Source organism: Apodemus sylvaticus, chromosome 13, assembly GCF_947179515.1.
Source record: "Apodemus sylvaticus chromosome 13, mApoSyl1.1, whole genome shotgun sequence".
Lineage (NCBI taxonomy): Eukaryota > Metazoa > Chordata > Mammalia > Rodentia > Muridae > Apodemus > Apodemus sylvaticus.
In genome coordinates this window covers 11,709,645-11,770,592 of record NC_067484.1, presented here as the reverse complement: position 1 = coordinate 11,770,592, position 60,948 = coordinate 11,709,645, and the positions used below count along the sequence as shown (strand labels likewise).

The window sequence follows — 60,948 nt, the reverse complement described above, 5'->3', positions numbered from 1 at the left end:
CTGCCTGTAAGTCCAGTTCCAGTTGCTCCAGAGCCCTCACTGACCTCCAATGTCACCTTCATCTATGTGGCACACATGCAAAAATGTATATACATTTTTTAAAAATAGTTTTCATTAAAACTGTATGTTAAGTTAGGAAGAAATGTTTACTGTGGTCCCTTCTAATATATGAGCACAGAGTATTAGCACACACATTCTTCTTAGATATTTTTTATTGGCTCTTTTAATTTTATCACACAAGTTCTATATGCTTCACTGGGTATATATCTAAATTATTGTTTTTGCCTAAACTTTTAGGTATTCCTTATTATTACTGTGTGGGTGATGTGGGCTGGGGGGTACACATGCCAACAGCATGTGTGTGAAGGTCAGAGGACAATTTTGCTTCCTCGTCTACACCTTTGTGTAGCTTCTAAGGATTGGATTCATGGCACCAGGCTTTCTGGGCAAGTGCCTTTTACCACTGAGCCATCTTGCCAGTCCTATGTCTTCCATTTCCCGTCTCATCTATCTCCTAATGACTTCCCTTGAATTGATTACCAGAGTTCAGAGGTCCATTTGCCTGTCATTGCCACAAAAGTTTATTGTTCTTTATCTAAAACATACAGAAGGGTCATGACCTGCTTTTTTTCTGCTTTAGTGAATTGTGAAGATCTCCATAAGCATAAAATGAACACCACTCGGGTGCTTTCCCTTGCTCACCAGCTCCTGTGTTTGTTTGATTGCTAGGCACAGCCAAATAACCCACATATTAATTACTGCAGGGTATACGCAGGGCATTTCTTACTTTTTCAAGTCTTCTCAACAAATAATGCTTCAGTAATTTGATACAAGAAAAAGGAACTCCAGAGTAAGTATTTATACAAAGAAAATGGAGTTTGGAATGTATTGTATGTAGTTGGCACCTATCGAGGTATGCCTGTAGCCCAAGCTACTCAAGAATCAGAGACAGAAAGAGCTCTTTAACCAGGAGTTAGAAGCAGGCTCGGCTACACAGTACATGCCCAGCCAGACCGCACCACATAGAGAACAGCAAAAAACACAAAGAGCTAAATAAAAATTGACTGTCTTCAAAATTAACACTGTTTGCTTTGACAAGTACTGAAATGAGAGGAAAAGCCAGGAATTGGTTTAAACAATTTCACAGTTCTGACAATGAACTAACTAGTACACCCATAAAATTCTTTTTTATAAAACAAAATACTCTCAAAATTCAAAATTACAAAAGCAAAGAAAAATGAAATCCAGGTGGCAAATCAGTGCATGGAAAGCTGGTTCCAATTACTACTTGTGCTTTGAACACCTATTGAAGTGAAGTCAGGACAATACAGAATGAAGACAGAATCGGCAAGCGCTTTGAGAACCGGGGGTCTTTCAGACATTGCTGTAGGAATATGGTGTGGAAGATGACTTAGCAGTTTCTGACAAACTGATCATACAGTTACTTGTATTTCCCAATAGCCACTCTCCTTGGCATTTATACTTAAAGATAAAGTTACACTCACACAAAACTTGTATAAAGTTGCTCATAGCAACTTTAGTTAATCAAAAGCTGGAAATAACCAAAATGATCTTTAAGCAGAGAATTTCTAAATAAGCTGCTGTAACATGTACATCCACACAGTGAAAGATGATTGGATCTGTTATGGTCAAAGCCTGGCCCCTGGCAGCTCTAACAAGCCAGGCTCAGTCAATATTCCCCAACAGGCCAATAAACAAACAAACAAGTAATACTGAATGGCAGAGAGCATTGGGAAAGGGACAAATAAATAGAGCTCGCCACCTCCTCTACTCTGCCTCAGCTCATTTTTGTCTGACATAAAGTTTAGGCTTAAACAGAAGTTAAAAGGTAAGCATGACTAAGCAGTTCTGGATAAGCCTCGTCACTGGCCCGTCTCAGCTCCAGTGTCCCCTGCAATGGGCAACTTGTCACAACTGCGTGGAATCCTTTTCCTGGGAGTCAAGTTCCTTTTCTGGCTGACACCAGACTTGTGCCCTTTCCTTCTCCCAGCATGAGAGTTGTATGGAAATTCCAATTTTGGGGGCAATGCCTCAGCAATGCCAGGATGGTTATACCACGTCTCAGTGAAGACAATGAAATCACTATTGATACAGTTCACATCTGAGATGGGTTTCAAGGAAAATAAGACAAGTGAGGAAGCTGATCTCAAATGTGTTATTGTATCGTTCCATTTATATAATATGATAACAAAATAATACAGGAATGAGACAGATTCCTTATTACCAGAAGTTAGGGATAATACCGGAGGATGTGATTGTAGTTCAGGAATACAGTGCCAGCTAGACCTTGTGGCAGAGCAGTTATGCTGGGGTGTACGGAGGTCACAAACATACACATACACCAGTCCTAAAACTAGAGAGAACCTTGCTGTATTAATGTGGATTTCTTTTGTCCCTTCTCTCATAACAAGGTCTTGCTATATAACTAAGGTAGACATGGAACTTACTAGGTAGCCCCAGGCTGGCTCTAACTTGCCATCTGCCTGTCTTTGTCTCTGTTTTTGCAGGTGTGAGCTGCCTTGTTTTGGTATGGCATAGTTACATGACTATGTGGTGCTTGGGGGAACTTGTGAGGGACAAAGAAAGAGGATGTATTTGTTGCATACTTATGACTTGCCATGAAACTATGCTTTAAAATTAAAGGGAAGCAGAGGCAGGCAGATCTCTGGAGTTCAAGGCCAGCCTGGTCTACAGAGTGAGTTCTATGTCAGCCAGGGCTACACAGAGAAACCCTGTCTCCATCCAACCCCAACAAAGCCCCATTGAACTTCTTGGAAATTGTTCCTACATTATATTTTAGTTGGTTGATGTAAACTAAAATATTCATACGTTGTATGTGAACCAAGCTGATTAGTATCTTAATACAAAAATTTACTTTAGAACTATTTCTGAGTAACAATTACAACCAGAAAATGTTCCTTGTGGTTAAAAGAAAGAAACAATGAAAATAGTTTGGAATGCCTTGAGTAATGTTTCCTTTCTAATGAGCAGGTCCTCCTGGAGATGCTAAGGGAAAGGGAACCATGTACATTCAAGCACCTACAGCGTTCAGGACCTTCCTGATTTCCCGGGAGAATGAATCACTGATGTGGCTATCACTAACGTTATGTTTTTGGAGTTAATTGCCGTTGGTGAAAAGACCTGAAAACAAAACAAAACAAAACAAAAAAACCCCAAAAAGCCAACCAACCAACCAACCAACAAACAAACAAAAGTACAAAGGGCTTTGAAAATAAGTAAGTTCAGTCTTCTGTTTCCCCCCACTCCTGTTTTAGACATCTGTAATTTATATATGGTATTGACTTCCTGACAAAAGGGTAGCGAGTCCCGTGCTGTGCCTAGTGCTGGTCCTTATTTAGGACTTAAATTCACAGTACAGTGGAGGGTAAGAAAAAGTCTTTGCCATGTCAGGGTCTTGTGCCACCGAAGTTATTTCAGGTTAAAGAAATTATTAGATGCTTCTGATTTTAATGTAGCAATTTCCTTTGTTTGCCTGTTAGATGAGCCACCCCCAATCCCCTGCAGATTCCAGTGAAGCAAAAGGCATGGCTCATTATTTGGGGCAACACATTAATTTCCAGATCTTAAGCTGTGACATTTCTGTAAGAGGCTCTTTCAAATGGTCTGCGCTTAAGGGAAACCACACAGAGGGTCCCTTTGGCTCACTGCAATTTTTATTCCAAAGTTATTATCAGGATGTAGGGCCGCTTTGTTTAGGAAATACGCAAGAGCTAATGTGAAGACGAGTCTAGGAAGGGAACTTAGGCTGAGATGGAGTTTGACCTGGCCCTAAAGCTTCCACTTTACTTGGGTGCTCAGACCGCTCTTCGGCTCCCGGTGACCCCGCCCGCTGCCTCATGCGCAGACTCAGAAAAGCGCCTCCTAACCTTCCTTGCAGGCCTCGGGGTAAAAGTGAAGGGCACCTCTTGTAGCCAATCAACATCGCGCGCCGGGCTGTCGGGGGAATTATTGGACTAATGGAGGGCGTTGGAACCACACTGGCCAATCCCCGGGAGCCATGAGGTCTGTGCCCAGTTTGAGGCACCACCCCTTCCCGGTCCTGGGCACAAGGCCCGGTGGGGCTGGGAATGTCCCGGGCGGAGGCTATCAGACTAGATCATAGCACAACCCTGCACAGCTGTGTTGCAGGGTCCAGAAGCTCACTGTTCCGAGATGGCCGGGCAGTCAGACAAGGATGTGAAGTACTACACCCTGGAAGAGATTCAGAAGCACAAAGACAGCAAGAGCACCTGGGTGATCCTGCATCATAAGGTGTACGATCTGACCAAGTTTCTCGAAGAGGTGAGTTGGGCACGCACGCTCCAGTGGGGCGCGGGAGAATAGTGGCCCAGGCTGTGAATACACCCGGCGTGACCTGGGACCGATATCTGAAAATGCATTATCTGAGTGTTCAAGTATTTGAGAACATTTAGGGGGCCTTCCGCGTCTGCACACTTGTGTTCGCTTCTGAGCATGCTCATCTGCTTGTGCACTCCTGTGTCTGTGCTCCTGAGTGCCTTGGGTTTGCACATCTGGGCATGCCTATGGGAAGTCGGGAAGCCTCATTGCAGTGTGAGCTGTTTTTGTAGGCTCCGATGGGCGGAGTACTTGAGGGCCAAAGCTGGATCCCTACAGGGTGCTCAGGAGTGGCCTGAATAAATGCTACCCACTTTCTGGGAGCGTGCACAACCGCGTAAGGATTTTGACAGATCCTTTTTTCTTTCTTTCTTTTGTTTTCATATAAGGCTCTTTCCATGTGGAACCCATCCATTTTCGAATGAACTTCTAATATCAGCCGTCTGAAGACCACTGGTCTTAAAAGCTGATTCCCCCAGAGGGTTCTTAGGGTCGGAGGTCGGGAGGGGGCTGGGGGGGGGGGGACTCCCAGGGCTACTCTGATGTCCAGAACTTATGGAAGTTCACTAGTGCTCACTCAGCAGAGCCTGAAGGATGTCGACCTTAATGGAGTAGTGCCTTGTCTCAGAGCCCGAGCACCAGGTGAGTGACACAAGACTCCCTCGGGTGTGCCTTGAGCTGGTACTAAGGACAGGAGGGAGGCAGCGTGGTACGGTCGAAAACTGGGACTTCATCTTTAGGCTACTTCGGAAGTTGTGAAATGGCTTAATTTAGAGGAAAACATTTCCTCTGGCAATGCTGGCCTCAAGACTAGTTTTTGCTGTCCAGCCCAAGGGGTGTTTTGTAGTCTTTCTCTTTATTCCTTCCAGATGCACTGTTATTTTGAGTCACAGCGACCTCAACACCCCACTTCTTTCCAGTAAATAAGTGCTTATCCATGAGGGTGATTTGCACATTTGTTTGTTTGTTTGTTTGTTAGTGGCAAAAGTAGAGGGTCTCTGTTAGTTAGGTTATAATTTACGTCAAGGGACATTTGATTTGCAGAGAATGTTAAATATAGAAAAACTTTCAAAGTTTGGAGTTGAAATTTCATGCTAAAATACCTGACTGTTAATGGTAAAATAGGGCTCCAATTTAGTAAGGAGTGGTTTGCAGTGTGGACTTAGATCTGCCTCCCTTCTGCTGAGCCAGAGCAGGTTTGCATCGTAGCTTCTCAAACAGCCCTGTGCTGTTAAGTCAAGGCCCAGGTGAACGACTCTTCACGTGGAACTGCCCCTCCCTCCTCCCCATGATGTATGTAATTCTGGAATTATGTGATAAAATTCATCCCTTGACTATGTGTGTGGAATAAAGTACAGCACTTGTAAAAAGAAAAGGACAAAATTTTGGGACATTTTATATGATGCAACTGTTTTAACTTGTCTCATTGTCCTTTCAAACAGGTCCCTAGACCTTGGGACTGTTGACTTTTTAGGTTTCCTCGCTGTCCTGTACTCAGTGAATGTCCTAACAGTGTCAACCAACACTTACTGCCAAATGTCCCACAGGACATACAGTTGCTTCTGAGAGAGAATTGCTGCCCCAAAATAATTGTGCATGACTTTTTTTTTTTTTTTAAGATTTATTTATATGAGTGCACTGTAGCTGTCTTCAGACACACCAGAAGAGGTCATTGGATCCCATTATAGATGGTTGTGAGCCACCATGTGGTTGCTGGGAATTGAACTCAGGACCTTTGGAAGAGTAGTCAGTGCTCTTAGCTACTGAGCCATCTCTGCAGCCCCTGTGTATGATTTTTAAGAGTAGATCTCTGAAGCAGGTAACAGGGATGAGCCATTGATTCTCTTGATTTATTCTCATGAGGCAGGGAAGGGGTGAGAGGACCCCACAGATTTCTTGAGATCAGCTGAAGGGCTAACAAGAAGCTGCTTAGTTGGGAAAAAAGCTGGAAAGCAATCCTTTGTTCTGCCTAAGTTTTTGGTACCCTGTCTCTGAGAATAATGGCTTGGGAAGAGCACTTCTTGAGCAAAATGGGGAAGCTCCTGGGAGCCAGTCATCTACGACGTTGATGGAGAGGTCAGAGTCTTCGAGAAGCACAGAGCATGGTTGTGTCCTGTTGATTTAAGGGTTAGAGGGACCAAGGACCCTGCCTGCTTCTCTTAGCCCTGCTCTCACTGTGTGTGAATGTTTACCGTGTTGGAGTGGAACATTTTCTGTGACCATTGGGTTTCTTGGTACATTCAGATTCTGCGTGGTGTTGACGTTATTTCTCCTCTTGACATTTGACCTTTCATAGCTGCTGTACTACTTAGGACTGCTTGTTTCACACATCGTCTTGGTCATTGGGTTTCCTCCCCTAGTATGGCATTGCCTTTAGGATCTCCGTGCACCAGCAGGCACTGTACGAGTCCCTGCGCGTGCCTGCTTGTGCTACCGTGTCCACACACACCTCAAACATGTTGCCCTGGTTCTTCTTTCTGGATTCCTTCAGGTCCAATTATTGTGTTAGGTCTACATGGGTTTTCTCATGCTTTAGCTTAAAACAAATATTTTACAAGGCTTAGAGTGTCTCACTTTCCCTGTCTCCCTCCCCTTCTACAATCTCAAGGTTCCAGAAATTTCATGAGGCATGTGAGCTGAAGAATATGTCTATCCTTGCTAATTTACAAATGAAAAAGATTGGAGGGGCATCCTCCTTGCCTTTCTGGAACTTTCTGTCACGACAAGCTGTGTCTCCACAGGCTCTGGATTCACCCATCCACGTGACTCTGCTTTCTTGAGGCTGCTTTGTCCTCTTTTAAGAATCCCTCATTTCTGTTGAAGAAGTATGTGCTGTGGTTGGCTGGCTCCTGCTCTACTGCCTGTCTTCTCTGTGCCTTAGATTCTTCACACATAAAGGAGAGACTAGCAGTGTTTGCTTGCAGCTGACAGAATTAAAGCATTGACTAGTGTAGTGTGCATGCATGCCTGTAATCTCGATCTTCCCAGACTTGGGAGTCAGGCAGGAGAATTCCCAAGAATTAGAGAGGCCAGCCTGGGTGACAGTGAGAATCTGTCTCCAGAAACCAAAACTAGAAAACAAAACAAAACAAAACAGTGTTTGTTGAACACAAACCATGAAGAGTTTTCCTGCTCATTTAGAAACTGCAGTCAGGGCCAGAGTTGAGCTGTGATTTCCCCTTTTCAGTGTCCTGTGTAGTTGAGTGCTTGAGGTGTGTTTTAGGTGAAATGTAAATCCTGAAGGTAATCTTGAAATAGGAGAGCAGTAGAAAAATTATCTTTCTAGTCAAGATCAGAGTTTGAAGGTTACTTGTGCAATGTGAACTCTGTCTTCCTGAAGTAATGTTCTGAGGTTCAGAGGTAGAAATCCAGCAGGGAGGCAATCTAAACAGTAGCAGGGCTCTGATTCCTACCTGGAGCCTGCCAACAGGATTATCAGCCTCATTACCTATATATTTTGAATCTTTTTTTTTCTAGTCCTACCCCCCCTTAGGTTTTGAGTTTATATTTATGAAATTGAGTCCTGTTATATAAGATCATGACATTAGACAGGTTAATGATTATAGAAATCCGAGAGACCATTATTTGGAATGAAAACAGGTGTTAAGGGCCAAGGAGCAAGTTTGCATTTCCCTGTTCTGTGGTTGAGCCAGGTTTAAGCAGAGCTGTGGAAGGGAGGAAGAGAGCATCATGTAATAATCCTGTTACCTTTCTGTTCTGGGCAGTGGGTGTTTAACATCTCCTAAACCATGTCAAAGGCAAGTTGACTGTCCTCACCATAGAATAGTTTTCTAGTGATGCTGAGATAATGAGATTTTAAATCGAGGCTTGAATATTCTGCCTTGCAGAAACTATTCTGAAACTATCCTGCCTTGCAGAGGCTGTTAGCTTTTGACTCACGTGAGCTTTTTGGGGTCTTAATGAAGTGTTGCTCTTTTGTGGCTGCTTACCTTGCAGAGATGAAGAATCCAGAGTCGGAGGACCATTGTCTCCCTGAGACATTTAAGATGCCCACCTTTGTTTCTGAGAAACGGAAACTTACTCTTTGGTGTAGCTGCATGTACCTTTAATGGATGGATGTAAAGTGGAAATCCAACTTCTTAATGATGTGTTTTGGGTGGTGACTCAGGTATCCTGGGTAAATAGGTAGGAAAGCCATATCTTGTAAGATATGTAAGACCACACCTATGTATCTTTTAGGCATGTCTACTGTTGGGGAAGGGGTTCCAGTTTTGTTTAACACAGCAAAAACCCAAATAAAAGCGACAGTAAAAAAAAAAAGGCACCTAACTCTCGTTTTTTTTCTGTTTGTCTTTAAGGTGATGAAATTTTTTTGTAAATAAGGAAGTAAAACAGGTTATACGGGTCAGCCAGGGTAAATAGGGAATAGGTGAGACGCTAATCACTACTTAATGTGGATGTTGATTATTCTAGAAGACTCCAAAACCTTGGGAGACTGCCCACAGCACCTCTCTTGTATAACAATCTGAATAACTGTGGTCCTCCTCCACTCATGGGAACATGACTGGTTCTGGGCTTAGAACACTGGGAGAAATAATATGTGTGGAAAAATACTTAGAAAAACACAGAAAGAGAATGTGTTCAGGCGGTTAGAAGTTTGGGGGTTTTGTTTTGTTCTGTACTGGAGATTTAACTCAGGGCCTTGAGCAGGCCAGATAAGCCAGCATGCTACTTGTGATTTTATTTTCCTGGGAAGCAAGGTCTTGCATAGGCTGGCCGTCCACGTGTGATCAGTCCAGTGTGATCCTCTACCTCAGCTTCTGAATGCTGGGTAACTGGTGTGTGCCGCCTTACCCGCTTATTGCTGTCTTCTTGGGGTGAGCTTAACGGCACAGGATTGTAGAACATAATCAAAACTGTGGATTTGGTCCCCAGCACTTGACAAAATGTTTGTTTCCCTTACAAATTGTCATTAACATTATTTTTTGCTGTGTATTAGGTCCAATATTGGTTTAATTGATAATTGTAATGTTCACCAGCAAAAGAAACTACTCAGAATTCAAATATTCACTAAAATTGAATGATTTTTCTAGGAAGATGAGTCCCATACTTGGGATATCATCTCACTTCTACTTTTAAATAGAAACTTTACTGCTTGTTGGGTGGGAAGAAGAATCCACAGTTACTGTGAAGATCTGGGTGACACACAAGATTGAGAAGAAGAAAGTTACAGTTACCCAGAATTGAGCGCCACACAGAAAGGCCTGGTGCATGCCCTCCAGTGCCACGGGTGCGAGCGAGCGAGCGTGTGCCGCGCTCGCCCAGGGCTGTGCTTTATACCGTGGAAAGGTCCCCTCCGGCTCCCTGTCATCTGCCGGTTCCCCAGGGAACTCTGAGGAGCAGAGCACCCCCTTAGAGCTCATTCTCCTGGCTTCCTCCCGCTCTGCAGGCGGATTTTATCAGCCAGGCCCAGGCCGCCTCCTCTCGCGTGGTTTCTGCTCAGTATACGGTGATTACTTACGATAGATCCTTGTGGGGAAACATTGTGTACCTTTACGTTTAGTTCCATACGTATCACTGATGTACTTGGGGGTCATGGTCCTTGTCACTTGCAAGGGCTCACATGCCAGAGGGTTTTTTTGGGTTTTTGTTTGTTTGTGTTTTTTTTCTTCCTCTCTGTCTTTGAGTCTTTTAAGGTCTCTCCGTGACCAAGAAACTTGCTTACCTCTTCTGACTTATGAGGGCGTCTGTTGCCATCAGAAAAAGGAATGAACAGATAAACCATGGCACTCTTAGCATGTAAATTCTGCTAATGTTACAGTTTGAGGAATACACCTAACTGTCACATGGGACATCAGCCTTCGCGAGCACTGTTTGTGTGGGGCGCAAGACAAGTGGCCTGATAAACAGCAGATAGTGTGAAATAGCAGTGCCCCAAGCCACTTCCTCCCCCTTGAAAGCATGCACTCTTGGTGTTACCCCGGGGTGTTGTTTTCTTGGGAATGTACCTTCAAGTGTGTTTGTAAACTGCCTCCTGGGGTCGGGGGCGGGGGCTTTTGCTGCTATTGGAACCAGGAGAACAAGTTGTAGGTGGCCTCTGGTTATGAGGATCTGTAAAATAAATTCTAGTAAGGTGAGTGTCAAAACAGCCTTAAGCAGATCCCCACAGAGGCTGGGGAGACACCGGAAGAGGAAGAGGAGGGTCTGGGGGAGGAGCAGGAGGCCAGTGAGGCTAGTGAGGTGCCATCACCCTCCAGGTGCGCTTTGGCTGGCTGGCGATGCAGCCTGTGTGAATGGTTGCAGGCCGTGTGGTACCATTTTTTCTCCCACCATGGCCTGGGTCACAGAGAACTTCTGCTTGTTCTCCATCTTTTTACTGTGAAAGTAAATGTCACCTGTGAATTCCCTCTTCCTCAGTGAAGTAATAAAACGATTGCCAGGGACATTTACTGGACTTTTACAACATTCATTATGTAGTAGGCGGTAATGTCAAGTACATTTTGGTTATAAAACCTTCTTTGTTGGGGTTAGGGAGATTGTTCAACTGGCGGTGCTTGCTACACAAATAGGAGGGCCTGCGATTAATCCCCAGGGTTCATGTGTTAAAACCTAGGTGTGGTGGTGCACAGGGGTAATCCCAGTGCTAGGAGACAGAGTTGAGAGGCTTCATGGAGCTCACTGGCACGCCACCTGCCCTACCCAACTCCAGGCTGGTAAGAGTTCTGTGTCCCCAAAGTTAACTTTTACCTTCATGCACATGTGCACAACCATTCTAGTGTCACACAGGGGTGGGTCTGCAGTCTTGCCCAGTTTGTTCTTGGCCACCGGGCCTGGCTTAACCATCTGAGTGATTTTCATCTGGAAAGGAACAGTTCCCATGTCAAGCATGTGTGAGGAGGCTGTGGAGGATTTGGAGAAGCCCTTTAATTGGCGGTCCTTGGCAGACACGTGGTTCTGACCTCATCCTCTTGCTCCATCTGGAGCGAGCCTTTGGTATTTGTTCAGATTGATGGTGGCACCATGAGCTTTCAGTCAGCTAACACATGCTAGCATTACTCTAAGGAATTCACTTTCCAGAAGAAAACTAAACTCCCTCTTCTGCAGGACAGTCGTTTCTTCCCCTGTGATTACTTCCAATGACTTCCCAATGTGCCCATTTTAGAGCTGCGTGGCTGGGCCTTTCCACTTCAGGTGGAAACACTATCTCTTCCCCACCTTACCTCTGTTGTTTCTCAAACCAGCTAGACTCGTTTCTGCCTAAAACCTTTGTTCTTTGTTCCCTCCCTGCCTGTCCTCTGTTGCTGTGTCCACTGCCCCAAAAAGGCCGATTACAGCTCCATAGAAAGGAGAGTTCTCTGTCTTGACGATGACATCAGCGGGCGCCTGGAGTGAGTGCTTGTCTCCTTTGGATGCTAGGTTCCATGAGTCTGCCCTGTGCTCTTTGCCCTGGACCTAGAGACGGCTCAGCAAATGATCCTACAGTGGACCAGTGGAACGTGGGGGCCGTAGTAGAAGACAGCCGCCCCCGACTCTACACCTGTCATATTTCACTGCCCTTTTCCCACCAGTGGCACTTAGTAGTAGCATTAGGATCTTTGTCATAGACACTTGGTCAAAGTCCGCACTGACCCATTATCACGCAGCACTTCTGGGACTTAGTTACGAAAATTGGCTTTTCATATAACCACAGAGCCAGGAACACCTGAGCCAGGTCCTATGCTATATGACAGAGTGGAGTTTAGCACAAAAAACACTTTTGTCGATGCTTTCCTCCCTCTTCCTGTCTAAGCCATGTTTGCTCAGGGTTCTCCTTTCTCAGTCGATGACATGACATTTCTTCCCCACCTTCTGTTTTCTGTTCTTAATAAACAAGTTCCCTGATCCAGGTCATTCCCTTCATTATTCAACACGGTAATCATACCCTCAATCTCCTACCCCCCATCCAAAAATGTGCCTACACACGGCTTCTCCAGATGGCGCTTCCTCTGTGTCTCCTCTGTGTGGTGGAGCCTTTGAGAGGCCTGCCTTCTCCATCCATTCCCCTCCACTCCATTTCATCTGCTCCTTTCTCTTAAAATTCCAGGAGTGTTTTAAATCCACTCCGGCTAGGGTCTCCTGACAATGTCAGCTGAGTGTCATGCACTCTCTTCCTGCTTGGCTTCCTGGATACTGTCTCCTGGCTTCCCCTGGCTCCCTGGTCTCAAGTGTGGCCTCCTTTTCTTCCGTTCCCACTGATCTCTGACCTCAGCACTTGACACCCTAAACCAGGGCCTTTTCATTCTTCCTGGACTGTCCTGCCCAGTGCCACAGCTCCCAGTGTATCATGTCCATGGCAACAAGGCCTCTCTCTACCTAACATCTAAAAAACCACCTGATTTTCTGTCCCAGACTTTCATCCTTATCCTTTCCTGTGCCAGTTGATGGCACTTGTGACCCCCCAGTCTTAAGTCTCTTGCATTCCATATTAAATCCCCCAGAAGAGTCAGCTGGCTTATCTCTCACATTAACGTTAGCGTTATCTGACCAACTCTTCTTATCTCTGCTGCTCTCCCTGGGCTGATCCCCTGTCATCTCATGCTGGCCAGGCCTCCGAGGACCCTGAGTCTGCTCATTACAATAGACTGACATTTTACAAGTAAAGCCAGTTTGTATCACTTTATTCTGCTTAAACGCTTTGTGGTTAATGACTCTACCTAATTAAAAATCTTAGGCTATAATTACATTATTCTGGAGAGTATGGCACTGGCAGAGGGACAGATACATAGACCAGAAATAGATAAATCCAGAAATAGACTTGCACAGATATTTCTAACTGATTTCTCACAAAAATATAATGTCAGCTTTATGAAGAAGGCAGGGCAGTCTTCACCAAATGGTTCTGGAATGACTGGGGACTAGTGGCCAAAAAGGAAATGAACCTTGTTCTAAAACTGCAAAGGGTTTCTGTGGTCCATTTTGAGCTAACTTGCAATCATTACCCCAGGAAGGCATATCTTGCTGGGTTGGTGGCTCCCACCTGTAAGCCCATGATGTGAGAGGCTAGGATTGCTGTGAATTTGAGGCCTGTGTGGGCTTCCTAGTATGTTCCAGGGCAGCCTTAGTTATAGAATGAGTTCTTCTCAAAATGATAGACAGACAGATAGCCAAAACCTATCCTGACTACATTCTTCTGATCTGGAAGTCCTTCTAGATACCTGAGTTCCTCTGTCTGTCTGTCTGTCTGTCTGTCTGTTCCCCCTTCTCCCTTCCCTCTCTCTGCTCCTCCCCTCCCCCCCTTCTGTGGTCACACCATGGCCTGGGTCTTGCGGGGCAGTTACTGTATCACTGAGACACACCCCCCAGTCTTCTTTTTGTTTTCTAGGGTGCATGACCCAGAAACACATAATTTGTTTATTACATTGTTGCATATCTGTTTCCACTAAAGGATGCCCTCTGTGAATCCTGGAACTTTTCAGTCTTGTTCATAGGTGTCTCCTAATCTCTAGAAGAATACTGAGAAGGGACTCAATGTGTGAGTTGATTGAATGAATGAAATCTTAAAAAATATAAAAAAGAAGAAAACTCATAGAGAAAGGCTGTTGGATCACATTGAGTAATTAATTTCCTAGGAGCCTGTTTTATTTTTCCTTTGGCCACCTGCAGATTTCAGTCCAGTTCATTATTCTTAATACTTAACTGTGGAAGAAGAGTGTCCCTAGTGCTTTAGTGTGGAGGAGGAAGCAGGGAAGGTACCCTCCTCTACTATCTCTGGTGTCGATGTAGTTTTGGCTCTTCTGACCCCAGATAGATTTCAGGTAGAGCAACAGCCCCTCTCATGTCAAAGTCATATGCCTGTTGGTCCCTGGTTTTGGTAGCTTTGCTAATCTTAATGAAGTTGGGCATTAGTCAAGAGACCACTGTGACCACTACAGGCTGTTTGGCATCTGTGTGGCATCTCCTGTTCCTGAGAAGCAGGTCTAACTCCAGCCTTTCTAACCCCTCTACTTCAAAGTCACTGCATCAGAACTGGGGACTTTTGTGCCCCTCAGGAATCAGAATAATAATTATGTCTCCAATGTTTTATCTTGCTTTATCTTCCCTAATGAGACAGTTTAGTGAAGGAGGATTAAACACACCGGTCAGGGCACACTGACCAGGCATACACATATGTAGTCAGCATTGATTCGTGGAATGGTTCAGTCCAAACACTATTTTATTTATAAAAAAAGAGAATTTTCTTTCCTTTTACAAGGAGAGAAAACCACTAGTTATCTGCCAGCTCACAGCTGACACCCATATTACATAGATGCCCTCCTCATAACTGACCTTAAAGAGCTCACTGTTGTTATGATGTTTCTGTGAACTCTTTGAGCCTCTAGCTTAGTAGAATTGAGAGGCTAGGAGTTGGACAGACTCCTGGTAGAAGAAGCTGGCCTGGCCATCTTGGAGAGTCACCGCCTATATGACCTAGCCATGGCCTTTTTCCTTATCTGTCTCCCTACCAGGGCTTATGTCTCTCAGTTTCTCAGAATCATGGTAGCTGATTAAGTCCATCGTCTTGGTAATAAGGGGAGTTAGCAAGAATGGGAGTTCCTTGGGTTTGGTGCTAGAATTGGCTTTCAATAATTTATTGGGAGTGGGGTCACTTATTGGGAGTGGGGTCACAGGGTTGTGAGGAAGGGAAACTACATTTTTAGTTGAACAGTCTTGGGTGCCAGACATAACACTGTTATGGTGTTTAATCTTCAGTTTGAGGGTTGACTTTAAGGTCTTGATAAATGATCCTGGGAGGTTTATTCACAAGGTATTAGAAAGTGATCTCTGCTTAGTTCTCCTCTCTGAGTAGACTGAGAGAAGGAGCTCAGCAATTTTGCCTGAGATACCTGTATTTCACAGTAGCACCTCAAAGTTACTATCATCTGTGTGTGTGTGTGTGTATCATTTATCTATGTATTTGTCTATCTGTCTACCATCCATCCATCCATCATCCCAAGCTTCCCATCGTTTCTGTCACCTTTCTATCTCTCAACCTCTGTCCTTTCCATGTGTATAGAGAAAGGTCTCATGTTGGGAGGCAGGGGTGCTGAAAAAGGACACTGACACAAAGTAAGGATTAAGGTGTTTATGAAGAGTTACTACCATCATGGACTGTCAGCCAGACAACAGCATGGTGGCATTTCTAAGGAGAGCTCAGGCCCCTGGCATCAGAGACAGCATGGCAAGGACTCTGCAGAGAAGAACAAGGATCCATGTCTTATACTTCTCAGAGAGTGGAGGAGGTTTCACTGTGCAAGCACACATCCAGACTCTCTGCCAGGCAGGAGGCGGAGAAGAGGGTGAGGAACAAATGTGTGGCCTTTGATACCAACTTTTTTGTCAACTCCTCCAGGTGAGAGATTCTAGCACCTGATGTCTGTTGGTGGGGGTGGGGCGGGGACTAGCAAGCTATGTCTCAGTAGGGTGCCTACAGTAATTCTGAGAAGAGAGGTAAGTACTGTGGCTTGAGTAGCAGCTGGAGTCTAACAGGTAGTTTCCTCCAGTTTAAAACATCCCATCCTGAAGGGAAAAGTGGAGGCTAAGAGGCTCTCAAAATTTACCACTACCCACAGGGTCCCATGAGCAAAGCTTGCTGGGGAAGGGAGGTGTAGCTGCCTAAAAGCTGCACCGGAACCCACATGTGCAGCTCCTGGGAGTCCTCACTTACACTGGGTGGGCTTTCTGGTGATACACTTGTAAGGCCAATAAATTCTTAAAGGATGCTATTTCTCTGGTCTGTTGTCAATGCTGGTCTTGGGGTAAATAGACTTGTTTTCACATCTCCCTGAGAAAAAAATCACTCTACACAATTCTACTAGTTGGGAAAACAAAATAGGGAAAATAGTGTCAAGTGACAGTGACAAGCTACATTTAAGAAAAGCCAACTCTGTATCAGGAAGAGCTTAAGTCTCTCTGGATGCCTAAAAGCTGCCTATTTCTACCATCATCCCAATTTTAGAGGCACAGGCTGAGTCTCTAGATGACAAAGCTCATCAGGAAGGATCTAGGGCAGGAATTCAGGCAGCCCGACTGTAAAGCAAAGCACTTACGTCTATTAGGAAGACAGTGAGACCCTGAATGAATTCTGCTCCACAGACCCAAGCAGAGCATATTGGTAGCCACGTGCCCTCTAACCTTCCCAGATGCTGTCTGGGGACTCTGGTCTGTCTCAAGGTTGTCCTTGAGAAGAAACTAACCAGGTTTCACAAATATAAAAATATTGTGGTAAGATAGACCTGATCCCTGGCTTTTCCTCCTTGCTCTTAGGATTTGGGCTAGCACTCAGATGTCTGAGGTAGTGGGCAAGCCTACTTGTCAGCTGGCGATTGCAAAGGCCGACCCTATGTTTGAGTCCATCTAAGATCTTCAAAATGGAATAGCTCATGGCTCAGGCTGTGCTCGTGAGGAGTTGGCTGGAGGAGTGGATGAGTTCATGCAGCTTAGAGGGGCTGGCTTCTCCACAGACTGCAGATGAGCAGACAGACCTGAACCCAAACCAACTTCAAAGACACCATACTTCATTGTCTTAGAAAAACAGACTGCAGAAATGAGTCTTATTTAAACTGCTTTTGAGTCTTTGTTTTAACTATTAGAGATAATCTTTAATAAGTTTTTGTTTGGAATTCTTTTGGGGGTGGGGGTGTCCTTTTTTCTTCTGGGTTTTTGTTCTCATTCTTGCTTTGTCATTGCTTTGGGAAATGTGTTTACTTTTGTGTTTTTTTTTTTTTTTCTTTTTTCTTTTGAATGCTTGGAATGAAAGATCCTGTTTCAAACTCCAGAACTCAAGAACTTCTGAGTCACTTGATTACATGGCAAAGTTTTTGTTTGTTTGTTTTGGAAGTTGTTTTCTAGTTTTTGGTCAAGCAAATTCTCAGAGGGCAGACCCTGACCTAATGCATTTAACAATGCTGTATGGTCTGCTTTCTGCCAGTGAGGTGCAGTAAGAGAGCTTGAGATTCTGTTCTTTAAATGATTGCATCTATGAAGGTAAAGGTAAAGGTAAAGGTAAAGGTAAAGGTAAAGGTTAAGTTTTCTTCAGTCTAAAGGAGTGATTTTTGTTCAAATTCCTTAAAGAAAATTTTATGAAGAAACGTTTTTAAAGTTTTAATTTTATATATGAAGTTACTTTGTTCACATTTTTTACAAAAGCAGTTGACTTGAGTCAAACAAGTAGCGATGGCCCCATCCTTCACTCCAAGTTGCTTCTCTGTGTCCCAGTCTTTTCACTGGGAAATTTAGGAAGGTCCTTCTCCAAGGTCGTTTGGATCTCTCCAGCTCTGGGCTTTTAACCTTCTGCCCACTGTTTGGAGTCAGGCTCTTTGGCCCAGATGTGTGTTTCTGAGCTTGGCTCTGGGCTACAAAGGAGGAGGCCAGACTTTGCAGGAATCTCAGAGTGGTGTGCTGCAAAGCTAGCCTGGCTGGCCTGGGCTAGCCCAGATCAAGCATGGGTGACAGCTTTTTTGTCGAGGCTAGGCTGGCTGGCCTGGGCTAGCCCAGATCAAGCATGGGTGACAGCTTTTTTGTTGCAGCACTATCAGGCAGCATTGCTTTGGCTTCCTGGAGTTGAGTTGTCATGATTTTCAGCTTACATGTGGCTGGGTCTTTCAGCCTATGTGTTGGGTGGAGACAAGCCCCTTTGGCATGTCTGTCATGCTATGTATGGTCTTCAGTCCTCAAGTGGTTCTTAGTGTCCCCTGCAGTATGCTGGCTTTTGATGCCCTATGTGCCTACTTTATTCTAACTATCCAGTTTTTCATAGTTTTCTTTTTTTTTTTTAAACTAATTTCTTTGCTAATAATCGTCAGGCTCTTCATATATCAGCCAGTGACCCGGGCTCTCTGACCTATACTGCACTTATATACTCTTTGAATTTCAGTTTTAACTATCCAGAAAGGATTCACTGCTTTTTAAAAAAATTCGCCCTTTTCTGTCTAGATATCTATTCTATACTGTTTAGTCTACAACAATACAGAAGGCTTCTTAATAGTTCTCTAATCTATATATGCCAAGACATTTGCCCCTGAATTTGAAATTTCATGAGACTTTAAACTGTATTTACCCCTAGGATCATATCTGACAAGGTAGCAGATGTAGTATTTAAATGTAAGCTTAGAGGAAACCTAAATAATTGTGCGCACAATGAGATGAGAGTTTATTCATTTGTCGAACCACGTAGCTTTTCTGCCTGGGGCTGGGCATTAACTGTTCTACCCTGGGAAGTCCACACATCTAGCTTCCTTTTCATGCAGCCTGGGCAAGGGCTTCCTCCTATAGCTCAGGAGCAGTAGAGGAGATAAAGAAGACCGGGGAAGGGAGTAGACGACTCTGGATGATTCTCCATTCCTTTGCAGTCTTCTTCCATTAACCGGAGTTTAATCATGTGCGGTACCTAGCCAAAGCGGGAGCTGGGGATGCTGCGTACATCTGCTTAAGGGTAGATACTATTTAGTAAGAGAACTACATGGAGCATCAGTCCTCTCTCTAATCCTCACAGTCCTGAACTTCTGCAGCCACGGGAGCATCTCCAGCATGGAAAGGTTTTGAGTCTAGTGCAGGAAAGGCTCACAGTGATTTGGGATGAGTGTTCCAGCAGTGCTGTGTCTAAGAGGATGAGAGGGGACGAGAATGCAGTACACTGCCTGCTGGCCGAGCTGTGCCGTAGACGAGAAGACCTCCCGGCTCTCCTGGACAAGCCCACAAAACCTTGCATTTTCTTTGAAAAGACATGTGGATCTTTGAGTTTGGAAGGTTATACAACGAGTGTTCTGAGTTCAGTGAAACATAGCCATTATAGGGATTAAGGCCAACCATTGGCCAACCACCGAAGAAATTTTTTTTTTTTTTTTTTTTTTTTTTTGCTTATTGGAAAGTCAGAGGGACTGTGAGAGGGCCCTAGAATGAGCCTGGAGGTTTCCTCTGCTTTGGTAGCTGTGGGCTGCATGTTACAATCTAAAGTGATTTTAACTTATTAACTTATTAAGTTACTTTATTTTACCATTATTATAGATCCATTTTTAGATCTCTGAAAATCTGAAATGGGTTTTTTACCCATAGTTTAAAAACCAAAAAAAAGCTGGGTAGTGATGGCGCACGCCTTTGATCCCAGCACTTGGGAGGCAGAGGCAGGTGGATTTCTGAGTTCAAGGCCAGTCTGGTCTACAGAGTGAGTTCCAGGACAGCCAGGCTACACAGAGAAACCCTGTCTCAAAAAACAACAAACAAAACAAACAAACGAACAAATAAAAAACAAAACAAAATCTGGCACCCTCTACAGCAGTGGTTCTCAGCCTGTGGGTCTCGACCCCTTTGGGAGTAGAAGGACCCTGTCATTGGAGTTTCATATCAGATGTCCTGCATATCAGATGTTTGCATTATGTGTCACAACAAAATGACATATCGCATAAAGTTACATAACACAATTCATGGCAAAATTACAAGTTATGAAGCAGAAACAAGACGAGTTTTATGGTTGGGGGTCACCACATCATGAGGAACTATATAAAGGGTCGCCCCATTAAGAAGGTTGAGAACCCCTACTGTAGAGTCTATAATAATATGTCTGTCTCTTACCATTTATCTTTGGCCTCATTCTAAAAAGGGTCTGAAGTATAGCTTTAGTAATATTTTACCGTTCTTGTCTTATTAGCATACAGGGTAATCCCAGATCATGACTTTATTAGATGTACCCAGGGCTGTGTGACACATGTGACACGTGTGTGGTTCTGTGCTTCAGAGAACACTTTCTATTTTGCTCTAGTAGTCATCAGTTTTCTTTTGTGTATGAGAACTCCCCTCTGTGGTGTCTGCCATATCGACCTTACTCCTGGCTGCTACTGAAGTAGAGGTTTAACGACGAGGATGGCATGGAGACGAAGCCCTTCTGGGGTTGGGTGTTGCCACACAGTACTGGGTCAGACACATGTGGGCTTGCCTGCAGTGCCCATAATGTTTAGGCTAATTAGCTTGATTGCACCACTTCAACGTGTTTATGTATTTTAGAACATTATGTTATCACAGACACACACAGTGGTGGTGGTGGGGGGGACGAACCTGAACTTATTTACTGTAAAGCTGGGGAGAAATTGTTTTAACGTCAATGAAGATGAAAACCATGCACTGGCCCTGTGATGTGGGTACGTCATCATGTTTGCCTTCTCAGGGAACTGTGCTCAAAGTCATGCCGCGTGTTTAGGACCCATGTGGTGTTTAGGACCCATGTGGTATTCATTATTAGTCAAAACTGAGGCTCCAACAATGAAGAACATGGGTCTTCTGTTTTGTTTTATTTTAAAGATTTATTTATTTAGTATATGTAAGTACACTGTAGCTGTCTTCATACATACCAGAAGAGGGTGTCAGATCTCATTACGGATGGTTGTGAGCCACCACATGGTTGCTGGGATTTGAACTCAGGTCTTCTGGAAGAGCAGTCAGTGCTTTTAACCACTGAGCCATCTCTCCAGCCCCTAGGTCGTCTGTTTTTTGTTTCTGTTTTAGTTTTTTTCTTTTAGCCCAAACTATTATTACATGCTTCTTCAAGATCTAATCATATACTTTAATTTTTGATTTTTTTTTCCTCCCATCCAATTACTGCTCACAGGCTCAGCCATTTGATCAGACGATTGGGTGTGCTCTTTCTGCCATGCCCTCCAAGGCTCTACACATAGATCTGTTTTTGCCGTTGTCTTAGTCAGGGCTTCTATTCCTGCACAAACATCATGGCCAAGAAGCAAGTTGGGGAGGAAAGGGTTTATTCTGCTTACACTTCCACACAGCTGTTCATCACCAAAGAAGTCAGGACTGGACTCAAGCAGGTCAGGAAGCAGGAGCTGATGCAGAGGCCATGGAGGGATGCTGCTTACTGGTTTGCTCAGCCTGCTCTCTTATAGAATCCAAGAATACCAGCCCAGAGATGGCACCACCCACAAGGGGCCCTCCCCCCTTGATCACTAATTGAGAAAATGCCCCACAGTTGGATCTCATGGAGGCACTTCCCTAACTGAAACTCCTTTCTCTGTGATAACTCCAGCCTGTGTCAAGTTGACACACAAAACAAGCCGTTAAATTCATTAAATTAACAGTACAGCCGTTAATTTAATGAATTATCAGTTAAGTGAGAAGTTCTGTGACCTGAAGGGGAAGAACTATAAGAGTTCAGGGAAAGGAGATTTGTATGAGCTGTTTGGAGCTGATCTTACGTGTTCAGTCAGCATGTACTCGAGGGCCTTGAGTCGGTGGCAAACAGATGAATGGGACAGACTGAACTCTGAGTCAGGAGAAATCTCACAAACAAATTGATAAATGGCTTGAAAGTGTAACAGTGTGAGCTGTGAAGGGCAGTGAGGAGACGGGGGCGGGGTGGAGGCCGCGTTGGGGTGGGAATTCAAGGATGGAGCCTGAAAAGCTGCCAAGGGAGTGGAGGGCATGACCATGGTGCTGGGATCACAGTAGCAACATTTTCTCAAAAACACTGGGAAAGATTGTAGCCGGAAAAAGAAGTACCATGCTTGACGTGTGCCTTTGGACATGGAAGAGTTTTCAAGTAGCTAGATGTGTTAGGAAGTTGTCAGAGAGGCTGCGGCTCAGTGCAGCTCATTAGTGGACAGGTAGTATGCAAACTGGAGATACGATCCCCAGCAGAGATACTGCAGGTGGAGCAGGAGCAGAGCCAAGGACTGAGCCCCGGTGTCTGGCAATTGGATGGCTATGGTGGCTGAAGGACAGAGTAAGAGAACCAGTCAGAGGAAGGCAGCGTTTCAAGAGACTCATGAGCCGGGGTGGAGGTGGGGGTGGGGGTAGGGGTGGGATGGGGAGTTGGCACACACCTTTAATCCCAGCACTTGGGAGGCAGAGGCAGGTGGATTTCTGAGTTCGAGGCCAGCCTGGTCTACAGAGTGAGTTCCAGGACAGCCAGGGCTACACAGACAAACAAACAAACAAACAACAATGACAACAACAACAAACAACAACAAAAAAAGAAAACCAAAAAAAAAAAAACCAAAACAAAAACCCAAAGAGATCCATGATTAGAAATTTCTCTTGAGAGCCAGCTGAACTTTCAGGAGCTGGTAGCCAGTGTTAGCTCTTTGTGATACAGCTTGGAGATGTTTAGGACTAGAACTGTTTCAGGCCTTCAGTTTTGGAATATCGGTATATTCACAGTGACATCTGAGGGGTGAGGCTCACCAGTGTGACGCTCACATGTCGCATGCCCTTCTTATTTCCTCATAAGCCTTTGTTGCACTGTCAAGCACCACACATTCGAGTTGTGCTTTAGGCCCTCGCTTCTATAGATGGGGAAGTCCGAGCTAGCCCACAGCACTATTCAGTTTTCAGAAACAGAGATAGACACATCTATGTTTTTCTGATGCCTTTTAAAAACAAACAACAACACAAACCTATTGTAGCTCTCTGAATCAAAGCTACTAAATTGGAAAAAAGTTCAGTATCATTTCCTTCCAGGATTATAAACTTAACATTTTGGGCTTGAGGAACAGAACAGGTAGTACTTGTCTTTATCAGAACCTTGCAGATTTTCACCTAAGAAATTTTGGATTTGAACAAGAAACACATTCTCCTGAATATAAATCCTGATGGGGAAGAGAGCACACACAGACCGCATCTACTAATGGAGGCCCTGCTCTATTTGTCACTGCGGAGTGTGAATCCTTGTCAGCTTCTGATTTTCCCACCATTTCTCAAGCTGGAGCCCTTTTTCTTTCTTCCTAAGAAGACTGAGCTCTTTGTAGATATAATTGTTGTAACTGAGGAATTCCAGAGGGTTCCTCTGGGTCGCTTAACAACTGTCCACCCCTCCAGAGTGGTGTAGACACTTCTGGAATGTTGACAGCCTTGTCACTGAGAATGCTCTTCATTCTTGAAGAGCATTCTCATATCCTTACACAGATCTCCTGAAATTATTCACCTATGCTTTGACGATAACCCCTTACATGACATCAAATTTTATAATTTTCCAATTGGGGTATCGCATCAGCACTCAGTACGCTTTAGATTTGGGATTTTTGGAGTTGTATCATGGCTTCCTAAATGTTTCTTTAGTGCCGAGTTGGAAGTCTGGCAGGAAACCTCTCCAGTTATGGACAGCGCTAACTCTTAGTGCTTTAAAACAGAGTTCCTATTTATTTTCAGAAAGTGAAGGCTAAATATTGATATTCCCTAATCTCCAAGAGTTTTCATGTGCCAGCAGGATCAGCATGTATAAGGGCAGCTAAAGAAGTTGGGAATTCACAAAAATGCATGGAAGGAATTGTGGTCTCACAAGATATGTGGATGGAGTGTTTCGGTAGCTGTTTCATCAACCAGATTAGACCTGGTCTCTGGGATTCCTGTTCCCAGCTCCTACAGCCTTAATGGCTGTGGTTTGAGTCTTCTAAGCCTCCAGGCATCCAGTCATCGGATATCTGAGTCACTCCTCACTAAGCGGGAGTCCTGACTCCCCCCCTTCCTTCACACCTCCGCCTCACATCCATCCATTCTCTGTCTCAGGCACACTGCCCCTCCTTCTCTGCAGACTCTACAGCTGCCTGCTGCTGTCAGAGTTCAATGGGCGGAGAACAGACTTCCTGGAGACGTGGCTGTCACCTGTACCCTGGATCTGTACGGTTGCACACTTGATACTTCTCCTTGGCTCTAGCAGAGAAATCACCAGGTGCTTGTTACACTGCCAGTTGTTACACTGCTTCCTAGCTTTTTTCTGTGGGCCACTCCCAAACTCTACAACATGTCCAAAAGGCAGGACCCCAACACTGTGCGCACTCCAGCTGTTTATTGCAGTTATACTAACAATGCCTGTGCCTATGGAAACTGCAGCAGATCTCCTGGTGAGAATGAGAGGATAACAAAAGAATCGCTGACTTCCAGACAGTTTACATGGCAAGCACCTTCTCTTTCTCTGTGTGTGCCTCATATTTCAAGGAAAATGTTAGATATTACAAAGCACTAGTTCCTTATCTTTGTTGTCTTATCAGGACTTGAAGTTTACTTTATGTTATGTTATGTTATGTTATACAGTTTTTCAGGCTTTGATTTCTTTTTAATTTTTCCAAAACAGTTTTTAGGGTAGAGTTAAAACTATTTCAGCATCAATCAGTTTATTTGGTATTGTGATTTTACTGAGTTGTTTATTTACACACATACATATGTAGCAGTGGCCAGTGAGACTAATAGCTCAAAGTCTTTTCTCTTTTCCCTTTAGAAAAGGTTTCCCTGAGAAAGGGTTTTGAGAGGATCTTCAGGTAAACATCCCTTTGCTTCCTTTCCTTTTGGAGCTCATGTTGAGGGCTGCCCTCTTACACCGCTTAACCTCCAGGGTGATTATCATGTGACTGAGGTGGAACGTCCGCCTCAGCCCTGTCAGTCCAGAATTCTCACGACTCCATAGCAGACCAAGACGAACCCCAAAAGGCCACCAAGGAGCCGATTCCAATGCAATTGCACTAGCGTCTTTATTCAATCGAGCTTGGGCTCACTGCAGTCACTGACACAGCAAGACAAGAGGGTGAAGCCCCCGAGCCCTCAGCAGGACAAGGTTTTATAGGAAATGATGAACAAGTGAAGGGTTTCTAGCCTGGCAAGCATCTAATTGAATGACTATTGTAAGCCAACAGGTGGATTCTCTGAAGCAAAACCATGGACAATCACAAACAGTCTGAAAGTACACTTGGAACTACCAGACTAATCCTGATTGGCTGTTGGTAGGGAGTGACTCTGGGGTATAGGGCAGAGACAAACTATGTGGTTCTTCCTGGAACTTGGGTGCAACTTGGGTTCAGCTGCAGATCAAGTTTTCAGGCCCCTTTTTGTGTCGTTTTGGAAAACAGGCTGTTCCTCGTGCACAGTGAGACCCAAGCAGATATGTTGAGGCCTGCTTGTTCTAAGCAGGAGTCCCAGGTTCATGAACTTGTGAATTAGGTCATTTGATGGGGACCAATGGTGTACATAAGGGTCACCTTCATGCTCTGAGGACTATGGTTACTTCGTATCTTCCCAACTGCCTGTCTTTCTGCTCTTCAGTCAGATCAAGGTTCACAGTTCCAGATTGTGCCAGAATCAGAAAACCTTGATTACCATTGCCATACCTATGAGATGTCTTTAGTGTCTGTCTATTTGATGTTTGTCAGATTTCTCATTGTCAGAAAGAATGGAGAAGAACACATTTCAGAGAATTAGGGGTGTGTGTGCAATGCGAGAAGTCATGTTTAGGACAGATACTAATATTGGAAAGTGTTCAGTACAGAAACTGTTATGTTTATTGAACATATGGTATGCGTCTGACACATTTTAAAATATACCCAGCAAAGCTTTAAAATAAGTACCAGTATTTTCTTCCTTTTATAAAATGGTATGTGTATGTACGTGTGCCTGGATGTGTCCCACACATGTGCAGATAGATGCACACTAGGATTATAAGTGGTTGTAAGCCACACGAGTGCTGGTGTTTGACTCTGGTTTTCTCCAAGAGGCAAATGCTCATTACCACTGAGATACCTCTCCAACCCCAACTACTAATATTTTCTCAAAAGTGTCTTAGTTGGTGTTCTGTTGCTACAAGAGACACCATGACCAAAGCAAATCATAAAAGAAAACAGTTTTAAGCCGGGCGTGGTGGAGCACGCCTGTAATCCCAGCACTTGGGAGGCAGAGGCAGGCGGATTTCTGAGTTCGAGGCCAGCCTGGTCTACAGGACAGCCGGGACCATACAGAGAAACCCTGTCTTGAAAAAGCAAAAGAAAAAAGAAAAAAAAGAAAGAAAGCAGTTTTAATCAGAGGCTTGGGTGCAGTGTCAGATGCTTAGTCCATGGTTGCTCTAACAGGAGGCAGGTAGGCATGACAGAGCAGTGGCTGAGAGCTTCCTATCCTGATCTGCAGACAGCAGGCATAGAGAAGAAGATACTGGTCCTGATGTAGGCTTTTGAAAACTCAAAGCCCATCCCCAGTGATCCATATAATCCAATGAAGCCACACCTCCTAATCCTTCCCAAACACCACTAACTGGAGACCAAGGGCCCATGCATGTGAGCCTATGAGGATCATTTTGATTTAAGCTCCACACATGTATGTAGCACACACTGGGGCAGCATAGTATCTATACCCTGGAGCTTCATCTGCTTTGTATTTAGTAAAGCTGTAGTGCTAGATATGTCCAAATAAAGAAGTATAAGGAACAGGCACCTTTTGAGAGTTCTGAGTATCCTTGATATTTTCTGGGAATAAGGAAGGCCCAGCTGCAGTCAGCTGCACGGGGATCCAGGTACATCTTCAAGCTTAATTTAAGAAGTGGTTTTTGTTTTGTTTTGCTTTCCTGCCGGAAAGATCGCATGATTTAATCGAGTGCTTGCCTGAGAATCCTTGCTTGGGAGTCTCCAGTCTTGTCACTGGTTGTACATCATAGACTCTGCTCCCTGAGGCATGGCTGTCTCTGTATTAACAGTGACCTGGAGCATCTCAGAGCAAGCACTAAAATGATCCTGCCAAGGGAAAGGTTCTTCCTGCCTGTGTGTGTGTGTGTGTGTGTGTGTGTGTGTGCGCGCGCGCGCGCGCGCGCGCGCGTGTACTTGTGCGTGTGTGCTTGTGCGTGCGCGTTCTCTCTCTCTCTCTCCTGGCTATACAGACAACAGTTACTTAAATTCCTTCAGAAAGAGTATCAGGCCTGGCCTGGGCCTTCCCACCCGTCCAGTGGATGGTGGCTGCACACTGCAGGTGTACATAGTGTGTCCTGAAGGGAAATGTGGTGCTCTCTTCTCTCCTCTCTGACCAGTGGTCTGTGCTTGGTCCACACTCATACTGAGAGAGTCCTAAGTTTGAAATCTTCAGAAGGCTGAAGAGACAGTTTAGCAAAAGTAGAAGTGGGCAAGTTTGGGGAACTTTCTGGAAAAGTAGAGCAAACATTAATAATATTATTAAGGCTATTCATATAACACTGGTGTTTCTGGGTCTGTAGCTTGGAGACAAACATCAGAGGAAGGTCCTACTGTACCATCCCGAAGGAAATGGAGAGGGATGTCTAGCGTACACACTATAGATAGTTAAACTCAGCCATTGCCGTGTGTGACTTCTGGAGTGGACTGATCGATTAGATAGGCTAACTGTTTTCTTTTAATTCATCTGACTGAAAAGATTTTAGTATTCATGGAACCTGTTCTTTGAACAGCATCCTGGTGGGGAAGAAGTCCTAAGAGAGCAAGCTGGGGGCGATGCTACCGAGAACTTTGAAGATGTTGGGCACTCTACGGATGCTCGAGAACTGTCCAAAACATACATCATCGGGGAACTCCATCCGGTAAGTCATTCCTTGATTAGGTTTCTTCTTCTCTTCCAAGGCTACTGTTTGACATCGGGAAGTCTAGAGTTACATCCACAGAAAACTTAAAATGGAATGGACATTTCTTTTGATTTAGAATACTTCATTTGAGACAGGGTCTCAGTAACTAGCCCAGGCTGGCCTAGAGCTTCCTCTTCAGCCCAGGCTGACCTGGAACTCCCTTCTCAGGTCTTTATCTCTCAAGTGCTGGGATTATAAGCATGCATCACCATGCTTAGCAAGATACCATTTTTGTGATAAATACATTGATTCAGTCTTTCTTTACTTTGTGGTTTCTTTTGGTTACAGTTATTGCTGAACTTGGGGTCAGAGGGCTGTGCTCCATGGCCCTGCACTGGGGATGGTCCTCAGCCTCTGAGAGTCAACAGAAGATTCAGAGGGCAGAGCATCAGGCCATGTAGTTTGTTCTACAGCCGGGAACATGAAGGGTAGTCATGAGCACAGTTTCCCTGATGAGAGATAAACAGCAGCGGCCCCAGCTCAAGTAGGCAAACCAAGAAAACTTTAAAAATAAATGAATATAGGCATATCCCTATTTATATATGAGTCTTGCTGTATATGAACAGTGGTTCTTGTAAGAACTCCAGTGAAGGAAATATAAAAGTAGGCTCTTTTTAGAAGGCCCAGAAATCCATTTTAGTGTAAATTCTGTTGAGCAGTGTGTGTGTGTGTGTGTGTGTGTGTGTGTCTGTCTGTCTGTCTCTCTCTCTCTCTCTCTGTCTGTATCTGTGGTGTGTCTGTGTGTTTATGTGTTTGTGTCTGTGGTGTGTGTGTTTGTGTGTGTGTTTGTCTACTGTGTATTGCCTTTCTGGTCAGGTTATGTATACTGGAGAGAGTCCGCCTCCCTTATCTGGAGGATTATCAGCCCACACATTTTCATAGTCACACTTCCCAGAACTAACATGGTTTAATTGCATCTGTGAGGTCTGTCCTTGTAAAAATTCCTCCCCATCCTGTTGTCTTAGTTCTGTTTCTAAGAGGAGGGTGGCTTGATTTAGGTCACTTCTCCGCAAGACTTTTCTGTGGTCAGCATTTAGATGCCCTTGGATTTGGGTACCCTCAGTCTGAGGTTTAAATAGTTTTTAATGACATTGTTGGGAGAGTGCAGGCTTCTCTGAGACCATCATGGCAGAAAGATGCACATCTCCGTGAACTTGAGAGTAGAGAAGGAAGGGACGGGTTTGGTCTTCTGTTGCTTGAATTAAAAGTGAGTTCAGCACTAGTAAAGCCTCTAAACACCTCCACATGTCCACCAGACAGTCATGGATCCATTCTAAACTTTGGGACTGTGGGTGAAAATGCTCCATGTCCCCAACTCTGCTGTCAGTTTCTGTTGTCAAACCACATGGATCAGTTTTGCATTTAACTTTGCTGAGTGCCACATGCTAATCATTGAATGGTATTTTTCTTTTAATTCTCAATAAAAATCAGCTTTTTGCAAATGAGATTTTTCACAGATGTCCTGTGAGTCTTAATGCCACCTCTCATCTTTATCCCTTACAGGATGACAGAGCAAAGATAGCCAAGCCTTCGGTAAGTATTTCAAAGGAGTGGTGGCTAGAGGTAACTGTGTATCTTCATTGTATTTAGTACATCAAAATGGTGCAAGGGCCACGGCCTACACAGATCTTTCTGGGTAAGGTGAATATGTCACTTACTGGTTTGCAGAGGTTGGTTTGAGAGTTCTTGTTTGTCCGCTCTTCTCTTTCTTTCTCTTTTTTTCTCTTTCTTTCTCTTTCTTAGTCCACGTGTTTTTGAGGAGAGCCTGTGTGTTACTTTGAACAACACAAGTATTAACTTTTCAAACATCATAATTACCAAGAAATAAAAGTCCGGATGTCTAGCTCAGTGGACGATACCTGTCAAGCATTCCTGAAACCCTGGCTTCAGTTTCTAGTTCTAGATAGAGTAAGTGAGCTAACGCCGTGCTTGGACGGAAGCCTTGTTCTCGGGAGCCGGGGAGCCTGTGTAAGCTGAGGCACGCCTTCCTCCCTGACCCGATGGTGCCGCCCAGGCCTCTCCTCTGCATCCCTGCGTCTTCGTAGGCGGTCAGAAAGGGCTAGTTTTACATTGGCGTGCCATTCGGAAGTCTGAGCTGGCCTTCTCACCCACATTGGCTCATTAAATCTGAGTAAGAATTTATGAGAACAGGCAGCACTGTTTTCAGCAGTTCCTGAAAAGTATAAGTGGGAAAAGTTAACTCTGGCCTGGAAGTAATAAAGGGTGAAGGAAGGTTTTGCTTCAAAAATGGCAGCAAGAAAACCCCATTTTTGCATTTCTCTCTGTGCTTCTTCTCAGTGGAGAAGGCACACACCTCGGACAGTGGGCAAGCTTCTCTGAGCTCGCAGTGACTGCTGCACAGTGCACTGCACGGCTTCTGTTGTTTTCAGTGTGTGACATACAGCGATTCTACAGTGTGAGCACAAATGCTGTGATTACTCCCACTTTCACCCAGTGCAGGAAAAGGCCTGTGTGTGCTTCCCTGTGCACAACAATTGCACTTCTGTTTCTGTTTTTCCCCATTCAAAACAAAGGACACACTTAACCTTAGTGGTAGTAGTGCATCACACAAACATTAAAAAAAAAAATTGGTGTCAGAATTTGAATGCTGTCTGTGACCATTATGGGCTCAAGACGTGGCTTGTATGTGTTTTCTGTGGCTTCTTTATCACCAAAATTGTGGAGCACCTATTTGTTGTCCCCCTCAAGGTCTGTCTGTTTCTGTCCTCGTAGGTGTTTAGTATGTAATGGTTCTGGTGTAAGTCACCCGCAGGAAAACAAGGCTTTGGGGAGGTTTGTTTCCTGAGTTGTGGTCTGCTGCTGGCTCACCACATCTGTAACTGTAGTGCATGTGCAGATGTGAGGTGGTAAGCATGACTTATGCCCCGACCACCAGAGGCTACCCTCATTCATTTGTGCCTTCACTGTACGGCTGGGCACCTCTGTCAGCGGACTGCTTGCCCAGCACGCAGGAGGGTCTGGGGTCAGTCTCCAAGACCTGGCTGGCTGCCGTTCTGCTCACCCTTAATCCCCAGTGCTTGGGGAATGATTAAAGGAGGACCAGAAGCTGTCGCTAACTCCATAGTGAGGCTGAGGCTAGGCTGGGATTTAGAGAGCCTGTCCCGAAGGGTAGTGTCGAGGGGAGGGACCTGCGTTTGTATTCTCTGTTTTAGTTTTCTATTTGAACTTGCAGTTGCTTTCATGTTTGGAGTGGGCGGTGACAGGGCGCACTGACTAACCTCAGTACTGAGGAGAGGAACATCCTCGCACATGTTTGCAGGAGGGGCGGCTCTCTGCACCACGGCGTTTCATCGTCTGTGATGCACTGGTGCGAAGCCTCTTCTGGGATCTGCGTCTACCCAATGTTCAAAGCAGATACTTGTACTGTCAAGATTTTACAAAAGGATGACTTTGTGGTGCCTTCTTGTTCTACAGCAAACTAACCGGACCCCCTTTGTACCCACCTGTGACTTTGCTTAAATAGGAGCACAGCTGGAAGAAAGCGGGGTGACCCTTGCTGGTTATTTGAGAGGCCGGAAGCAAGTGACACAGAAGAAAACATGTTGCAGCTTTTCTGGGTGTTGTGCCATCTCTGCCAAACAACACTGGCTCCTTAGGAATGTCTCAGGGTCACGTGTAATCAATCATCTGTAGCTAGAGAACGTGTTCTGTGGTCTGATGGTTTTCAGTAAACATCATGCTTGGGAATGGAGCTAGAGCTCAGCTGCAGAGCACTTGACAAACATGCGTAAGGCCCTGGTGTGTGGGTTAGTCCTCAGTGTTGAGAAAGAAAGTGTTACTTAAAACATCTAGTTAAACTTTGATAAGAAGATGTACCAATGAGCATTAGCCTGAACCTGCCCAAAAAAAGCTAAATTGCCAAGTTAAGGTATTTATAGACACAGAAATTACATGTCTTTAAGTGTATCCACAGCAGTCGAATTTGCTCATATAGAAGGTCTAAGCTGTATTGTGCCTTTCCCTGTTATTAACTTTCAAAGCACCGTGATATATAAGGTTGTGCTTGTCTCTGAGATCCCCAGAGCTCCAGGCCCTGAGGCTCTGCCTCTGCCTGAGAGTCGCCGGTCCAGCCGCTGGCTTGTCCCTCAGTTCTGGTCCGTAGGTGCCAGGAGGCACTGAGCTAGCAGGAGGCTCCACCACCTTCACCGTCAGAACAGCCAATAAAGGAGGGGCTGGGCTGGATGAACTGAAATGGAGATAACTGGTTTGCAAAGGCTCTGGGGGACCTGGCATATGTTTCTCTATGGAACTAATCTTGTATACTGGCTCACACGATGGTGTAGGTTGTTAGGAATGCTGTATACAGTTGTTAGCCTTTCCACTGCGCTGGAAGCCTTCCAGGTTTCAGGGTGAGCCGGTGGCAGAGCTCACTGCTGATAATGTTCGAAAAGGTCTTTACCTCCCTGACAGCTGAGCCCTGCAGAGAAACGGCTGCTAGAGACATAGCATTGCTTTATGCCAGTGCTGAGTGGTGATTACAACCTAAACTCTCAAGCACTCTGGGTTTTCCAGCTATGAGGAAAATAGACAATCCAAAACTTTTCTTTTTCCTTAAGTTCTGTTTTTTGGAGGGTCATGATTGCCAGAGATAGTGGTTGTGGCGGCATGCTACGGCATTTTATTTATGTTGCATTTAACATTTTTTGATGTTTATTTATTTTGTGTGTGCACATATGCTTGTGTGCCACAAGAGGTCAGAGGGTAGCTTTCAGGAGATCGGTCTCCTGCCGCCAGGAGGGCCCCAGGGATCAGGGAAGCTCAGGTGCTCAGGCTCTGAAGCACATCCCTTTGCCTGTGAGTCATCTCGCCTGCCCTTGTAACAGCATTTTGAATGGCCTGGGCATGTTTGAGCCTCAGCAGTATTTTAACCTGACATTGGTGCTTTTACATTAGCAATGCAGACACCAAGACAGGGCCATCAAAGAAGGCCACCTGAGGTCGCACAGTCTCCTGAAATGTATACATCGTTGCTTGTATCATGAGCTAGTGGCCTTTCCTGTCTGTCTCCTCACACTAACTTCCCAGCGGGCCATAGTGTCCTTCAGTGAGCTCCTTAGTGTCTTACGTGTGTGTGTGTGTGTGTGTGTGTGTGTGTGTGTTCCTACTCAAAACTGACTACCTTTGTCTGCATATTTAATTGTCACCGTTTAATTATCATAATCAGTGTTAATTATACTCATGAAACATAATCTTGTGGTGGTTATGCATTCTATAGCGACTAGGACTTAAAAGTGCTTGAAACAACAGCAGATGTGACGTTTTCTTTTTAAATGATATGTTTTTCTTCCCTCACTGTGTCAGGAACCCTAAAGGTGTGTCCAGGTCGGTGTGTGCTGCTGTGCGGCTTGGCTTCTGTGTCCCTAGAATGGATTCACCTTTCCTAGGGAGTCTCCCTAACATAGCTTGCAGGGACTCCGATGGGCCTTGCTGCAAACTGCTGCTTGCTTTACTGACAGACAGGATTTTCTGATGGGTCTAGCTTGTCTGTAGCTGCTTTTGTTGAAGCACTAACAGTTTTGCTGGTGTGGAGTATTTCAAGAGTTTTTCCTAACACCTGTGTGTGCTTCCATGGGCTGCAGTTGGGAATGGCTTGGGAATATGTGCATTTCTTTTATGGTCCTCATGAGAAGGGCTGTGCTCAGAAACTACTGGAAGGTAAGCCCTGAGCTTTGTTTGTTGCTTAGGCAGAGTGGTTTCTGAGGTGATCGGGTCTTCCTGGGGCCATCCGGTGAGTTAAAGAAGGCTCAGAAAAGGTGGTCTAGCATGTGAAGGGACAATTCTTATTGTTTCATTTTGGTTGACACACTATTAGTGTAATTTAGGTATGTTTTTATGCCCTATTAGTTTTGAATGAGATGAATGACATATTTATTTCATATTCTATTCTTTGAAGAATTTCTCTTCTAAAAGACAGTGACACAGTCTTTAATGTGTTCATGAATTTCTATGTTGAAGTTTCAGTTCTTATGTTAAAGTCCTTAAATGTTAAAAGTGTGGAATGTGGTGTGTATTCTATTTATTAACACTTTCAAATAATGAAGTTTATGTTCTTAAGAAATTTAAATATAGCTCTTAAAATTTTATTTTCTTGAAAAATAATACTATATAAATTATATAAATTAGGCTTTTTTTTAGTAAGAAGAACTTGGGCACAATTTTGCCTTTTAACAACTTTTAAGTGATAGAGTCGAATAAAATCAGGTGATTTTTATCTTATAACAGGATTTCAGTCAGGGGAATAAATGATCGGACAGAACCCTAACTTCCGGTTTTGTTTTGTTTTTGTGTGTGTTCCAGGATACTCTTATCACTACTGTGGAGTCCAATTCCAGGTACGCAGTGCTGTCTTTTTTGTTTCTTTTTTTCTTTGGTTTTTGTTTTGAGATAAGGTTTCTTGGAGGGCTCAGGAGCCAGAGTTGGCTGGCGCCTCCTCATCTGATCTGATTCTCTGCTTGTATTCCCACTCTGAGCTCAGCTTCCAGTCTGCGCATGCGCTCCTAGAACTTTGAGGCTCCCATCCTAGACTGTCAGCTGGGGCTGCCCGCACTTTCCACAGTGGACCCCCCCCCCCCCCCCCCCAGATACCATTACCCTCTGGATGTATCCATACCAGGGGCTGTGGAGAACAAGTGGGGCTCCTTATCCCCATGGCAGCCAGTCCCCGCGGGATCAGGACTGCGGTTTTCTCCCAAGCAGAAGTTCAGTTTCATTCTTCCTGGACACACGGGCACCTTTTGAGACCCGTCATTATGTTTTCTGCAAGCTCGGCTCGGGTTTCAGTTGTTACTCAGCTCCAGGCGCGGATGACTCTCTTGTTCCCGGGGCCAGATTTATTCAAGCCCAAACTTCTGACTACAGTCTTGCCATGTCGACTTATTTAATAATGGTCTTCTGTTGTTTTTATTTTTAGACTCATAGCTGCACACCTATATTTCATTCTGTCAAATTGAAGCACCCCCTCTCGGTGTGCCTGCCTGCTGGAAATATTATAGAATGTATACCACCTTCTTTTAACTGGCAGGCTCCCTCTTTCTACAGTGAAACCGGAAAGCCCCACCCCACCCCACCCATTTGGAGATTGTACTTTTACTTCTTTCAGACTTTATATCTTTTAATTTAATTTGTTCTTTGAGTGCTTTGATACATGAAGATTATTTGAGATTATGAGGGAAGATGTATGTATGTATTCTTCGGTGCTAAGTATAGGTATTAAATTTTGCCCAATAAAAAGTTGAAATTTAGAAATTTAAATCATATTTATGACTGCATTAAAGCTCTTCCAAAGCACATCCTTGATTTTACCCATAGTCTCTGATGTGTCGCCTATTGAAAGCTTATACACACTGGGTGGTGTATAAATTGGATCTGCCTTGGAATCTGGGAGTGGACCACCCACTAAGTACTTAAGGCATGGTATTTCTTGAATGGTTTAGATCCATCTAGTATAGAGGGTAAGACTAGGTTCTCAGAGGAGGATCTGCGAATGATAAAGCTTGTACTGTGTGCCTACGGTGGTGGCGCACGCCTGTTATCCCAGTGCTCTGGGAGGCAGAGGCAGGCAGATTTCAGAGTTCGAGGCCAGCCTGGTCTACAGAGTGAGTTCCAGGACAGCCAGGGCTACACAGAGAAACCCTGTCTCCAAAAAAACCAAATCCAAAAAAAAAAAGAAAAAAGCTGGCACTGTGTGCAGCCTCGGTCCTCAGGCTTCTTGTTGTCCACTCTGTGTGTGTGTGGTGGTGGGGGGGGGGGGGGCTCCTGGCTGCAAACATTGCCAACGCAAAATGAGAACATTGATCTGATTTCATCTTAGTGACATTAAAATGCTTGTTTAGTTTCTATGGGACAACAAAAGGTGTCCGGACCATTCCCCTTTGTGGGCTTACAATAGGGAACCCAGAATTTAATTTCGGGCAGCATCTATTGAAGGAGCTGTTCACAGCTCTCTATAAATTCCATGGAAGGAGATGGGAGCAGAGCGAGAGTGTTCGTTTTCTCGTGGTGCCGGGGAGCGCAGCGAGGCCGGCTCTCCAGGGCAGGCATTGTGCACAGGATACCGTTATGAGCTGAGCTGTTCTTTTTGCCGAAGTGGCTCTAGAGGAAAGGAGAATATGCTGTGGTAGTTTTCCATCAGAGGAAGCAGGGGCGTGGTCTCTGCACTGAGGGTCACTTAAACCTCTTTCTGCTCATGTGTCTTTCTAGTTGGTGGACAAACTGGGTGATCCCCGCCATCTCAGCCCTGGCTGTGGCTCTGATGTACCGTCTCTACATGGCAGAAGATTAACTTGTCTCTCCACAACCGAGGAAGGAAAAGACTGCCCCAGAGAGGGGAGAAAGAAGCCAGTGTTAATCACTTCCACTGACAGAAGCCTTCCCCACCCCCAAGAACGTAATTGTAATATATCTGTTTCCCTTTCCTCCTGTGCTAGCAGAACAAACAAGGGACTCTTTGTACTCTTCAACTTTTCAAATGTGCCTTTTTACTCAACTTCATTTTGATGTTTCTTCACTACATAATTTACTTATTGTAAACATGATCTTTAAAAATATATCTGGCTTGTAAAGTATACCATGTGTGCCTGTTTGTTTGGTATATTGTATTCAGTGCTTAGTGTTTTGGATTATTTAACAGAATTGCTTAATATGCTAATTATCAGAGCCAGTTGTCTGTGTCTCGAAGTAAAGCAGCAGCCCTGGTGCTGGCTTGTTCTTGTCATAATTGCTCAGTGGTAATGGCAGTCAGCCTACACGTGTCTGTCTCTGACAAGATAACCGAATGAAGCAAAGGAAAGAAGGGGGGAAGTAAATCTCCACGTGGCCAGGAGGACCTAAGGGCTAGTGTGCAGGTCTGGGGTAGCACTTTTGGATCAGGAAGCAGAGAGCTAAGGACAGAAACAGAAGTGTGTAATTGTTTTGAATAATTTACTCCTGCTAGCAAGGCCACTCAGGCAAAGGTTCCACAACCTCCTGAGACAGTGCCACCAGGTGGGACCCAAGTGTTCAAGCTCTTAAGCTTGTGGGGACCTTTCACATCCGGACTGTAAATTGCCAATGTTGTCTTTCAAATTTAAGACTCAGAAATTACATCTCAAAGGTTGATAATTTTATACTTGAAATACATGTGCATGTGGCCTTCACAGTCTGTAAGAGAGATGACACATGTTCTGTATGTGGCAAACAGGAGCACAGGCTGGGGAAGGCTCTTGTAACTGCCTGTTCTCAGTTGAACCGTCATTCCCCAGAGACTCTCAGTTTCATAACTTTGAAGTTCTACAGATTTCCCATCCAGAGACAAAAGCAGTTGATGTACTCTTAGGAAATACTGGTTGTGTGAGTCACCAAAGCGCAGATCTGGAGATATTTATTTTGCACTTGCTTCTTAGAGAACTTCAGCTGCTGAGCGAGGCTGGAGAAGTTTGGGGTGACTCTGCTCATCTCCACACTGAACCCTCATGGATTGAGTCAGGTCATGGGGGTTCTGTTGTTCTCCTCTGCCTCTGCCTGTGTGTTGTTAATATCCATGACTACTCATTTTAAATGTAGAAACCCAAGAGAGTAATTTGCTAGATGGGAAATGAATCTGTACTGATCTGTGGTTGGGTAATCAGCAGTGACAGCCTTAAGAAATAGCATATCAGAAAGGAATGTTCCTGTTGCTACAGAGCATGGGTTGTTTTTAAAAATACTTTTCAGTTATGTTTACTGTATGTTTGTGAGTGCTTTGCCTGCATGTATGTATACCCACCACATGGCTGTCTAGTACCCATGGGGACCAGACTGTTGGAACTCCTTGCTTGAGTTGTGGACTGTCACTTGGGTGCTGGGAACTGAATCCATGTCTTCTGCAAGATCAGCAAGTGTCACCTTTCTGACACCACTGAGTGTGAATGGGTTTATAGTGAGCAGCCTCTGTCCCCCTTTCACACCATTCCATGATGTTGTGGGTCAGTGCAAGACCTCGTGCATGCTGAGCATGTGCTGAGTCACCGAGCCGTCTCCCCGGCCACGTCTTCGTTGCTGCTGTCTTTGTGCAGCAGGGACGGTCAGGGGTGATGATGTCACACTCGCCTTCTCCATAGGATGCACCGTTCAGGCTTCCTCCTCTTGACATTGTTCCCTATGTGGTACTGTAAGGCGCTTGACAAAGAGTAAGCAACTACGAACTGGACTTGACAAGTGTGTATGCACTTTAAAATAACGCTTATGTTTGTTAAGAGTGTAGTATTTTGCTAGAAAGCATCAGATTTTTGTGTGTTATAAAACATTTCTCTTAGATCATCTATGAAGTGACATGGATATATCGTGTCTAGATGGTATCGGGGATTAATTTATAAATCAGTTTTTTCATCTGCTTATTTGGGAGGTCAGGTATGTATACATTAGTGTGGAGGCAAAAGGCATCTTTGGGTATTATTGCTTGGGAAGCTACCTTGATTTTTGTGACAGAATCCCTCACTTGACTTGCAAATTAAGCTAGGCTGGCTAGCCAGTGAGCCCCAGGGGTCTGCTTGTCTCTGACCCCCTCAGTGTTGGGAGTAAGTATACATTACTGTATCCGGTTTATACATGGGGCTGGGAATAGAACTCATGCCCTCTTATCTGGGCAGCAAGCACTATTTTCCACTGGGCTATCTCTAGCTACAGCTAATGCTCATTCTTGAGGGATGTACCATATAGTCAACTAAGCTGTTAGTGTTTCTTTATGAAAGAACATTGTAGTACCAAGGAAGAATTGGTTTATATTATATTTGACCCTTTAGAGTTCATATAGCCAAAATCTCAAGTTAAAAAAAAAAATGGAATTTTGTGTTCATCTGTGTGCTGAATATACACAAGTCCTTGGTTGTGTGTACACATGGAGAGGATGTCAGGTGTCTTCTCTAGCATTCTGCCTATTGCCTTGAGATAAGATCTCTCATAGAAGCAGAAGCTTGAAAACACTTGAAGATTTTGCATCATATGAGAGGGACTTGTATTAGTAATTTATTAGGAGAAAAACCACAACTCAAAAACAGAGACAAGCTGGGCAGTGATGATACATGCCTAATCCCAGCACTCGGGAGGCAAAGGCAGGCAGATTTCTGAGTTCGAGACCAGCCTGATTTACAGAGTGAGTTCCAGGACTACACAGAGAAAACCTGCCTCAAAAAACCAAAAGAACAAAACAAAACCCAGAGACAAATGGTACAGAGAAAAAGTGTCAGTGGAAGACTACATGGTGAAGGGGGCATAAAAAGAGAGGGGTTTAGGGAATGTGGCACGGCGGTATGGGGGAAGGGTGTGCCTAGGCGGGCCCATGCCCAGGCACCTCTTCCCCCTGAGGGACCACACGCACACAGACATGGGATAGAATAGAGTTTATTCAGGGAAGAGGATGGGAGTTAGAGAGGCAGAGAGACAGAGAGACAGAGAGAGAGTAGAGAAGTGGAGGAGTGGAGGCTGGCCATGACCACGTGGAGTGGGGGGGGGGGGGCGAGGAGAACCCAAGAGGGGCAGAGAAGTGAGAGTGCCAATGGGCAAGAGTGATGAGAGAGAGGGGGGGGGAGGGGCAAGCAGCCCCTTTTATAGTGGGCCAGGTCTATGGGGCGGGGCATACCTGGCTGTTACCAGGTAAGTGTGGATGGAGCTTAGACAGAATACTAACACATGGGACAGTGTATCATTCCCCTGCTCAGGGAACACTGCAGAGAGGATGTGTGGGAAGACTGTAAGAGCCCAAGGTTGGGGAGGCTCTCTGGACACAACAGGACTGTGGTCGTTGAAGACATGGGCCATCTTCATCAATGCTGTTGAGGTTGCCTGCACAAAATCTATACAAGATCAAGTCAGTCAAGACTCCATCATGCGTGATGAAGGAGGGGCTCACCAGGCCTCACTCCTAGCAGAGGAGCTGGTGATAGATGATGCCTCCTGGGGCAGGAGAGTCCATTTTTTTCAAGGGTGTGGCCTCTGGTAGGTTGGTCAAGCTCCAGTGAGTGGCTCCACACCCATACTCATATGGCCAGCCCTGCTTGGCTTCATGAGTTATAAAAAGGGGGGACAGGAAACTGAAAGGAGAATGGGGGGAGCTGAGAAAAGTTGGCTAGGGATGGAGGGGCAGATATTCCTTAAATAGTATACATGTGTGAGATTACTAAATCATAAATAAATTAAAAAAAAAACCTTTCAAGATAGACAAAATATGAGTATAGACTCCTATGAAATCGTACTTCTAGAAGCCTCTTTAGTAGGCTCAATACCATTAGTTGTTAGGGAACTGCAAGTCAGAACCTCAAGGTAGACCTCCTCTAGGAATACCATAATAAATTAAGAAACACATTTTGGCAGAGATGTGGAGAACTTACGCTTTTCTAGAGGGTGGGTGTAAGAGTGATTGATGTGGCCTCTGTGGGAATGGCAAGTCTTTCAGGAGTTCAACGTAGAAGTGCGTATCAGGAGTGCCTTTGCTGGGCATGTGCTTCGGGGTAGACTCAGGCATTCACATAAAGGCTTGTATGTGGATTCCCAGGAAAGCCACAAAGTGGAGACCAGTAGACTACTCATGGCTGGGCTTAGTAGGTAGAGGTGCTTGCCTCCATTGAAATTTGCTCTCCTAGGTTAGCTCATTAGGTCATGATAGAGCAACAGAAGTAACTCCCACAAGTTCCTCTGACTTCTACCTGAGCTGTATTGTTAATATCTCTCTCACACCACACACACACACACATTATAAGATAAAATCTAGTATGGTCAGTAAGTGCTGTAGCATGTCTCAAAATTTGAAAGAATACTAAGTAGAAGATTCCAACGGCTACATTTTGTGTGATTCCAGTAGTCACAGCAGGCAAATCTGTAGATGTCATGGTTTTCTAGGCCTTCAAAGGTCAGCTGGGGAACAAAGACAGTATCTGGAAATGGGAACATAGTTTCTTGAAGAATAATGAAAATGTTCTGACTTCAGTTATGGTGATGGCTGTGTGGCTCTAAGTAGTCTAAAAGCCACTGATGTGTCCTACATGAGTTCTATCCCAACACAGTTCAACTTGGTCAAGATACACCCACATCTGGGCCCTAGAACCATACTCTCCACTGTTCTTACCTCCAGGGTCCCAGTCCCTTTCACTCAAGAACCGAAGTCCTCTTCTACATGGCCCTCCCTCCCCTGTCTACTTCCTGCTGTCACCACCATTGGAAGCAGTCTCCTTTATGGCTATATGTGAAGCTGAAGAAGGGACTTTGCCCTCTTTAATTATGTTTGAGCTAAATCGGAGATGTCGCAACTGAATGTCAATACAGTGTTTGCAGTTACTCCATCTGATGCCCATCTCTCTGCCTGCCCTTATGCCACACCATTCTTCCAAGCCCACAGTTTTCCTCTCTGCCTTATTACTACAAGCACTGCTAACTAGTCTGCCCTGATCTGCTCACACCATTGCCTCTGCTTGCACTGTGTTCCTGAGAGCTTAGTTCAATTGAGCCATAGGTGGCGTTTGTTAACTGGATTTCCAAGCTACTACATGATTGATGTCTACCTGGTGTTGCATCTTTAATGTGCATTTCTGATCTTGTGTTACCATTGTCTTCAAATTACACTTTTTTTTTCTTTTTTTTTTTTTTAATTTTCTATATTCTTTGTTTACATTCCAAATGATTTCTCCTTTCCCGGTTCCCTCCTCCCCCATATGTCCCATAAGCCTTCTTCTCTCCACCAGTTCTCCAATCAATTCCCTCCTTTTCTCTGTCCTAGTACTCCCCTACAATACTGGATCAAGCCTTTCCAGGATCAGGGCCCTCTCCTTACTTCTTCATGGGAGTCATTTGTTATGCTAATTGTGTCGTGGGTATTCAGAGCTCCTGGGATGATTAATATCCACTTATCAGTGATTGTATTCCATGTGTATTCTTTTGTGATTGGGTTACCTCACTTCGGATGATATTTTCCAGTTTCAACCATTTGCCTAAAAATTCCATGAATTCATTGTTTTTAATTGCTGAGTAGTATTCTATTGTGTAAATATACCACATTTTCTGTATCCATTCCTCCATTGAGGGACATCTGAGTTCTTTCCAGCTTCTGGCTAGTATAAATAAGGCTGCTATGGACATAATGGAGCATGTGTCCTTATTGCATGCCAGGGAATCCTCTGGGTATATGCCCAGGAGAGGTATAGTAGAGTCCTCCAGAAGTGTCATGTCCAGTTTTCTGAGGAACCGCCAGACTGATTTCCATAGTGGTTGTACCATCTTGCAATCCCACCGGCAGTGGAGGAGTGTTCCTCTTTCTCCACACCCTCTCCAACATCTGCTGTCTCCTGAATTTTTAATCTTAGCCATTCTGACTGGTGTAAGGTGAAATCTCAGGGTTGTTTTGATTTGCATTTCCCTAATGACTAATGATGTTGAGCATTTCTTAAGGTGGTTCTCGGCCATCCGAATTTCTTCAGGTGAAAATTCTTTGTTTAGGTCTGTACCCCATTTTTAATAGGGTTATTTGGTTCCCTGGGGTCTAACTTCTTGAGTTCTTTGTATACATTGGATATTAGCCCTCTATCAGATGTAGGGTTGGTGAAGATCTTTTCCCAATTTGTTGGTTGCTGTTTTGTCCTTTTGACAGTATCCTTAGCCTTACAGAAACTTTGTGATTTTATGAGGTCCCATTTGTCAATTCTTGATCTTAGAGCATAAGCTATTGGTGTTCTGTTAAGGAACTTTTCCCCTGTGCCCATGTCCTCAGGAGTTTTCCCCAGTTTCTTTTCTATTAGTTTCATTGTGTCTGGTTTTACGTGGAGGTCCTTGATCCAATTGGAGCTGAGCTTAGTACAAGGAGATAAGAATCGATCAATTTGCATTCTTCTACATTCTGACCTCCAGTTGAACCAGCACCATTTGTTGAAAAGGCTATCTTTTTTCCACTGGATGTTTTCAGTTCCTTTGTCGAAGATCGAGTGACCATAGGTGTGTGGGTTCATTTCTGGGTCTTCAATCCTATTCCATTAATCCACTTGCCTGTCATTGTACTAATACCATGCAGTGTTTAACACTATTGCTCTGTAATAATTTTTGAGGTCTGGGATACTGATTCCCCCAGAAGTTCTTTTACTGTTGACAATAGTTTTAGCTATCCTGGGTTTTTTGTTATTCCAGATGAATTTGAGAATTGCTTTTTCTAACTCTGTGAAGAACTGAGTTGGGATTTTGATGGGGATTGCTTTGAATCTGTATATTGCTTTTGGCAAGATGGCCATTTTAATTATAACTAAACAAGTGAAAGATCTATACGACAAGAACATCAGGTCTCTGAAGAAAGAAATCGAAGAAGACCTCAGAAAATGGAAAAATCTTCCATGCTCTTGGATTGGAAGGATTTAAATTACTCTTGCGTGACACTATCTGGATATGCTGTAAGCCTTGCTAAAGGCACCAAGTTCAGGGCCATGCTGAACTCTCCAACTGTTTAGGACTGGGTGCTCTAAGAGTTGCAGAAAGATAGTTCTAGATTTTGATTGTTAGAATGCAAATGTGTTAATCAGCAGTGGTTGCCCAAGCTGGGAAGAGGAGAAAGAAATGCTAATACTCATAGCTCTCCAGATCTTGTTGGCTTGTGAAATACTGTAGAGATGGAGGCAGTGCTTATCTTGAAGTCCATCCAAGAACTCCAGGGTGAGGACTGGTAGAAGCTTATCAGAAACAAACACAGAGGGTGGGGCCTGCCCCATGCTCTTACATCCAAGGAAGCTCTGACCTGAGCCCCATAACTCCTGTTATCTTTGTTCAGCCACAGTGTCTCACGACAGCAACAGGACAAGGTCTCAGGCATCGAGTGTCTCAGGGCCAGGCAGGTTCGCATTTCAAAAACCATGCCCAGGCCTGACTCTGCTCCATTTGTCCCAAACCCGCAAGTGGCACTCTTGTCCTGGAAAATGGTGATTATATCAACATCCAAAACGTCCTGCTGAGGTCTGGCAGTAGGAAAGAACACAATCTTGTTTATTTTATGCCATTCATGTGACCAACACTGAGCACCTGGCAGGTCCCAAGAGACTGAGTTACAGTAGCTGTGTAAAACTTGAAGTTTTCTTGAACCATGTTTCTTTTAGGGAAAGCAAATGAGTAATATTATACAGGGTGAGTAGGCTGTACTTATGTAATTGGGAATGTATGTATGGAGCAATAATTCATGAAGAAGAGGCCATGAATCTGAAAAAGATCCAAGGGGGGGGGGCTTTGGAGGGAACAAAGACAGGGGGAAATGTTGAAGTTATAATGTTAAAAAAATAAAAGAAATAACTGAACAAATCTTTCTGTAGCAAGCATTCCTGGAGTTCCACAGCTTTCCCTGGTCTGTTAAAGTTCCTCCCTGTCCCTTGGCAACCCCTTAAAGCCCTCAGAAGCATCGTGCTTCGTCACTGTGGGAACGCCTTTTCATTATTTTGAGTCTAAAAATTGCGTACTGTTGTGTGTGTGATGTGTACGGGCAGGTGTGCACGCGTGGAGATCAAAGGATAGCCTTATGGAGTAGGTTCTCCCCTACTTTTCTGTGGCTCTGAGGATCACACCCAGGTTTTCAGGCTTATGCTGCAAGCGCCTTTGCCCCCAGCCATCTCGCTGGCCCATGCACTTTTTTATTTTTCAGGTTATATAACATCAATTAGCATAACAGTATCTGTATAGAAAACCAATATAACGAGTTGGAAACAAATACAGAGAACTGTCTCATTAAACCAGGCAAGCAGGTTATTATGTGGGGGCATTTACTTGCCTGCACCAGTATGAAATGGTCGTGACCTTCGTGTTTCAGACTATGTGCCTGGGAAGTTGGACTGAGATGGATCTTCAGAGGTTTTCTTTGTAGGCTGTTGAGCGAAGACTACTGATTGTCTCACAGCAACTTAAGTTCAAGTTATGTATCTACATTTGTGTTTTGATGCTGTGTGTAGGTTCTATGCAAATCGCGCTGCTAGTTCTCAATCGGTGAGAACCCCCAATGATGTGGAAACATAAGGGTTTTTCAGGAAGTCAGTTGTGTTGGACGGTGCTTTGTTGGGACAAACACGTGGAGGAGTGTTTTCTTGAAGGAGACATAGGTCAAAGGCTAAGGCAGACTCCTGAAAGAACATTTTGTTGAAGCAGACATAGGAGAGAGGATGTTCTTTTAAAATAAACACTTGAAAGGACACCAGATAAAGGATTTTTTTGTTAATGACATGTATTTATTGGTCTGTCTTATATTGTGTAAGTGAGATCTATTTGTTGGAACTCCATACAGAAAACTGTACAAAAAAAAAAAAAAAAACAACTTTTGGTGGTGTGTTATAGTTCTGTTTGTTTTTTGTCTGTTTTGTGGACTCTGGTTAATTATCAGAGTGGTGTCAGCTGAGACAGATCTATGTGTGGAGGGCATGTGGTGTCTGGAGGGACTGTAATAGAACTTGGTGGACAGTGACTGAGACAGAGCCAGGCTTGCTTATAGCGCTAGCTATGTCACGCTTGTTAGTCTCACGTTCTCGAAGCTTCACTTCCCTGAGAGAGACATGCCGAGAACAGGTTTCTGTCATTCCTCCTTTGTCCCTTCTATTGACCTATGTCGAGGCTGAGGCCTAGCTATCTTTACTAGGTCATATCACCGCTGTTGTTAACCTGACTCTGTCATACTAGACTATTGATATGTCTATAAAATATTTATAAATAGGTTGAACTGTCGCTACTGACCTATAAACTAAACTACAGATTTTAAACAACATAAGTGAGACTTGTTCCAAAAAAACAAACAAACAAAAAAAAAACCAAAACAAACAAAAAACCCCAAACATTTCTAAACAGGTCCATTTTCCCTATATCCTTTCTTTTTACCCTTTGCCTCTAAAGGGTAGTGGACTAAAAGAGAGGTTAAAGCATTTAGAAACCATCATTAAAAATAGGCTTTAAACAATTAGAATTATATCCTAATAGCTTCTGGCTGCTGAATGAGGCTTTATGAGCAGCACATGAAATTTAGAGCAGCAGGTGTGTTGGTTAAGATAGTTGGGCCAGAGTGAGACATCCCAGGCATCATCCTTTTAAATAGTGTGTGTGTGTGTGTGTGTGTGTGTGTGTGTGTGTGTGTGTGTGTCTGTCTGTCTGTCTGTCTGTCTGTCTAAAATACTAAATTGTTCTAAAATCCTTTGAGCCAATCCCTAAAGGTCAGAAGTCTCTATTATAAATGCCTTTGCTGATTCAAGGGAAGAATATTTTGAAACAGCTGTGGTATCTTTTGTGGCTAAGTTTCTTCAATTAACAGAAAGTTCTGACTTGCCCAAGATCAAGCCAATCAAATTTCCAGCATGGATCCAACAGGGGAGAGACAAAAGTTCCACCCCTACCAGAGGAGCTATTGGTAGTTGATGGCTTCTGGGGGAGAGACAGTCAGTTTTCCTCAAGAATGCAGTCCTTAGCTGGAGAGTTGGCTCAGTGGTGAAGAGCACTGACTGCTCTTCCAGAGGTTCTGAGTTCTATTCCCAGCAATCATATGGTTGCTCACAACCATCTGTAATGAGATCGGATGCCCTCTTCTGGTGTGTCTGAAAACAGCTACAGTGTACTCATATAATAAAGGATGCAGTCCACAGAGGCAGGTTTGTCATGTCCCAAACCTGTGCACGCACACGCGCACACACACACACACACACACACGCACACACACACATGCACACACACACACACACACAGGCAGCATAACAGGACTCAGTGGACTAAGAGTGCATTCCTGCATGTGAGAGTTGTTGGTGAGCCCTCCCCAAAGGCGTGAGTGGGAGAGCTGTCCTGGCCTCATATCTGCTGTGTGATGACATCAGCCATGGAGAGATTCCCCTCCCTTCCCTTTTCCCTTTTGCCCTGGCCACCTGGGCAGGTGGGAGGATGACTTCAAAGGTGTCAAAGTGAGCAGGCGAGCTGTCCCTGCCCTCACCTGCTGCAGCACTCAGGAGAGCAGGCCCTGGACATGGGGGTTCCCGTGAGCCAGCCCGAGGCCATGAGCACAGGGATCGACAATCATGGCATCTCCCCTGGGCCAGCGTCCAGGGGAAGAAAACGGGCTGGGAGGTGGTTCCTAGAAGAATGGAAAAGTTGAGACTACGATTTCAAGAAGCTTGGCTGTGATCCGAGGAAAGCGACAGACAGCTTCTCCTTGCAACTAATTTTAAAGGTGAAAGATACACACACACTACTTCAGATCTGGGTTGACTGACAGCCACGGTCTCTGGAGAGCAGGAAGGGTAAAACTTAGTGCAGTCCCCTTGCAGGACTTACCCCGCCACCCTTGCCCCCAGAAGGAATCCCATCTCTTCTGGAAGAACCTACAAGAGCCCCTGATATGGGAGTGTGGGAGAGGTGGCAACTGAAATGTTAATGTGACCCCCGTTGTCTTCTGTTCTTGAAGCCACCTAGAGAAGGTATAACACATGAGAGAGGAGAGGCTGTGACAATTTGTGTGGAGAGCATGATAGAACTGACTGAACTATGGAAGGAGGCAGTGCCACAAGGCTGAAGCCTGGGCACGCTTCCTCAGAGTCTACTGAGAAGCCAGAGTGAGAGGCTGCTCAGGGCCAGTTGTTCTCCCAGGCTTCGTCCTTCAGTGGCTCACCGAGTTAGGCTCACTCTACTCATCGCAATACTAGCAGTGTGCATGGAAGTATCTTTGCCAATGAGTAGCCACTCTCTATGGTTAACAGCAAAATTAACTTACTCAAGACTTTCACCTACTCCCCACTACATAGCATACATGAGACAGACCTCACTCTGTGTGAGGTAGAATTGTCTTGAGGTAAAAGGGTATCCTAGATCCTCACCAAAGTGGAACTAAATGGCTTCTTTCTGTAAGAACCAGTGAGATGCAGGGCAGTGGTGGTGCAGGCCTTTAATCCCAGCCCAGCACTTGGGAGGCAGAGGCAGGTGGATTTCTGAGTTTGAGGCCAGCCTGGTCTACAGAGTGAGCTCTAGGACAGCCAGGGCTATACAGAGAAACCCTGTCTCAGGGGAAAAAAAAATCCAAAAAAGAAAAAAACCAACACCCCCCCCCCAAAAAAAAAAGAAAAAAAAAAACCAAAAAGAAAGTTTCAGGTGGGCTGTATTCACTTGCAACTGAAAGATTTCTGTCAACTAGAACCTAGACCTAGGACTCCTGCTCTGAGGAATGAGAGTATATCATACTCCTTAGGAGCTAGTAATTACCCAGAGCCTGTCTGTCGCTGCTCCTGCCACAAGGAACAAGATGCAAGGAGAGATCTAGAGGCTTTTGCATGGGTGACTGCCACTGGCTCCCACTGTGCTAGCTCTGGGCATACACCCTCAAGAGTCAGCTGCAGCCTGAGTGGATTGAGATTCTGAAAAACATCCAGCTCTCATCAGCAGAGGGGAGAGAGTTGCTGTTCAGACCCCTGCTTCCTGTGGAAGATGACAGTTGGCCTCATTGGCAGTTTTAGAATGAAGAATTCTTCCTTTTTAGGCACCAGCAGGCCCAGAAACCAATGCCTTTCCATAGAGAATCAACCAAAGGACCTCAGGCTGCAGACGCTTCACCTCACTCTTCATGTTCCCTCTGCCCCATGTGTATGTGGTGTGTGTATGTGTGTGTGTGTGTGTGTGTGTGTGTGTGTGTGTATGTGGTGTGTGTATGTGTGTGTGTGTATGTATATGGTATGTGTGTATATGTATGTATGAATGTATGTACGTATATGTAGTGCTTATGTACATGTGGTGCTTATGTGTATGTGGTGTGTGTATGTATATGGTGTGTGTGTATGTGGTATGTGTATGTGGTATGTGTGTGTATGTGGTGTGTGTATGCGTGTATGTATGTGGTACTTGTGTGTATGTGGTGTGTGTATGTATGTGATGTGTGTGTATGTGGTATGTGTATGTGGTATGTGCGTGTATGTGGTGTGGGTGTGTATGTATGTATGTGTGTGGTGCTTGTGTGTATGTGGTTTGAGTGTGTATATATGTATGTGGTTTATGGTGGAAGGGTGTGCACGCACGTGTACACATAAGCCAGAGGTCAACTTTGGGTGTTGTTCCTCAGGTGCTGTGGAGTTTTGTTGTTGTTTGTTTTACTTTTAAAAAGTCATGAATTTCTATTGCATATGTTTTGATTGATGTACACCTGTGTATCACGTGCATGTCTGGTGCATGAGGAGGGCAGAAGAGGGTGTTATATCCTCTAGAATCAGAGTCACAGATTGTTATAAGCATTATGGGAACTGAACCTAGGTCCTCTATGAAAGCAACCAGTGGTCTTAAGCACTGATCTGCCCCTCAGCCTCCACTGTGTTTTTGAGAACTAGTGTTCACTAATTATGCTAGGCTGGCTGGTCAGCCAGGCCCAGAGATCTGCCTGCCCTGCCTTCCCACGAGTGGATTTTCAAGTGCACGCTACTATGACTCACTTTTGGGTACTGGGATTGAAGTTTGTGCCTCTTGCCTGCATGGCAAGCCTTTATAGCTTAACCTTGAGCTGTTTATGGCATGGCTAGGGAGATTTAGCCATGCTAGGTAGGACGGTTGTCAGCTTTGTGGGCTGAAAGATGCTTTTCTAATTTACAACACAAATGAGATAAGCCTGCTCTTTCCTGTTTGTGCTGTGCAACTGGGTTTTCATCCTGTGCACTCCATGACTAAACTGAAAGTCATGGTTAGTCTCAACATACATGTTTCATCAGTTCTTGTCATCAGTGGGTAGAGAAAACATGTCAGAATTGGCATAGAAATGCTCATGTGGCTTCTTTAGATCATTCACCGTGCTCACCTGAGAGCCAGCTAGGTGTCACTTCAGGGCAGTTCTGGGCGGCTGGGGCTGTCTCTCTGTGCCTTTGTCTCCTTAGCACGTCCCTCCAGAGGAGCCTGTCTTCTCAGGGGGAGTGTCGCTGCAGGTGACTCGGTCACTTTTCTGTGTGGCTCTTCTCAGGGGAGGCGCTCCAGCCCCCTGTTTTCCCTATAATCAAAGAATACTTTCAGTGTGCCGCTGTACTGGGATGCCTGCCCGCTCTCAGAGCCCAGACTGGCCAAATCAAAGGTCTCTCTTGCTTGTTAGTGTCTGAGCAGTGGTTCATCAGGGTTCATTGATTTCTCCTTTCTAATCTCTGACCCCAGAAAAAGTTCCTGTGTTCCTCACTAAGGCAAGGCAGATAAAGGACATTTTAATCCTTTAGTGAGCCCCCACGTTAGGTAATCACTTTCATTGCCAGGGTTAAAGTTCACGTAGTGATTACAACTGGCAAATGTCACGTGGGACTGAAGAGTCATGTTCTGATCACTTCTCAGTATTTACCTCTCTAGTAAGGAAAATCTAGTCCTGACAACTGTCACAGAATTTGGTATTTAGACGAGGCGGTTGTTCTCATGGTAGCTCTCTATTCCCCTTAAAAGAGGTTAAAAACTGCCTAGTGCTTTGCACTAACCAGCACTGCCTTACTGGCATGTGATTCTTGTGTGGGCATGAAAAAAGTTTTATGACACACCTTGTGAGCCAGAGCCAAACCAAAGGATGTCATCATTCACAAGATTTATGTCATGATTTTGCCACTGAAATATGACTCCCCATGATATAAACCTTTCACTTGGTACAACAAAAAAGAATGGACTCATATCTTATTTATTAGTGTGTTTATTTAGAGCAGAGGTTCTAACCTGTGAGTTGAGACCCCTCTGGAAGTCCAAAGGCCCTTTGACAGGTGTTTCATATCAGATATTGTGCATATCAAATATTTACAGTAGCAAAATTAGGCTATAAAGTAGCATCGGAAATAATTTTACAGTTGGGAGGCATCAGGGCATGTGTAACTATATTTAAGGGTGCAGTGTTAGGAAAGCTGAGGACCATTGATTTAGAGGGTAGAGTGGTTGATGCCCCATTGCAAATCATTTCTCACGATCATGAAAGTTAGAATAGCAAGGAGGACCTACCTCCTCAACAGCCCTGAGTCACTAGTGGGATAAAGCACTATAGTTGATAGATAACCAATCTGTTCTACATTGAGTAGTTCAATGAGTAGCCAAGTGAGTTCAGTTAGGTACATGAGGGACTGAATAGTAGTTTGAGTCACATCACTGTCTACTTTCCTGAGGTCATGGAAGTACTTTCAAGGTCAATGGAGGAGCTGATATCTGTTTATTGATTTGGACACGGGGTATTCTTTATAGCCAACTAATATTAGTGGGACAGAGCTAGCATTTATTATTTTTCACTGGCTCGTTTTCTTATCTAGACATGCCCAAAGAAGAATCAGACTACGATAAGGCCTTGAGGTGGAGTCCTTGAGGCACCCCAAACAACACAGGCTGTTGTGATTTCTCTCGGATGTCCATGATAACTCACTGGTGACACCCTGATGCTAAAGATACCATTCGCTTTATTTGCAGGACCTGGAGTTGAGAAACCAAACCTTTTAGGTTCAGACTCCATCTTAGAGAACCTGACCTAAGGTTGAACTCAAGTTAACTAACAGGCTGGTATCTAGCACCAGTTTCCAAGCTGCCCCGCAACAAGACCTGCATCTAGCACCAGTTTCCAGGTTATTCCCCAATAAACCTGCAACCCCAGGTTACAAGCCTGCCCCTTACACTTCACTTTCTTACAACCATGCTGAGAGTCAGGTTTAGGGATGGAGCAAAGAGCGAGAGAAAGACAGTGCCTGTGACTCGGTAGGTCAAGTTGCACTAGTATTTATTCATAAGCAACAATGAACAAATGTAAAGCGAAAAGGGATCACATTCACACACACACACACACACACACACACACTCACCTCTGGTCTGATAAGTGCTGCAGCCTAGTTCCAGTGGATGCACAGGCAGGCCCACGGAAACACCACGGATCCCCGCTGGAGCCTATGTCCAGAGTCGGGGTGCCTGGAATCGGTGGGCTGGCTCCGGGAATGAGTCAGTCTCAACACGAAGAGTCTCCATTGGAGCTCTCAGGAATGAGTCAAACCTTAGCTGTCAGACCAGGGGTTTTAAGTCTTGTTCAGCTCAGGCCTTCAGCACCACCTTATGTAGCACTAGGCTTATCAACATACTCTCCACACACACTCTCCAGACTTGGTCTTCATGGTATCTTTTTAGTCAATTAAAATTGAGGCGTTCACTGGGTCAGGACATTTACCTTTATCACATTTCATACTTACACACTCTGTGCTGGGTTACATCTGTAATTTCTTTTATATTGATTACATTTATTCCTAACAAACCACCAATCAGGTGGAAAGTAGAAGTTAAGTTTATGGTTTGGCTACCAGCATTAGCCAATTATGTTAAAGGCCATAATGGCCCCCAAATCAAACTTGGGCCAGGCTAGATACCCACTTCTTGTCTCTATAAATGCTTGCCTGAAATTAGGAACAGGGCTTCACCTTGCTGCTGTGCCAGGACTGGCTGGGGGCCCAAGCTTGAGCTTGAATAGAGACCCTAATGCGATTGCATCAGATCCTGCTCCTTGGTGGTCTCTGGGGTTCATGACCAGGAAACTCTCTTTGCTGGCTAGCTTATAAAGTGTTAGGAGGAGCTATGAAGGCAGCTGGGGGAGAGAAGACACCAGGAGTCTTGCTCAGTGATGGATCCTGAATGCTATATAATATTGACTAGTTAGGCAACTGGTGACAGTTGGTGTAATGGTGGCATTATAGTTATGGTGGTAACCAACTACTTTCTAATTGGATTAGCAGCCTGCTCCACAGGAAGAATTCCATGTCTGTCTGGTACTGTTCTCCTGGCTAAAATCCCATGACTGTAGAGTCATAACCCTTAGGTAGGGATCTATTCTTTTTGTTTCAATAAATGTTCATGATGTCAAACTGCCTTCTGTGTATTTGTGTTTATAGCCTTGGACTATGCTGCATTTAACTTAAGAAAAACCAAACAAAATGAGGGATTTACGGGTAGAGTTTCCGATGGCCAAGATTTTTCTGTTCTTTTCAACACAAATTGTAAGTACTTTAATAAGACATTACTCTCATTATGGATTAAATATTAAATACTGATGAGTTATGATTTATTAGATGGGCAATGTTCAAAATAAGGGCGTTAGTTTGCTCAGACTGACATCATAAAATATCACAGAATGGGTGACTTGAACTGCTAAATTGTCGTGTGATGACAGAGATAGAAACCCACTGTGTCCTATCAGCTTTCTATCTCTGTCATCTCTATGTGGACTTTCACTGTCTTCACAGGAAGCAAGAGAGCAGAGGACAAACAGGTACGAAGGTGAGATGGGTGACCTGGGCTTCAACTGATAGGCAAGAACAAGTGCCACACCACACCGCGCTGACTGGAAAGTTCCTGATCCCCAGGCAAACCTCACGCCCTGCTGTGGACTCTTCATTTTGGTTTAGGTGGTGTGTCTCCGCTCCGCTGCGCCACCTGTGGAGAATGCTACACTGGAACTTGACAGGTCCTGCACAGGTGGCTCAGCTCCCTCTGAAATCAGGGTGTTCCTACAATGCCCTGCAGCCAATGGGCAAAATCGAGCTGCCACTTGGTGACTCTCTCTGTGACAGGTATGTAAACATGTAGGAGTGAGGCAGCCCTGACTCTTGAAGATGGCTTGCTCAGCTGCCCTCAGGTCTTCCATCTTTGATAGGACAGGGGCACTTTCAATAGCTGCAATTACAATGTACACCCTAAGCTCTTAACTGAGTTTGTGACAACAAATTAAACATGACATCCCCCCACCCCCCCACACACACACACCAGCAGTTGCTTCCTGTTGTCCTCACTGCCCAGGAAAGCCAGAGCTGAGCTTCATTGAAGGAAGAAACATCACCAAAAGTTCCTTCCCACTCTCCAGCATTGACCACACTGGGTCACAGACCCAGAGGCAGCAAGCCTTAGTGTGCGCTGCATGTGGTTGCTTGCAGGCAGCACACGTGCACATGTGTTATGCAGGTAGAGCCCAGAGATTTCTGTCTGGTAACTTCCTCAATCACTTACCACATGATTGTTTTTTTTGAGACAGGGTTTCTCCTTGGACCAGGAGCCTTCTGATGTGGGGAGAGAGGCTAACAAGCCTCAAGGGTCCCTCCTCACCTCCCCAGTGATGCACTCTGGGCACTTGTTGCTGTGCCTGACATTTTTGTTTATAAGATTTATTTTTGGTGTATTAAATTATATGTATGGGTATGAGAATTTGTGCATGAGTTCTCATGCTTAAAAAGAGCAGAGGTGTTGGATGCCAGTGGAGTTACAGCCAGTGGAGTTACAGCCAGTGGAGTTACAGGCAGTGGAGCTACAGCCAGTGGAGTTACAGGCAGTGGAGTTACAGCCAGTGGAGTTACAGCCAGTGGAGTTACAGGCAGTGGAGTTACAGGCAGTCGGAAGCCACCTCAGGTAGGGGTTGGGAACTGAACTCAGGTCGGCTCTGCAAGAGGAGCATTGAGCCATCTCTCCAGCCTTTCACATGGCTTTTTAAAAAAATATTTATTTATTTAATGTATATGAGTACTCCATAGCTGTACAGATGGTTGTGTGGTTGCTAGGAACTGAACTCAGAACCTCTGCTGGCTCCGGCACCAAAGACTTATTTATTAATATGTAAGTACACCTGTAGCTGTCTTCAGACACACCAGTAGAGGGCATCAGATCTCATTACTGATGGTTCTGATGCACCATGTAGTTGCTAGGATTTGAACTCAGGGCCTTTGGCAGAGCACCCAGTGCTCTTAACTGCTGAGCCATCTCCCCAGCCCCTTACCTGGCTTTTCTTAAAACCTTGGATTCTGGGGACTTCACTCGGGTTCTCCTCTTGTGTGGCAAGTGTGTTACCAGTTGCTCTATCCCTCCAGCTTTGAGTCTGTAGATTTGTAGGAACAGGTGGGAAGGAGCCTTGGAAACTGGAAGAGCCCAGCTCGCCTGTGAGTCTGCTGCTCTCCTTACAGTACGGCTGCTGGAGTGGAGGCTTCAGTGTCTCCCCCTCAGTGCTTCATACTTTAGGCTTTTTCTAGCAGTTGGCTTCATAAACTTTTTTACTTGTGACTCTCTTGAGCTGTGAAATTTTTATATCATCCTGAGTATATAGTTAGAAAAGACAGGCACGTAAATCAAACATTGACTGATCGTTATTCATAAAGAGATTTATTTTAAAACAATTTTTAGTATATATGTAATTTATCACTATTAAAGATGAAAACAAACTTGAATGATGGTGAGATGGAGGTTTATTTTTACATGAAGAACTAGATCTTGGCCGACTTTGGCTACTGTAGGATGCGGAGCATCTGCGGTATTTTCCAGGGCTGCTTTGGTTCTATAATGGCCAATGCTGAGACTACCCCTGGGCTGCAGCTCACATGAGGTGCGATGCTGTTCTTGAAGCACATCAGCCAACAGCATCTTAATCACTACCCACAAGAGACTTAGTCTTAGACTGACTGATGCTCCCTCACAGGAGACTCCTCCTGCCCAGACATGCTCCCAGCTGTGTGTGATTCTGACCCAGCTGCATCCAGTCTCCAGAAATGCTCAAGTGTGTAGGTCGTGGAAAGTCAGCTGAAGGAGGACACTCCATCAGTAAATGTACACAGAATCCATCCATGCTGGGGTGAGGGTTTTCAGTGCTGGGTCTATTTCAGGGTCTTCTGTCCTCCAGAATTAACCCTTCATCTGCCTGAAAGCAACATCAGGAAACATACCAGTTCCCCAAGATACACGTGGATGGAATCTTTCCTTTATTCCGTCACTGGTATGATATCTATGAGGAGCAGATACACATGTGTTAATGCCTTCTCAAGAGGAATTCATCCAACAGTGTAACACAAACATGTTTAGAGCCATTTCAGAAATTGTTAGAAATTCACCCTGATCCCGTGACAAAATTTACTGAATGATTTTTTTTTGTTTTTTTTGTTTGTTTGTTTTTGTTTTTGTTTTGTTTTTTTGGTTTTTGAGACAGGGTTTCTCTGTGTAGCCATGGCTGTCCTGGAACTCATTCTGAAGACCAGGCTGGCCTTGAACTCAGAAATCCACCTGCCTGTGTCTCCCAAGTGCTGGAATTAAAGGCGTGCGCCACCACAGCCCGGCTTTTGCTGGATGATTTTATTTTGAAGCTCAATTCAGCAACTCAGCTGGTTTAAAAAAAATAAAATAAAAAACAAAGCATTCCAGTGCAATCAAATCCAAAGGAATAATTTGATATTTATATGTTGATGGATGGTGGTATAAAAATAAAAGGTTTTTATTTTTGTAATTAAACCATTATATTCCCGTAAGAGGCAGAAACTTTTTATATAGTAAAAATATTTATACAATGATTTTAAACAGTTAAAAATGTATAAGATATAATAGTTCAGGATATGAGTAGAGGTGTTTGGCGTATTCTGATGGCGTACGCGGTGACAAGTGCAAACTGTACACTCAGGACCTAGGCCGCAGTGAGTCAGGGAATACTACCCAGGCAGGTGTGACCAGAAACGCCTCAGATTCAGTATGTACTTAATTTCAAGTTACATTTAGGCCCTTACACATTCATAAACATTTTATTGTGACCATTTTCTTCTTACAACCTCCTATCCATACTGTGAAATCCGTAGGGATTGTGACACACATTTGAAGACTGGCTCAGCCCAGGTGCAGGGAGGAGTTTCCACATTCTTGGATCTGCAGAGTTGCTGGATCATACAGACCCATTTCTAGAAGGCCATGGTCAGATAATCTGGGGCTCAGCCCTAGGCTGCCACCCTGAATCTCCCTTCTCAGGGCTTGGTAGTATCTTCCAGGGCCATTTAGAAATACCAGAGGTCCTTTAAACCCAGATGTTTTGAGTTTTTTTTTCTACAATTATTCATCAGCATATCAATATCAAATTCTACCTTTGGATTGTAATGTATTAGAATGTTTGATTTTTAAAGCTGCTGAATGGAACATCAAAAGCTCATGAAATTAATTTTGGCCAGGATTGGGATGGGATTCCTAACCATCTTAAAAAACGGCCCTAAACATGTTGCTGTTTTGTGTCACACTGCTGGATGAATTCCTACTTGGCAGACATGAATACATATCTTCTCACCACAGATATGGTTATCAGTAACAGTCATGATTCTATCCAAGCCTATATTAGGAAACTGATGTGTTTCCTGGGCTTACTTACAGGAGCATGAAGAGTTACTTCTGGAGGATGAAAGACTTGGAAACAGCCCATCGTTGAAGAATCTCACCCCAACATGGACAACCTCTGTGCATGTGCATGGATAAAGTCTCCCCTTCAGTTAACTTTCTATACTCTTTGGGTGTACATGGTCTCAAAGTATTTACATATTTATATCAATACTATTTTTTAGTTATATATTGTCTTATTTTTCCTTTGTGTTAGATTTGAGGTCATTATGATGATTCTTTTAAGAAACATGTTTTGTCATTGATAAATCCCATTTTATATTCATAATTATAAAGCAGATATAAAAGGGAGGATATGGATCTTAAGACCTATACATAGGAGAACCTTTAATTGAAGCCTCTGTGGTACATGGTTATGAAATATTCCAAAGACCTTGAATGTTGACCTCTATAATATTTTTAGGATACTCTTTAACCAGTGTCGTTGTTGAGCCTCTCAGTTTAAGATACTGAGTGTTGAGGAGCCTTGTTGGGCCAACATGCAAAAAGCAACAACACAAGAGTGGAGAGGATGTTAAGGTCAAAGGTCAGTTAAAGGCATTTGGTATTGTTTTCTTGCTGTTCATTATCACAGTGGTAGTTACTTATTTGATTCTGCTTCCTGCACTACCAGGTAGACCTTTGATAGAAGGATTAATCCTGTGTGAATGTATAATCGGGTTCAGAAGGGTTCAATTGTTAGCCAAGACCAGCTACCTCATTTCAGAAAAGCCAGGTGGCCTGCTGATGCCGTGGCCCTTGCTACTTACTCTGAATCCTAGCTTGCGAGCTCCACGGTGCCTGGTGTGCAGCCTGCACTTATTTTCCAGTGCCAAAGAGCTGTTGATTAACAACCTTGACTCAAGTCCTCCTAACCTGGATTATGGGAAGTGAGCTTATACATTCGTCCTGATCAAATCAGGTACTGAACCTTGCTGTGCCACTTCTAAGGAGAGTGACCCTCAAGAACAGATAGAAAGGGAATCTGGCAATTTAACATCATCTGGATCTGTGTGTGGGTGCTTAGATTATATTGAACCCATTTAGGAAAAAAGGTATTAGTGGTGAGTTCTACCATGCTCCCAAGATAGTGAAGTCTTAACTTCTAGCATTTAATTGGAATGAGGGTCACCACAGGTGCAATTAGTTAAGACAAGGCCATGCTAGCATGGGCCAATCCAATAAGATAAGCACCTTTATAAGAAAATAACCACTGAAGACGAGTGCACAGAGGAAACCGTCGCTGGAGAGACGTGGCTACCAAGGATGAGCTAACACCAAGTGTTCTCACCAATACTAGCAGCTGAAGAGGGAGACCTTCCCCTCAGGTTTCTGAGAGACCAGTGCCTTTCTGATGGCTTATTAACAGACTTCTAGCTTGCAGAACTGTAAAAACAAATGTTTGTCATGTGTTAATCAATTTCAAGAAGTAACTTCAGGAAAGATGTGCATCGTCTCTGGAACTTTAGATCATGAAGGATTGAATTGTTTTCATCTTGCAGTGTGATTTTTACTGTCTCATTGGCCTCTCTGTGCCTGTGAATTTTAGTTCCATCCCATATTCAGATGTGGCAAAAAAATTAAGGTAAAGGAATAAATTAGATCAAAATTATCACTCTAAAGCAAATGATTTTCAGGAATGCTGTTTTGTTTTGTTTTTAAAGACTATAAGAAGAGCTGAGGATTTTTCCATGATGAGGCTAATCAAAATGTGGATAGTCTCTGGCCCCAAAAGCACAGTTCATCAAAGGTAATGCCGCAGAGGCAGACACTGAAAGCCTGTGGAAATGCTCTGTAACCAGCTTTCACAAGTTTGGAAAACAGGTCTTTGGTTTTCCTCAAACATCTCATTGGTTGTTGCCCAGCCTTCCTCCTCCCCAGGGAGGGGTCATGTCAAAGCCCAACAGTGCTTTCCTGGATTAGAATTCCGGTCTGCCTTTCTCCCTTTCCTTTGGACTTCTGTGCCCTTCCTCTTACAGTGGTATACTGACTGCTGACTCATTACCACCTTTGCCACTCACTGGACCAGTAGACATTTTACCTTGAATTAAATGGTCCTCACTTGTAACCAGCAGAGTAACACAATATAGCAAGTCCTATAATGTCACCTAGGTTCTTCAATAAGCAAAGGACACTAATGTTACACTTGGGTGGCAGAGACAGCTGAAGCTCTGAATCTGAGGCCAGCCTGACCTACAGAGCAAGTTCCAGAAAAGCCAGGGTTACACAGGGAAACCCTGTCTCAGAAAAGAAAAAAACAATCTTGAGCACATTACTTAAGTCGTGTTTATTTACACTTTCACTTAAGCAAAGTGTAAAAACACATTTGTAAGACAACTGGAGAAAAATCAGCACAGACCAGATACTATTAGATGATTCTACCATTAGGTAAAATTTGTTGGTTATGATTGGCAACTGTTGTTGGATATGATCAAATGATAAAGTATGTTTATATTTGCTTTAAAATTTCCTTGAGAGTGTTGGGAAACAAGGGCACTGATGAAATAATGTCAACTGTGCCCACAGGAGGTTCTTCTGTGTTTTGGCATGTTTGAAAAGTTTCACAGTAAATGGTTATGTGTGCATGTGCATATGCACATGCATGTGTATGTATGTGTACTCAGGTGTGTGTGTGTGTGTGTGTGTGTGTGTAGGTTGCATGTGGAGGCCAGAGGTTAATCTTGGGAAATGTTCCTCAGGTACCATTCACCTTGGTAATTTCTCTTTCTTTTTTGAGACAGGGTCTCTCTGTATAACCCTGTGAGGCCTGGAACTCACTATATGACCAGACAGACTTGAAACATACATCTTGTTTTTGAGATAGGGTCTTTCACTGTCTGGAATTCGTCAAGTAGGCTAGATGACCAGTGAGTTTCCAGGGATCCATCTCAGTATTGAAATCACAATTGCACACATCCATTCCTTACCCTCTTCTTTAACAAGAGCTCTGGAATCAAACCCTCAAGCCTCCTTGCTTTTAAGCAAGCACTTGTCTGACTAAACCATACTCCAGGTCCCCCAAAACATTTGTTTCTTTTCTATTCAAATCAACAAATGGGCTTGTGCTGTTTGGTACCAGCATTATAATAGAGTCACCCTTGAGGAGGTACCCAGGCTGCGGAGCATTCTAGGGTGTCACACAAAGATGAGGGAAGAGTTCAAGTAGCTCCCCAAGCTTGCACAGGTGTCCCAGACAGGGCTTGGCCCATTTTTCTAGTTATAACCATCTAGTATCTTGAAGTCCAAGCTAAAATCAAGTCAGCTGGGGCGCGATCCAGCTTTGGAAGTTTTGTCCTGAGGAGAGTCTGTGGGTCCTGGCAGCCACCCTTTGCATGGTGAGTCATCCTATTCTTTCACCTCCTCTGCATTGATTTCCTTCTCTTGACTTGGACTCTTGTACTCTTTGTCCCAGTGCAAAAACAGAACCATGTTTTATAACACTGGTTAGATAAAACTGACTCCTGAAAGCTCACCTCTAATAGACACGTTCTGATTAGTACATTCATACCAGGAATTTTGGGACTCTGGCTACTGGAAGGTCCTGAAGGCCAAAACGCCATAGCATGAGTACACTTCTTGGTCTTGCTCATGGAGGGAGCCAAGAGTCCTCAAAGAAGTGGCTGGTTTCCATGTTAGGCAGTGCAGGCACAGCATAAGTATGTAGTATATCACCATGCTGCCAGCTAAGTTGTTAGAAATTATGGAACACATTAAGAAAGACATAGTGGTCAGATACCACAGTGCTCCATGATCACATGTAGCATGTGATCAGGATAATGAAGTCCAGTAATGAACCACCAGAGGAATATGAATATTAAATCCATAATGATAGCAAAATTATTATGAAGGAAAGTAGGACTCCTGCCCAAAGGACTGATAAATGTGGAGGAATAGATGGAGGAAATCATTTGCACACACTGTACAAGCAAATGCAGGCGAGACCCACTGAAGGATGTTAAGGCCAGGGGGAATTTATCATGATGGTCTGAATCTGGGCACAATTTCATGATGTCTTCATAGACATCTGACTTGCTGCAGATGCATGTGATATGATTATATAGCAGAGAATTGCTTTGGCTTGTACCCGAATGACCATCATCAAGAAAGGGTCTTGAATGTCACCGGGGATGGTGGACGAGGCT

General features: G+C 44.3%; 1 protein-coding gene across 2 annotated transcripts; it reads left to right on the top strand.

Moving 5' to 3' along the window:
- The first annotated feature begins 4,058 nt into the window (after nt 1–4,058).
- LOC127663755 (cytochrome b5) lies at nt 4,059–36,095 on the top strand. Of its 2 annotated transcripts, XM_052155463.1 has the most exons (6): nt 4,059–4,323; nt 27,524–27,652; nt 29,198–29,227; nt 33,017–33,037; nt 34,013–34,047; nt 35,915–36,004. In XM_052155463.1, the coding sequence occupies exons 1-4, from the start codon at nt 4,195–4,197 to the stop codon at nt 33,023–33,025; spliced, it is 297 nt and encodes a 98-aa protein (XP_052011423.1). In that variant the 5' UTR covers nt 4,059–4,194; the 3' UTR covers nt 33,026–33,037; nt 34,013–34,047; nt 35,915–36,004. The 2 variants fall into 2 exon arrangements, with proteins under 2 accessions (XP_052011423.1, XP_052011422.1); XM_052155462.1 differs by lacking the exon at nt 33,017–33,037 and having other exon boundaries at nt 35,915–36,095.
- Nucleotides 36,096–60,948: the final 24,853 nt, after the last annotated feature.

What these genes read in the sequence shown, in the direction of transcription:
- LOC127663755 (XM_052155462.1), top strand. Translation starts at nt 4,195, where the DNA reads ATGGCCGGGCAGTCAGACAAGGATGTGAAGTACTACACCCTGGAAGAG. An exon ending in CAAAGATAGCCAAGCCTTCG is followed by an intron (nt 29,228 to 34,012) that starts GTAAGTATTTCA and finishes TGTGTGTTCCAG; the next exon opens with GATACTCTTATCACTACTGT. An exon ending in ACTGTGGAGTCCAATTCCAG is followed by an intron (nt 34,048 to 35,914) that starts GTACGCAGTGCT and finishes GTGTCTTTCTAG; the next exon opens with TTGGTGGACAAACTGGGTGA.